We start from the raw sequence: 72,089 nt of genomic DNA, 5'->3' as shown, positions 1-72,089 counted from the left end.
TATGATTTGTTATGAGAATTTGACCATATGGATTTATTTGGTTACTTTTATGGAGCTTGAGATTACTTTCTTGATTTGAACCATACCTCTTTATTTTAGAAACTAGAAATGAATTCTACATTAGTAGTTCTTCGAGGATGGGTTTTGGTCAATATGACATTTGTTCAATTTTAAATATTATAGACATAATAGTTAAGAATGAGCTTTGGAAATTGAAAGGAAAATTAATGTATGTCTTCTGCACTTGACCAGGAGGATAAGTTTGTACCTAGACAAAGAAAACTAAGTAACCTTTTAGCAATTTCAATTTCCCAAGATCTCTAGGTGGACTCTCACATGAGTATCTTTGTTTGTCTTTAAAGATTTGATAGTTTTATGGGTTCATATTTTGAAATGGATACATGTGATCAAGTATTTTTTTAATTCTTTGTTGGTTAATGTTGTACTTGTAACTAAACTTCACAATTGGAGAGGAAGTTGAAATAGAATATGAAGTAGATGGTTAGTTCTATGTGAGTAAACATATTTAACAAATAATAATGCATTGCATCTCTAAAGCAACTTATTTTATTGGCTAACCTTTATATATCTAAATTATTATAGGTAAGGAAAAAAATGACCTGGAAGAGATGGTAAAATGGTGGGATTGGTCTCAATGCTTTATGAGAGCCCTTCCAAGAGCAATTTTTATGTAGCGAAGAAATAGATATGTAGCCCTTAAGTCCCAATCTTATCTAAATTTAGTCATGATCTAGCCTTGTCCCATGTGCATTATCTCCTAAGTTTTGGTAGTTTTTTTTAAAAGTAGATGTGCATTTAAAAAATAATGGCTTTATGTAGATCCATTGGTTTTTTAATTATTTTATATTTTATCCTCAAGTCATATATCTTCATGTTGTTTTCTACAAGCTAATGTTCTTTCATGTAGGCATGAAGTGATAGTTGCTTCAAGTAAGGCATTCTCCCACTTTATATGTGCTCATTTTTTGGTCTAATTGAAGGATATTGAGTTGATTGTGGATATAATCCTATATTCTATTGTAATATATTCATAACTTTTTCCATCTCAATCTTTTCAAAACACTTTTAAAAAGTAGTCACATTAATATGGTAGTTTGTTGCATGACACTCATATGTATGTTCATTGTATCGTAATATCAATTTCATACACATTTTTACTCAATGGTGTTCTTGGAACTATCTATTATTGTAAATTCAAACATGATATTACCAATTTTTTATTTTGATTGGATGGATTTCTAGACATATCAGAGAGTTCTTTACGTGGGGACTGGTTTGGTCCTTTTTTTGTGAGATGTTTGAAAGATCATTAACCAAAAAAACTATCTTTAAAGGTGATCTACTGGAGAATAATTAATATAGTGTGAGGTTGGTAAAAATATTTCTTTTTAATGCCTCCATTGGAATGATATTATGTGAGGCTAATAATTTTCCAATATGCATAGAGAGTTGCTTTTGTGTTGGGTTGTAAGTATTATGAGAGATGATTCTATACATCAATAACAAATATGGGTGTTATAAATATGATAGAAATAATTATGTAAAACCTTATTTTTTGATATAGATTTTCTTAGAAAAATTTTGGTTTGATCATATTCATAATTCTATAGCTATGTAAGAGTCCTAAACTAGTAGTTGACTAGAATCCTAGAAAATAATTAATTAGCTTCACCTCAGAAGTCATTAATTTCCACAAAAAAATAGTGTATATATCATGTCCATACATGTTTCCTTTATTGGAAAAAGCTATGGAAGATTGGTAAGACTTCTATTGGTATTCCCATTCTAGATCAAGTACTAACATTTTTTCTATAAAGAAGGTTTCTTATTCCTTTTAAACATCTAATCTTTATGTATGACTTTTCATTTTTCTCGTAAGTACATTTAAAAGAGTTGTTTACATCACTAGTAGATGATAAATGAAGTGTTAAAATGAATACTAATAATGTTGTTATCATAGTCATGAGACATGGAAGATTGTGAGAAACAATGAAGAAGGACAGCCAAATAATGAGAAAAAAAGTGATTTTCATACCTACAAAATGTAGTGACAGTGTAAACAAAATTGAAAATGGTGATAAGTCATTGTTGCAGGACAGCAATATCACATGAAGTTCAAAGATAAATGAGAAAATTATTTCAAATTAGGGCATGTACTTGATTCAAAGGAATCCCTATTACACTAAGAGAAGTCAAAAATTAATGGAAAAGATTTTTTGTTCAATACATTAAAAAATGAATGCATATGATAAAACACGTAAACTATTTTATGATAATATTTTAATTGATGACACTACCTATTTCTACTGAAATAATGGAATAAATTATTTCACATTGCATAATATGTTTCTTGGTTTCTAACTTATCCTTGGTGAAATCTAGCTTGCAAAGCTACTACCAGTTCTTACATTGGGTGTTTTTTAATCCTTCTTTTTTACTGATGAGCCATATATATTTTGCATCTCACTTAGATTTTCCTTTATAGAAACTTTCCTTCCAAGATTTGTAGAATTGAATTTATTGCTTGCCAAATATTTCTTTTTTAATAGATCTAGTCATTTTTCTATGGAGCTAGTGATGATCCTTTTAAAGAAACTTCCAGTTGGAGGAGTAGCTATGAGTGAATTATGTTTTGTTGAGTTTGTCAGAATATTCTTGGTACTAAGAAATTTTTTCTTATTCAATTAGCTAAATCTTTTTTGAGTTGTATTAATTGTAGTATGATAATCCATATTCTCCTCCTCAATCAAGCTTTCCTCCTCAATAGGAAAACATCTGGTATGCTCTTGAACTTACTTTGTAAACATGTTGGAGTTTGTGTCCATAGAATTTGTGATAGATCTATCAAATAATATTCCACCTACAGGGGTCAATGAATCTAAATAATCAATCTCTGATGGATATCACTTTCCCCAGCATTTGATAGAGTTTCTAAGTGATCACTAGATCTTAGGAAAGATAAGCCCATTGCACATTTGATGGTGTTTAATTTTTACACTTTAACATTTGATTTACTAGAGTGAATGAGTGAAGAGAATTGTGAAAATCTATAGCTTCCTTACCCATATTCACAAGGTTATCCATTTCTTGGCACTCTATAGGCTTTCCTACTATTGTGTAATTCTTCCCCATTTTGAATCCCTATGATATTTTGATGGAGACACAATAGGAAAGGGAAAATTTTATTAACTATAAAAATATGCTAGTACACTTAGTCCAGAGAAATAGACTCCAAAACATGCCCTATGAGCTTACAATAGCATAAATCTGGAGATAAATTCTTCTCCTAGTACCTCCTCTCAAAATCCACTCCTAACTGCCTTTTACAATGCAAGAAATGTTCTTAAAGGATTAGGAATACATTCTAGAAAGTGCTAGTTGGCATCCACTGACCAAATAAAAGGCTCTAGAAGTCACATTAGAAGTCAACGCAAATCTAGAAGAATCCAAAAATGGTAACCAAACTTTCGAGAGGCATAACTTTTGAACCGTAGGTCCGATTGACGAATCGTTTACATTTTTGAAAAGCTCTCAAAGCACTCTATAACCCTACAGACCAGCTTTTCTTGTCCCCCATTTTTCAACCCTATTCAAGTTCATTTAATGCCCCTAACCTAACTTTGAAGCATTCTTAAGAGGTCTCCCAAAATTGAAAAACTATGATAACTTTCAAACCGTGGGGCCTTTTGACCTGACTCTTTTTCTGGAATGCTCTAAATTATAATTACAATCATATGACCAATTTACACCTTCTAGTTAACCAAAATGATGGCTCAATTACATACTCCTATTTTTTTGGCATTTACACGTATCCCAAGATGATTAAAAACTGTAACCCAAAACACTAATAGTGGAACTGTGAGAGTTGGAACCTTTATTTGACCTAAATGGGTATCTAGAAATGAAAACACATGAAATAAAAACTAATTCTAAGTACATTTTTTTGGATGACACAGGATTGCCCTTATACCTCTGGATGCTCCTGCATCAGACACCCAGGGTAGATTGAAAAGTGACCCTATCACTTTATGAATAGCAGAGGAAATCCCAAATGGGAAACCTCAGCTATTGATATCCAAGTTGAATCCTCTATCAGTCGTCCTTTCCACTTGACTAGATACTCTTCATACTACCTATTTTTGGTACTCTTGCCCACTCGATGATCTAGAATGTCTTCTATCTCCTCCTTCTTAGAAGAAGGAATTGGACATGGCTCTAACATCGGCTCCTCATCTACACCATCATCATGATACTTTGTTAAGTCTACAATGTTGAAAATAGGAGAAATGTGAATACCATCTAGCAACTCTACCTCGTATGCATTTCCTGAGTCATATTTCTTCAGAATTTTGTAGGGGCCAAATTTCTTCATTTTTAGCTTGTTGTAAGTACCGGCTGAAAATATTTATTTTCGTAAGTGTACCATGACTAGATCCCCTACTTGGACTTCCTTATGTCTTCTCCTTTGATCAACCCTAGATTTATACTCTTGATTCATCTTGGTAATGTGTGCTTGGACCTCCTCATGTAGATGCTTGATATGTTCAGCAAATACTTCAGCTTCAGCACTTTTCCTCTCCCCTTGCTCTATCTTCCTCAACTCTGATGTAGTCCTTGGGCTACTTCCATATACAATTTGGAATGGTGATTTTCCAGTACTCCTATTTATAGAATTATTGTAAGCAAACTCTGCTTGTGGTAGAATCAAATCCCATCCCTTATGCTTATCCCCAACTAAACATCTCAGCAAATTGCCTAGACTTCTGTTTACCACTTCTATTTGGCCGTCAGTCTGCGAGTGATGTGTGGAAATGAATTTCAAGTCTGTTCTCAACTTTTTCCACAATGTTCTCTAGAAATACCTCACAAATTTAGTGTCTCTATCAGAAACTATACTCCTTGGGAGACCATGTAGTCTTACCACCTCTTTGAAAAACAAGTCTACAATATGGACAGCATCATGAGTTTTGTGGCATGGAATGAAATGTGTCATTTTGGAGAACCTATCAACCACCACAAATACTAAGTCATTGCCCCTTTGTGCCCTCGGTAATCCAAGAACAAAATCCATACTAATGTCCTCCCATGGCTTTGATGGAATAGGCAATGGCTGATATAGTCCAGTATTGTGACTAAATCCCTTGGCAACCTAACAAATTTGACAACTCTATACAAACTTCTTCACATCCTGTTAAATTTGAGGCCAAAAATAATGTTCTCTAAGAATGGCAATTGTCTTATCTCGACCAAAATGTCCTACCATCCCTCCACTGTGTTTCTCCTTAATTAGATTTTCCCTCATGGAACTCCTTGGAATGCATAATTGACTGCCCTTGAATAACATACCATCCTGAATCAGATAGTCTAACCACTTAGTTCTATCTACAACAACAGGCTCTTTACAAGCTTTCCACGCTTCAGAAAAATTAGGATCCTCAGGGTACAGATTCTTGAGTTCATCAAACCCAACTACTTCAACCTGCATTATTGTAAGTAACAACTGTCTCCTACTTAGTGCATTTGAAACCCTATTAGATTTTCAACTTCTATGCTTCAACACAAATGTATAGCTCTGCAAGAACTCTACCCACTTCATATGCCTCTGATTCAATTTACCTTGGCTATTTAGGTACTGTAATGCCTGATGATCAATATACAAAACAAATTCCTTTGGCAACAAATAATGCCTCCATTTCTTTAAGGCCTAAACTATTGCATAGAACTCTTGATCATAAACAAAATACTTCCTTTTCGCATCATTCAATTTTTTACTAAAATATGCAGTAGGCTTACCTTCTTGGCTTAATACAGCCTCAATAGCATTTCCACTAGCATCACAATCCACTTGGAACACCTTTCTAAAATCTAGAAGTGCCAACACAGGTTGTTCTATCACCTTCTTCTTCAGCAATTTAAAATTTCTCACAATTTTTGCTATCCATTTGAACTCTTTTCTATCCCCTCTTATTCTGTCAATCAGGGGTGCAGATATGCCACTGAAATTCTTAATAAACTTCCTGTAAAAACTAACTAGACCATGAAACGATATTACCTCAGTAGAAGATCTTGGAGTAGGCCATTCCAAGATGGCTTTTACCTTCTCTAGATCCATTTTGAGACCTTCAGGTGATATAACAAACCCCAAGTAGACTAATTCCCTTTTTGCAAAGATAAACTTTTTCAGATTAATTAACAATTTCTCTTCCCTTAACCTTTCAAGGACACTACGAATATGCAATAAATGTTCTTCCAAAGTCTTGCTGAAAATTAAAATATCATCCAAATAGACAATAACAAATTTTCCCAAGAACTTATTAAGTACCTCATTCATAAGCTGCATGAAGGTGCTTGCGGCATTTGTCAATCCAAAGGGCATGACTAACCACACATAAAGACCCTCCTTGGTCTTGAAGGCTATTTTCCACTCATCTCCTTCTCAAATCCATATTGAGTGATAACCACTCTTGAGATCTATCTTTGTGAAGTACTGAGCTCCACTCAAGCAGTCAATAAGATCATCCATTCTTGGCAAAGGAAACCGATACTTGATGGTTATCCTATTTATAGCTCGAGAGTCTGTACACATCCTCCACTCTCCATCCTTCTTTGGTGCTAGTACTGCAAGTACTACATATCGACTTAGGCTCTCCTAAATCAAGCCCTTCCTCAATAACTCATGCACTTGTATGTTTAGCTCCTCAATTTTAGTAGGAGTCATCCTTTGAGTAGCCTTGTTAGGCAAACTAGCTCCTAGGATTAAATCTATCTGATGACTAATTTGCCTTACTAGTGGCAATCCTTCTGGAACATTATCAGAGATAATATCTCCAAACTCACCTAGTAAATTTGAAACTCCAAGTGGTATTTCACTACTACCTTCTTTATCTTTCCTAGGAATCAAAACATAGCACATACACTGATGTTTCATGCCATCTAAAAACTTCCTTCCATCAACAAGAAAAATCCTAGCACTGCTACATACCTTTTTGCCTTCCTTTTTCATGGGCTTCAGTTTGTGGCAAACTCCATCCTTTGTTAGAGAGTATGTTTTTGCATGACCATCATGTACTGCATGCCTATCAAACTACCATGGTTTGCCCAAAAATAGATGGAAAACATCCATTGGAATAACATCACAGAGAATTTTATCATGGTAACTCCCAATTTTGAATTTCACTAAACATTGTTCACTTACCAGGACCTTATGATCATCTTTCACCCAAGAAATCTAATAGGTCTGGGGATGTTTCTCCCTCTTGAGCTTCAGCTTAGAGACCATCTCCTCTGATACCAAGTTATTAGTGCTACCACCATCAATGATCACATCACAACATTTATCCTCACACTTGCACCTGGTACGAAATAAACTCCTCCTTTGTCCTGGTTCAATCTCACCACTTAGTAGGACACTTTCATTTACTAAAGTCTCTCCTCTTTCTACATCCTTTGAGTGTGATGATTGTGCATCCTCATCCACATGAGCAACCCTAGCTTGACCCTCAACTCTCTTATTTTTCCTTCCTTGTCATTGAGGGCATTCAAAGGCATGATGACCTTCTTCACTACAATGGAAACAAGTACCACAAAAACCTCCTCTTCCTTGTCCATGTCCTCTACCTCTTCCTCTTTGATTTCAAAAATCTTGATCTCGAGAGTGGTTGAAACCCTCGTTCCTCTAGTTCCTACTAGTACCCACATCTTCATTCTTCTTTGGGTTTCATTTCGGCCTCCAGATGACCTACCACTACCTCTTCCTCCTTGACCACACCCTCTTTGTCTCCCTTCAAACCTCTTATTTAGCTTCTCTTCAACTCGTAGGGCAAATTGGTATGCCTCTTTAACGCTGGTCATTCTTACCAAACTTAATTCCTCTTGGATGCTAGGTCACAACCCACTGATATTCCTAGACTAATTTTCCTGCTTGCTTTAACCCATGCATTTTCTTAAACAAATCAATCTCATAATCAATAGGAATGAACTGCTTCTTCAATTTGTCCACCATACGATCCCACCTTGTGATCTTCTCCTTTCTTCTTCTATTTCTTTCCAACTAAACCTCTTGCCACAATATTTTGGCATGTCCTTTCAGTTTGGCCTTTGCAAACTTAACCCTATCTAGGTCCTTGATATCCTCATACTCAAAGTATTCTTCCAGTTCATTGATCCAATCGATCAACTCATCTAGTTTCAAATTTCTTGAAAATACACCCACATCAATTGTAGGTCTTTTTCCAAACTTAGTAATGACCCTAAAAATCCTTTCCTCTATCTAATTTAGAACTTCCCCATAAAATTCCCCTTCTGGTCCAATTTCTTCTTCTTCATTGTCATCCTCACTTTCGTCACCTACGGCAACATTTGTTCCTCTACAGAGCTCGTCCTAGAATGCTTGTACCTGCCTTTGGAGGGCTCTAACCTCCTCAAGATTAATAGCTCCAACCCTTCCACCATGCTCTCTTCATGGAGGCATCTTCTTAACTCAAACCCATAACCACACAGTCCTGGTGCAAACTGCCTCATAGTTAGCGCTCTGTCTACACACTCAAGAAAACTAGCTCTAATAACACTTGATGGGGACACAATAGGAAAGGGAAAATTTTATTAACTATAAAAATATGCTAGTACACTTAGTGCAGAGAAATAGACTCCAAAACATGCTCTATGGGCTTACAATAGCATAAATCTAGAGATAAATTCTTCTCCTAATACCTCCTCTCAAACTCCACTCCTAACTGCCTTTTACAATGCCAGAAATGTTCTTAAAGGATTATGAATACATTCTAGAAAGTGCTAGTTGGCATCCACCAACCAAATAGAAGCCTCTAGAAGTCACATTAGAAGTTGACGCACATCTAGAAGAATCTAGAAACGATAACCGAACTTCCAGGAGGCATAACTTTTGAACCCTAGCTCCAATTGATGAATTGTTTACATTTTCAGAAAGCTCTCGAAGTGCTCTATAACCCTATGAACCAGCTTTCCTCATCCCCCAATTTTTGATCCTATTTGAGTTCATTTAATGCCCCTAACCTAACTTTGAAGCATTCTTAGGAGGTCTCCAAAAACTAAAAAACTGTGATAACTTTCAAACCTTGGGGCCTTTTGAGTTGACTCTTTTTTTGGAGTGCTCTAAATTATAATTACATTCATCTGACCAATTTATATCTTCTATTTCACCAAAATGATGGCTCAATTACATACTCCTATTTTTTTGGCATTTACACATATCCCAAGATGATTAAAAATTGTAACCCAGAACACTAATAGTGGAACTGTGAGAGTTGGAACCTTTATTTGACCCAAATGGGTATCCAGAAATGAAAACACATGAAATAGAAACTAAGTCTAAGTACATTTTTTTGGATGACACTGGATTTCCCTTATACCTCTGGATGCTCTTGCATCATATTTCTATCTCAACATTTGATTTACTAGAGTGAATAAGCAAAGAGAATCATAAAAATATGTAGCTTCCTTATCCCTATTCACAAGGTTGTCCATTTCTCAGCACTCTAGGATATCCTTCTATTGTGTAAGTCTTCCCCAATTTGAATCCCTATGATATTTTTATTTCAATAATTTATTATTAAAGTGAATCAATAAAGAACATTGTGAAAATCTATAGCTTTCTTATCCCTATTCACAAGGTTATCCATTTCTTCGCACTCTATAGGCTTTCCTGCTATTGTGTATGTCTTCCCCATTTTGAATCCTTGTGATATTTCTATTTCATGTAGGTGTTGGAATGTTCAAAATGGGAAGAGTACTTCTGAGAGGGGGGGTGGATCAGAAGTACCACACTTTTAACCTTTTTCAATCCTTTAAGTCACATAGCTAAAAAGTAAATTGCATGCATGTACACATATAAATGAACATAAAGTAAACACATGCAATAACACATAAAACTAGATTTGGTAACCTAGAAACCCTCCAGGAATAAGAAGGTAAAACTAGGGTGGGGATGATACCCACAAAAATTACTTCAGCATTAATTATTTAAGCACTTCTGATGGTCTTCCCTATGAAAGGCCTACCCTGTTAAAGGCTTTACACTGTATCAATAGTGACCTAGTTAGAAGATTTACAAAAACTTTACATGAAGTGTCACCCTATTAAAGCATTTACAATATGTTGTTAAATCCATCTAATATGTAGGATTTTCAATCACCTTCTCCAAAGGTTCTCCTACCTAGCTATTAAGCTAACCTATCAATATAGGATTTTCAACTTCCAATACAATGACAAGAAAGTATTAGAACAATAATCTTGATAGTATGCAATCTTTAATTGCTAGATTCAGGCACTTGATCTACTCTCTCTAATGTGACCCTCTAAGATCTTATATCTGATCATGCTCCTTGTCCCTTGAGCTATTCTAATCAATTGGATATGAAATTGTTGCTCTGTTCATCTAAGTCTTTCCTTCTTTACACTAAATTTCACTATAATCTCCTCATACACTATTCTCTTTCACATATGCAATGGAGTATTCAACCTCCTTTTAAATATTATGAAGACTTAGGGTTATGTATGGATCTACGATCCACATTGAATCTCAAATTCCCCCTCATTCCTTGCATTTTTCTCATTGGTTGCATGCCTTCTTCATATTTTTGATTGGTTGCATGTAGATCACATAGGGAATGTAAATGATTCATCCTTGTCCTTTTTTTCTTTTTGAAATCTCTCTATGTCAGCTCCAAAAAATGGTTTACATCTAAGTTTGTGAGGGCACAAACTCATATGTTGATTCTATGTTACTCAGCACATATTGGACTACTAGTGCTTAGAACATATACTATCCTAGATTTCTCAACACCTATTACACTCTATCTTTCTTTCCACATATATGATTCTAGCTCACTTAGCATATGGAACATTCTGACTTGCTCAGCACCAATTGTGACTTGGCACCTATATGTCACTCAGCACTTATATACTGCTTGGCACCTTAAGTCACTTGGCACCTGTTGAAATACTAGCTTGGCACACATTGTGTCTCAACATACATAGTGTACTCAACTTCAATACAAAAAGTGATTAAGTGTGTTGACACTCAAATGTCAAAACTATTTAAGACCAACAATCTCCCCCTTTGACATGAGTGTCAAAAACACTTAACTAGTCATGTATTCATCTATCCTTATGAGTACCTTATCCACAAAATTTCAAAATTTGTTCAAAAATACATTATCTCCCCCTGATCTAATTGTACCCAGACATTTTTAAAATCAAAATTTTGGTGCTCTTTGTCTTTGTCTTATTCCTACATTTTGTACCTGTGCCTCTGTATCTATTTTATCAGAGCTTATGGAATTTTTTCATTTGCACCAGAGCTATTTTCCATATGATTGCCAAAAAAATTGTATCTCCCCCTCGTTGCTATCAAAAATTTATGGTATTCTCCCCCTTAGTTATATCTTCATCAAAACATATATCTCCCCCTTTTTGACACTAATTTCAAAGGTTTCTAAGGAGTAATACCATACTTAGCCAAAAAAGTGTTATTTACCTCCATTATTATTTTCAGAGTTGCATCCCAATTCTCTGAAGCTATGTCAAGTGACTTCTACTAGATGGCAGTCTCTATAGCTAGGTGTACAATTCCATTTAGTGTAGAAAGATTTCGATCTTTCTTTAAAATTGTTTCAGCAAAAACTTGTTCCTTGTGTAGGACTTCTAAATGAGGAGTGAATTTGCATCAATTTTTCCTTAATATTGGCCTTCTCTACTGTTAATATAGATAACTCCCTTTGTGTGTGAAGCGATTGTGCAAAATGCTTCTCACTTTGAGTTGGATCTCTAGGTAATTTCATGCTAGAGATTTTCAAGTTTCTTTCCAAGCTCATTATTCTTTGATTAGTTTCTTGTGTGAAATTGGAAAAATCACACAACTTCCTATATAATGAAAAAATGTTTTCAAGGACAATTTTGACCTTATCAATTTTCTTGGCCAACTCAACTTGTTCAAGTGCAATTCCACTTGATATCTTCTCATTCACCTTTCCTTGAAATTTTCTCTCTGACCATTCCCTGACTTTAATGTTGGTGTCCTGGTCTTCATTTATCACCTAGTCAACTATGTTTGATAGTTGCTCAATTATTGGCTTTCCTTCATCTGGTGACTGCAAGCTGAAGGCATCCAAAAATATTTCCTTTATATCATGAAGTGATTGCTTATTTTTGAATTCTTTCTTTATTATTTCCTACCTCTTCCTTCTATCTAATGCATTTTGCATTTCAGTCATTTGTGCCATTGAGATAGTCTTGGGATCATAGGAAGGAATCACAATATCTTCATCTAATTTAGGGTCTCCATAGTGAAGCACCCTAGCCACTCTTGTTGAACTTGAGCCTAGAGTTGAAAATTATAAGGGGATGGCTTCAGTGCTTAGCTTTTGAATGGTCTTAGTAGGAGTACTAGTCTTTGGTAGTTCAAACAATGTCTGAATTGTGGCCTACTCCTTTTCTTTTGTTTCATCTTCTTTTTCATCTGATTTCCTCTCCTCTGCACTTGGCATCTGATCAGTGTCACTTGTCGCACTTGGTGGAGGTGGTGGTGGAAGCATCAGAACTTTAGTCCTAGTAATTGTATATGTAAAAGGTGTATCTTTTGGTTTCACCTTTTCCTTTTATAGTGTTGCTACTACTCTTTGTAGTTCATCTACACTCACCAATACAAGGCTTGTACACAACTATGCCTGTAAAGTAGATTGTTGAAAGATCTTTGAGAGATCCTCTACAGTAATTAGATGGATGTTCTAAGTTGTCTTGCTATTAACATCCTTTATGATTACTATTTCTTTAGGTGTATTGGTTATGTGAGGTGGACTGGGAGGTGGCAATTGTGTGTCCTGCACATTCTATTCTTCTTCTTGCTGTTGGTCAGCTATTGCCATAGTTTCTTCTCCCTTTGTTGATTCCTCCTCTTCTTTCTCCTTGTTCTCTTCTTCTCCTTTCTCTTCCTCACATTTCTTCTTCCTTCTTTTGCTCTACCTTTTGTTTGGCACTAATTTCTACCTTATTGGTTTCCTCTACTTTATCATCAGTAATTTATATATTGTTTTCTATATCTGTGTGGATTTATTTACAACATCCTCAATTTTGTTCTAAAGGAGGCAAAAGGCTCTATATTTGGGTGCAAATTTCCCACTATGTTTCTTATTTTCCTTGGTTATTTGGGCCTTTGTCATATCAAGCTTCACTTGTGCTAGGGTAGATTCTCTAATCTCCCTCTCCATCTTGAGACAATAATGCCACTTATTCTCAATTATTTCATATAGTTCCTTTGGCATGGTATTGTCAAGCTCTAGAGGTGTGTTTTTGAATTCTGCCATCATGGCATACACAAATTCCTCTATTTTATTCTTCTCTTCCCTACTGAGCTTATTGAAATTAAGAGACTTTAAATCATTTAAATCTGCATTTTTAATTTTGTCACAAAGTCTATCAATTGCAGATTTTGGACGATGACTTACCACCTTAATTGGCTTATGTCCTCAAATTTTTTCCTCTCCTCATCATATGTATCTAGCTAAGCCACATACCTTCTTATTTTCTTGGGCTCTTTAGTAGGCTATGTAGTGGCTTTCTTCTTTTCCTTTGATGCCTCTTTGGCCTTTTGAGTAGATGCTCTTATTGTGGCCCTTGTTGCTGTTGGGTTAGCTAGAGCTGGCTTGGTTGGTTTTGGGTTTGTACCCTTTTGGGCTTGGGCTAAGTGTCAAGCTATATTTTTTCCTTTCTCTTCTTTTTCTTGGTAGATGTGGGTGCTTCCTCAGCTTCTTGTCCCTCGGCACCTTCCTCTTTTTCTTCTCCTAGGTCTTGTGTCAGCTCATCTGGCCCTTGCCCTTGCTCTTCTTCTTCCTCATTGTCTCCTTCTACTTCCTCTACTTCTTCTCCTGCTTCTCCCTCAATTCTTGCTCCAAATGTCTTTGTTATCTTCCTTACCATTTTATCTTTCTTTTTGATAATTGAATTAGTTTTCAACTTAGTCTCAGCTTTGGACTTGACAACATCATATGTCCCAAAGTGAGGAGTTGCCTTGTCTATTTCTTCTACTAACAATGCTATGAATGCTACAAAGGCTTCATCTACATCAAGCTCATATCCTAATGGCCTTAGCCATCTTACTCTTAGTATTGTTGCTCGAATGTAGGTATAGTTTAGCCATCTTACTCTTGGTATTGTTGCTTGGATGTAGGTATAGTCAATGTCAACCAAGAAACATATGTCATTGACATGTTTCTAAATTAATGAAATGGGTATCCTCATTCTCTATTTCATAGACTTCATAAAGTCTTCAAAGTAGCTAGTCATCTGGGCTTCAAAGTTGTCTCTCATCTAATCAATGAACTCATTGATTTGTGTAACTATTGACTTGTTAGAATTCTAATTTAACTTCCTAATTGAAGGAAATTATTCTATCACATTAAAGAATATACAAATAAGAACTGAGCCAAATTTGCATTGAGCACCTTTTGATCTCCTTATAGCTCCTAAGTTCTCATTGATTTGTTGCAACATGAGTTTTTCTAGATCATAGGTATGATCTTTCTTCACCAACTTATAAGCCACATCAACAACTATGCAGGGTACATTATTTAGTCTACTAGATTGATAGAATTTATTTGAAATTATCTTCATAGCAAAGTCAAGTAGGGGTTCGGTCACAGTGTCAATGGTCATTCCCCTATTATTCCATTTTGCTCCAGTATTATTCTCAATAACCTACTTTCTATCACTTCTCAAGGTCTCTGACTGATCTAGTGTTAGGACTCAAGTAACCCTATGCATTATCCTCTTAGTAATCTTGATAGGTCCTATCTCTAGCCATAAATATCCATCATGAATTTGATTCAAGACAATGCAAATCCATTGTCTTAAACAATGTGGGGAAAACTAGGGTTTTGGTCAAACCCTTCTTCTCAACAATTTGAAACTCATCCTTCAATATCCCATTGTCACATAGCTTATCATAGGCATGGAAGATTTCTAGATCACCTATGGCACCAATTTGTAGTTGTGGCATTTTCTTACATCTTGAACCATGGCAACCTTAGGTGGGATAATGGATAATGCATCAGCTGGGTCATTTTCAAAGGAAACCTTAGGTATTGGCCTAAATTTAGGTTACTTGACCTCATTACTAACCAATTGAATCTCATGATCTTCCTTTTCTTTAGGGTTTCATGAACTAGAGGCCATTTTACTAAACTAGGGCTTCAAATGTATTAAAAACTATAACTCTATGTAGCTCAACATTTGATAAATACCTTTGAATCAATGATTTCATGCTAAATTATTGTTGAGATCCATGCAAATGGCTATTAGGTTGCTGCTTGATCGCCTCTTTTCTCTTCTCATCTTTGCTCTACGTTTGAATGACATGAAAATGAACAAAATTTGAGCTTATACCTATCAAAGACCTAGCATTAAATTCTTCTTACATATAGCTATAAACTCAGCACTTGAAGGTTTTAGTATAACTTAGCTCCCATTGTATTTCATTTACTCAGCCTCCACTTACTACTTCACTCAGCTTCAACTATTAACTCAACAGCTATTAGAAACTCAACATCCATTGGAGCTTTACTTGCCATCTTAGGGTAACTCAACAACTTCTTCAAAATTTTGCTTGGCATCTTTTCTTATGCAAATTTCTTCCTTACAATACTCCTTTGTTCTTTGGAACTAATGTATGATTTGACTCTGTATATCAGTCCCATAGATCTTTCTTTTGCTTAGTTGGATGAAGTGTGATCACTTGACCTCTTGGGTGAAGTGATCTCTCCATTCAATGTGTTGCACTCACTTTTCTTCTTCCAAGTCTTGTTCATTTGTCCTCTTATTTTTTCAACATCAACCTTCTCTTTTCCTTTGTTGACTACTATCTTGGGCACTTTTGACTTTGTTGGGAAATTCTTGCTGATATGACCAGTTTTCAAGCAACTAAAACATGTAGTTTGGCTTAGCCATCTACTATAGCTTCCTCTAAAATGTGTCCTTATGCAATTTTTAGGAATGTTTCCATACTCCTGACAATAATGACAGCTATACCTAGTATTGTAATCCTAGTTGTAGTAATGTGCATGATTGGTTCCTCTTATAGGATTGTTAGGTGTCTACATAGGCTTTGATCTACACTCAAATGCTCTATGTCCATATTTTTTAGAATTGTAGTAGTGACCTTCAAATCTTGGTCTCCTCATAGTTTTTGTTTCTACATTCATGTGCTTGATGTCCTTGCTTGTTGCACTTGTGACAAAAGCTTGCATTTGTGAGCTTATCATGCTGATGACTATTCTTGCTCTTGCACACATTAGAGGTATGTCCCTTTTTACCACATAAATGACAAGTAGGTTTAGTATTCTTACCTTTGTTACTCCTTTCTTCTATAGTCTTGGATGATTCTCCTTGTTCAGTGCTAGTATAGCCAAGTCCTGAAGTGTCATTATTAGCCCTTGGTGATTTTAGTAGCTGCTTAAAATACTTGATGGCTTCATTGGGTTTGTTGTAGCTTTCTTCTATCTCTTTCTCTCATTTCAATTCATTTTAAAATTGTTCATTCTACATCTTCAAAGTGGAAATCTCAATGTCCTTCATGTTTAGCTCATGATGAGCATTTATCATCTGGCTTAAGGTGTCTAGCTGAATGTTTGAAATCTTTTCAAACTCAATTGTCTTCTCCTCCAGTCTATTGGTGAGATTTCTCTTGTCATCTTCTATCATGGCCTTGTCTTCAATGGCTCTCTTCTTTTGTTCAGTCACTTCACAAAGCATTATGGCTTGTGATTCATGTTCAAGCTTGAGTAATCTAATTTCTTCAGCTTGTGCTCTATTTTTCTCCATTAATTATGCTATTGTTGCATCAAATTCCTTGGAATCTCCATTGCAAAACACTTGTGTGGTATCAATCACCTTGTAGTGTATGTCATTTTCAGCTATGGCTATCTCCCTCCTTTTTAAGGATTTCCTAAATTCTTCTTTGGTTTCTTCCACTTTGTGTAGAGCTAGGTGCACATCAATCACCTAACTATCTATGATCTTCCCAAGTTTGAAGACTTCCATCTTTAGACCTTTTCTCTAAGTTGTTAGGCTTCTCCTTGTGAGAACCTTTGCTCTGATACAAATTTTTGGAATGTTCAAAATGTGAAGAGTATTTCTAAGAGGGGGGGTGAATTAGAAGTACCACACTTTTAACCTTATTCAATCCTTTAAGTCACATAACTGAAAAGTAAACTGCATGGATGTAAACATATAAATGAACATAAAGTAAACACATGCAATAACACATAAAACCAAATTTGGTAACCCAAAAAACCTCCAGGAATAAGAAGGTAAAACTAGGGTGGGGATGATACCCACAAAAATTACTGCAGCAATAATTATTTAACCACTTATGATGGTTTGTGTTGTGAAAGGCCTACCCTATTAAAGGCTTTACACTATATCAATAGTGACCTAGTTAGAGGATTTACAAACACTTTACATGAAGTTTCACTCTGTTAAAGCATTTACAATAGGCTATTAAACCCACCAAATACATAGGATTTTCAATCACCTTCTCCAAAGGTTCTCCTACCTAGCTATTAAGCTAACCTATCAATATAAGATTTTCACCTTCTAATACAATGACAAGAAAGTATTAGAATAATAATCCTGAAACTATGTAATCTTTAATTGCTAGATTTAGGCACTTGATCTACTCTCTCTGATGTGACCCTCTGAGATCTAATATCTGATCATGTTCCTTGTCCCTTGAGCTATTCTAATCAACTGGATATAAAATTGTTGCTCTATTCCTCTAAGTCTTTCCTTCTTCACACTAAATTTTACTATAATCTCCCCATACACTGTTATGTTCCACATATGTAATGGATTATTTGACCTCCTTTTAAAGATTATGAATACTTAGGGTTAGATATGGATCTATGGTCCACATTGAATCTCAAATTCCCACTCATTCCTTGCATTTTTCTCATTGGTTGCATGCCTTCTTCATTTTTCTAATTGGTTGCATGCAGATCGCATAGGGAATGTAAATGATTTTTCCTTATCCTTTTTTTTCTTTTTAAAATCTCTCTATTTTGGCTCCAAAAATGGTTTACATCTAAGTTTTTGAGGGCACAAACTCATATGTTGATTCTATGTTACTCGACACATACTAGACTACTGGTGCTTGGCACATATACTATCTTGGATTCCTCGACACATATTACACTCTATCTTGCTCGGCACATATATGATTCTAGCTCACTCAACATATAAAGCATTATGACTTACTTAGCATCAATTGTGACTTGGCACATATATGTCACTCAGCACTTATATACTTCTTGGCACCTAAAGTCACTCGGCACCTATTAAAATACTATCTCGGCACACATTGTGGCTCAGCATACATAGTGTACTCAGCTTCAATACAAAAAGTGATTAAGTGTGTTGACACTCAAATGTCAAAACTATTTATGACCAATAGTAGGGACCCTAATCTTGTGCTTGGAAAAGGATTGTCATGACTATTTGAATCAATAGCATTTCTTGTTGAGGAAAAATTGTGCTAAGACTTCATCATGCCTTACATCCCTGGAATGTCTCCCAAACCTTTTTCAATTCTATCATTTGCAATTTCACACAAATAATCTCCTCCCAAATTAGACTATATTCCAAATTGATTGGAAGGCTTCTTATTAACTACAATTGACCCACTTAAACCATGTTGACCCATTTCTATAACCACATTTATTTTCATTGAAAGTTTCCTTTCAATGCCACATTTGTCCATGCCACCTAGCCCCTTCTGGAAAGAGAAGTATGACACATAGCAACATTTTTTTATAATTTGACTAGTTGTCGCAATTTTGATGGCCCATTCTGACTGCTAGTCATCACTTATATAACATAGTTATTGCAATAGTATCACAATTATGATTTCTAGTCCTAATGGGTGAACATCTCTTCTACAGCACATCTTTCACATCAATGTCTTAATTATGATGGTTATCTAGAAGCTTAAACCATCATAATTACAATGGCATATGATCACAATTCCAACATCATAAACATGAACCATTTTCCCTTCCTTCTTCCAAGTTATGATAGTGCCATCCATCGCAATTATGACAGATCCCCTCACCATCATAATCTATGGCATGATTGCAATGGCCTGCCATCACAATTTGGGTCCAAATGTAGTAGTGGCTCCTAATAGAGCTCCCTTCAAAAGAGTGAACAAATGGTGACATGTTGTTGGTGTTTTTTCCTAAATTGGGTTTCCACATTAAATCTTGGTGTATTAATTGTGTGGATTTTATTTGAGATTTTTTACTATTAATATTTTACATTCTACAAGTTAGCTATTATTGGGATAGTGGACTACAAGTGTATGTTACTAATAAGTTGATATAGAGATCAAGTAGATTAGAGATTAGATCTAAGTTGTTTGGAGTATTGAAATTTTTAATTGGTACATATGGACCTAAGGATAACTTATTCACACTCCCCCCCACCTCAATTATTCAAAATCATTCTAACATTATCATCTTTAAGTGAGTCTAGTTGAGAGCACCACTCCAATGTCTCTGGTTGATAAGAGTTTTGTTGCATCCCATCCATTTTAAACATTTTAAAAACCTAAAGCTTCATAAAGATCAATAATTCATTAAAAAAATATTGATGCAGAAGTGTAAACAATATTCAAATGTGTGGCCCTATTGTTATCCATTTTTAAACTTAGCTCATAATTTTACACCTCTTTCTAAATATGAGCATAATTTGATGTTGAATTTTATTAATGCTAATGTTATAAAACTTCCTGCCATTAAAATAATTCATACTTCAAAAAAAATTATGCAAAACCTTTGATCCCAAACCTTTTTTCAATACAATTGTCAACTTGATCATTATACCAAAAATTATATCCATTTGGAGACCATTTTGCAAGATCCTATTGATCATAATCCTTTATTTTTTGAGGGTGTTAATGTTTAGGTAAATAAATATCTTTTCCCTCCCAACCAAAATTTATATTTATATCAAATCCCTTACCTCTTCATGCTACCAATACCATTGAGTCTACTCATTCCTTGTCATCTTCTTCCACCAATGTTTTCCTCCAACTATTGTGAAATATTATGATGAATGTACTAAGGTCATCAATGTTATCAACCTTATTGATCAACCCAAATCCTAACCTAAACCTAATCTTCTCAATATATTTCATTCTAATTAGACTATTACAACTATTAGCAAACCTAATGATCCTATCTAAGTTTTTGTGAACATTTATGGTATTTTGTCTCATAGATTCCTTATGATAAATAAACTTATCATTAGAGAGTGATCCTTATTTGGAACTTGTGATAGCTCTATATTCCATTCTCAATGTTGTGCCTCTTGTTTGTTTCTCACCTTCCTTGAATGATAATAATTGAGATGGGAGCCAATTGATATGCTTAAAAGCTCCACTTGTAGGGTGAATTATTTTATGTGTTTTTTAATTTGTGTTGTGATTACTATGTGATGTATTAGTTTTCATATATTTTCTTTAGATTTTTTACATGTACCTTGTTTATTTGTTGTTGTAATGTGACAATTGAATCAACCTATTGTGAAATTATTCTATTTGTATCTCATTCTTTTTATATGGCATGCATATACATGTTATGTCATTAATGTGTTATTATACATAAATGTGCATTTTTTGTCTAATAGGGTTGACACAAAGTGGTAGCAACCATTATTGTTTATCTTTTCAATGTCAATCCAAAGAGACACTTGTTTCATCTCTTATATAATAGCATCCCATTGCACTCCAATTTTTACTGTTGTTGGCAAAATATGTCAATTCACTTTGATGTAATTCTTAATATACATAATTTATAATATGATCATATTGACCTAAGAGCTATTAGATCCCTTTTGAGCCCTCTTTTACCATATGTTGTGTACCCTTTGTTTGTCCTTTCTTAGGGTCATCTCATAGTCTAAATGTATTTAATGGTGGCATGTATTCTATGTTAAATAAATTTATCTTGTTAAAGCATATGCAACTTATTCAACATGAAGAAGAATATACTTTACTCCTTGTTTCAAATTTTTCATCCACATACAAAATGATTTGACTCAATCTCTTATATAAATGGATAAGGAGACAATGGATCTCCTAGGCCAACCCTTTACACTACATTATCATGTTATGTGCATGATACAATCGATCCATTTGAAGACTATGGTTTCTTAGCAATGTTCTCTCTTTTATAAACCTCTTTTGAAGAGTTGAAAAAAATTGTTCAATTGTATATTTTCTTTGATGTTACACAAAATGTCAAGTCTTTACCAATCAGTGTCTATGGAGCTCACTCAGGTGATAAAGACAACGTTGAATGTCTATCAAGCATTCTAAAGCAAACCAAATTCAGAGATAGTATATGCCAAGCTTCAATCAGGCTCCAAAGAAAGTTTGCAGGAAGATAGTGTCTTTCGAATTCACTCAAGCATCAAAGATAAGTTGGAACAAAACTAGAGTTAATTGAGATCACTCGGTTACCAAAGGAATTTAGTTTAGGGTACAGTGTAAATTGAGTTCACACTGTTAACAAAGGAAGTCTAAAGAAAGTATTTTCTAAGTTAGTGTTGACTGAGTTGGGTTGACTAATGAATGATTTTCTTGAATTAGCATATTTATTTTGATAAATTTATTTGTTAAGTCTAGCCAATTTGAGGGATGAATGTTAAATATTTGTATGTATATTCAAGCTGAATTCACTAGGTAGAAGATATAAGGTCAAGTTGTGGGATGGAAGATGAGAAGCATGGGATTGAAAAGATAAGCCAAGGAAGTGAATTGGAAGGATAGCAAAGTATCTTGAGTTGAATGAGCTATAAAGTTTTATCTAATTAAGGAGGATCAAGTATTCAAGCCAAAATAGAGATCTAAAATTAGCAATTAGGTTGTATCATTGTTACTTTCTAACAATTGTAGCAGTGTATCAAATCTCTTAATGGAGTTATCCTAACAATTATTTGCCAAATCCTCTAACAAGGTGGCATTTCTAGATTAAAGTGTCTAAAGGCCTATAATAAAGTCATTCCTAATAGGGTGATCAAATCCATTAATATGGTCGCACCTAATAGTGTGTTTTTAACCTTTAATAGGGTTGGCTCCTAATAGGGCTCACTTCAGAAGAGTGAAAAATAGTAAACAGTTGTAATTGGTGGTTTTTCCCAAATTGATTTTCCACCTTAAATCCTAGTGTCATATGTGTTCATGTTATTTTCTTTATGATTCTACAACTAAGTTAGTTAAGGATAATCACATTAAACATCTTAAGAAACATTTATTTTAGTGATTTTCAAGTAGTAGTAATGCTTAGTGTTTGCTGAGTGATTCAGTTCTAATTGAGTTACAACAGTATTTTTAGTTTCAGCAGAGTTTATATTAACATCTAAGGGATCTAGGATTTTATTTGTGGTAACTAATTCACCCCTCCCCTCTTAGTTACTCCTCTTATATTTCCAGCAATTGGTATCAGATCTTTTGGTTCTTATAGAGAAGGTTTGAAGGACCTAAGCTAAAGATTAAGTTGTCTTAGAGAAGGGATATCCCTAAGCTAAACAAAGATAACTCCAAGGAATGGCAAGAACTTGTGAGATTGCATTTGGAAACCATTGGAGACTTGGGCCAAAGTACCTAGACACCAAGTATTTGGCACCTACTAGAGCTATGATTATTGAAGAAATTATAGAAAAAGAAGAATCATAATATCATGATGATTGATATTGCTTCAACTCTCAACTATGTTGAATCTAATGAAGTCAAAGAGCATGGTACTTCTTATGAGATGTGGATCAATTTGAAATCCATCTATGGAGGAGATGATAAGATTAAGAGAGCTAAAGAAAAATGTCTCAAAGAAAAATTTTATCAAATGAGGATGAAAGAGGATGAGAACATTTCAAAATAGAGCAATAGAATCAAAGCCAATGTATGTGCAATCAGAGCCTCAAGAGGAAAGATAGAAGATGAGACAATGTTAAGAAGTTTCTCAGAACACTTCTTGCTATATATTCTATTAGAGTTTCATAAATTTAAGAGATGATTTGCAATCCCAAGAATGATATAACATTGGATGCACTAGTAGGAAGATTGATAGCATTTGAGTTAGATAATAACTATGTTCTTAACACTACCAACATAGAGTCTACATTTCAAGCCAAGCTATCACTCAAGAAGAAAGTTACAAACTATAAAAAGTAATCTAATAGTGAGGATGAAGATAGTTCTAATGAAGATCTTGAAGTCATTGAAGTATTATTTGCAAGAAGATGTCCAAAGGGAAAAGGAAAGTACAAAGGTAAAATTCTTTTGATCTGCTTTTCTTGTGAAGAAGTTGGTCACATTACTGCAAGGTGTCCAAATAGAGAAGGCAAAGAATAAAACAAGAATGACAAGTAAAAGGGAAACAAGGACTTCAAAAGCTACAAGGACTATAAATACAAAGGTAACAAATCTTTTTACATGGCTAAAGATTAAAATAGTAGTGAAGAAGAAGATGAAATGGTCTACATTGTTGTTAAGGATGAATTAGATGATGAGAATGATAAGATGGAACTTATCTCACATATCAGTAAGAATGATACATGTATTATTGATAGTGGTTGTTCTTACCATATGACTAGTGAAAAATCTAAATTTTAGAACTTAGTACACTATGATGGTGGAAGTGTTAGATTTGGCAATAATGAACCATGCTATGTGAAAGGTAAAGGTTGCATTGCATTGACCAATGAACTCAAATATGATAATGCTTATTGGGCTAAAGGACTAAAGAATAATCTACTTAGTGTGGCTCAATTGAATAACATTGGATTCAAGGTAGAATTCATGAATGGAAAAGCCAATCTATTGGATGGGAAAGGAAATCTAGTTCGGACTAGCAAGAAAACAAAAGGTAATCTATTCTACCTAGATCTTAATGGAAGTTTATGTTTTATTGCTCAAGTAGAAGAAAGCTAGTTATGGCATAAGAGGTTGTATCATGTGAAATTTGATGACATGATAACCATAAGAAAGAACAAAAGGATTAGATGCAGTCTAAGCTTGAAGAAACTTGACATGGGCATGTGCGAGAATTGTCAATTTGGTAAGATGGGAAAGACAAGTTTTAAAAGAAAAAACTATCATTTTGAAGAAGTGATGGAGCTGGTTCACACAGACCTTTGTGGACCTATTGGTATAGAAATTTGTATAGGAGATAAGTACTTTTTTTTATTTGTTGATGATTATTCTAGAGTGATGATTGTTATGTACCTCAAGGATAAATCAAGAGATTTTCAAAAGTTCAAATGGTATCTGGCTAGAGTGGAGAAAGAGACATGAAAGAAACTAAAATGTTTAAGATCAGATAGAGGAGGAGAATTCATTTCTAATGAGTTCAATGAATTCTAAAAAAAGAGAAGAATCAAAAGATAAGTTTTTGCCCCTAGTACTCCTAAGTAGAGTTGCATTGTTGAAAGAAGGAATAGATCAGTCATGAATTGTACAAGGTCCCTAATGATAGAGAAGAATGTTGCTATCAAATATTGGAAGGAGGCAACCAGTATTGTAGTTCATACCTTGAACCAAGATTAGTTGATTGAGGATTCAAATCAAACACTTTTTGAATTATGGTATGGCTATAAACCTAATGTGTGTTACGTCAAAGTATTTTGTAGTAAGTGTTATATTTTGAAGGAGTCTAGAAAAGGAAAATTTGATGTAAAAAGTGATGAAGGCATATTTTTGGGATATTCCAATAAGAGAAAAGTATATAAATTTTTGAATCTATCTACTCATAAAGTTATAGAAAATGCACATGTGAAGATTGATGAGTTTGTAGAAACGAGTGAAGAGAAAAGTAGTAAGGAACCTAAACTATAGAAACTTTATTTTCTATGAGCCTGATAGTATACCTAAAAATCAAACAATTGAGAGTCAGCAGTCTTCACCACCCCAATCCCCAAAATCTCTAGTTCAACCTGAGTTGTAGCCAATGCAACCTAAGTCATTAGAACGACCCAAATTTCAGCAAGTGGAAATTGAGTCATAGTTTGGTGGACCTAATTCATAGTCAATGCTACCTAAACATGATTCTGAAGATCATGGTGAGCCTAGCAAATCTAGAAAGAAGGAGCCCAGACTTGCTAGATATGTTAAAATGCATCATGCACTAGAGAAAATCAATGAAGATTAATCAGTTGGTATAATGACAAGAAACAAACTAAAAGGTACATGTTTTCTTACTAAATTTGAACCTAGAACAGTCAAATATGCATTAGAAAATGAAAGTTGGATTGAAGCTACAAATGAAGAAATTGATCAGATATTAAGGAATAAAATTTGGAGTCTTGTTCCTAGACCCAAGGATAAGAATGTAATTGGCACAAAATGGGTATTTAGAAATAAGTTGAATGAGAGTGGAGAAGTTTCAAGAAACAAGGAAAGGCTAGTTTGCAAGGGTTATGCTCAAGAGGAAGGCATTGACTATGGAGAAAATTTTGCTCCTTTTGCTAGACTAGAAGGTGTTAGAACACTCCTTGCATATGCAGCACACAAAGGATTCAAAGTGAATCAGATGGATGTGAAATCAACATTCCTAAATAGAATCTTAGAAAAGGAAGTCTAGATTGAGCAACCAGAGGGTTTTTTTTATCCTAGAAAAAGGGACATGGTTTGTAGACTACACAAAGCTTTGTATGGTCTCAAACAAGCCCATAGAGCATGGTATGAGAGATTGCACAAGTATCTCATAAAGATTGGTTTTTAAAGAACTAATTGTAATAGTAGCCTATACATAAAAGAAGAACTAGATAACAAGATTGTGTTGGCATAAATCTTTGTGGACAATACATTATTTACTAAAAATGATGATTTATGCAAATCTTTTTTAGAGAAAATGAGTAAGGAATTTGAGATGTCAATGTTTGGAGAAATAAAATTCTTTGTTGACCTATAGATTCATGAGAAGAAGGATGGTATCTATATTACTTGATCAAAGTCTATCAAGGAGATGCTAAACAAGTTTGGAATGGAGGATTCTAGACCACTTGGAACACCAATGTCTACTAGACATAAGCTTTCCAAAGATAATGATTCAAAATAAGTAGATCAGACTACATATAGATTAATGATTGGAAAAATTTAGTATGTAGTGCATACAAGGCCTGATATAGCATTAACAGTTGGAATGGTGGCAATATTCTCTGCTAACCCAAAAGAAAATCACATGATGGAAATAAAAAGAATCATGAGGTATCTAAAGGGTACCAAAGATAATAGTTTGTGGTATAAAAAAGGAGGCAACTTTGAATTGAAAGCATTCATTGATGTTGATTGGGCAGGAAGAATTGATGATAGAAAGAGCACTAGTGGTGGAGCATTCTCTCTTGGAAAGTGGCTAGTATCTTGGAAAATGAAGAAGAAAACATGTATCTCTTAGTGAATAGTAGAAGTTGAATATGTTTCTATAGTAGTCAATTGTTCAAACAATTGTAGAAAGGTATGAAGAAAGAGATTAAGGATCCATTTTTTGTTTTCTGTGATAACACCAGTACAATTAACATTTCCAAGAATCTTGTGATGCATACCAAAACCAAGCACATTGAAATTAAGTATCATTTATTAATAGAATTAGTGTAAGACAAGGAAGTAAGATTGGAATATGTGAATACAAAAGAATAGATTGCAGACATATTCACCAAGTCATTATCTGAGGATGCATTTTCTATCTAAGAGGTAAGCTAGGGGTCATTCCCCTATGTGAAGCTACTAATTAGATATTACTGATGCATCAACCAAGTATGTTGAAAATTAGTCAAGTTGATGCAGTATTGTAAAGCATTGATTGCATATGAATCAATAAATCAGGTACATGGAAGTTCATTGAATGTTATCTTTGGCATAAGATGTCAAAGAGGGAGAGTTATGAGTTATGTCATACATCAAAGAAATTTCATTCTTATGTCAAATAAAGAGGAAAAATTTTCTTTCATATATCAATGATATTTTTATATATGTTAGAAATGTCAAAGAGAGAGAATGAACTTGAGTTGATATCAAAGAGGGGGAGTTTGATGTTGTAGTCACATCAATCATAGATTGATGTTAGAGGGAGTTCACACTAATAGAGGGAGTTCTCATGGATGAGAATCAGAATGAAACTGAGGATATTATCATTACTTTTATTTTGCTCTAAAATTTCATTGTATTATGACATGTGTTTCCATCATAGCCAAAGAGGGAGATTATTGAAAAAAAAATGTTCAATTGTATATTGTCTTTGATGTTAAACAAAATGTCAAGTCTTTACCAGTCAGTGTCTACTAAGATCACTTAGGTGATGAGGATAGTTTCCAATGTCTACCAAGCATTCTAAAGTAAACCAAGTTTAGAGATAGTATGTGTCAAGCTTCACTTGGGCATGAAAGAAAGTTTGCAAGAGCACAATGTTTATTGAGTTCACTCTGGCACCAAAGAGAAGTTAGCATGGAACCAATGTTAGCTGAGCTCACTTGGTTACCAAAGGAATTTAGTTCAAGATGTAGTGTTAACTAACTTCACATGGTTAACAAAGGAATTCTAAAGAAAGTCTTTTTTGATTTAGTGTTGATCGAGTTGGGTCAATTAAAAAATGATTTTCTTGAATTGACATATTTAGTTTGATGAATTTATTTGTTTATTCTAGCTAACTTAAGGGATGAATATTGAATATTTGTAAGTATATTCAAGCTAACTTGACTAGGTAGAAGATATAAGTATAAGGTCAACTTGTGAGATTGAAGATGAGAAGCATGGGATTAAAAAGATAAACCAAGGAAGAAAATTGGAAGGATAACAGAGTATCCTAAGATAACCAAGCTATAAAGTTTTATCCGATCAAGGAGAATCAAGTATTCAAGCCAAAATAGAGATCAAAAATAAGAAATTTAGTTGTATTAGCAATCAAGTCATATCATTGTTACTCTCTAACAATTGTAGTAGTATATCAAATCTCTTAATAGAGTTAGCTTAATAGCTATTTTGCAAATCCTCTAACAAGGTGGCATTTCTAGATTGAAGTGTCTAAAGAACTCTAACAAGAACACTCCTAATATGGTGATTAAATCCTTTAGTAGAGTCACACCTCACATTGTGTTTTGTAACCTTATTAAGGTTGGATCCTAATAGGGCTCACTTTAGAAGAGTGAAAAATAGTAACTAGTTGTAATTAATGGTTTTTCCCAAAGTGGGTTTCCACATTAAATCCTAGTGTCATATGTGTTCATGTTATTTACTTTATGATTTTGAAACTAAGATAATTAAGGATAATCACATTAAACATCTTAAGAAACATTTATTTTACTGATTAGGATAGAATCAAAATCACTATGAACCAAAATTGATGCAACCAAGTAGGATAGAATCACTACAGGAGCCGAGTGAGCTAGTTTCTTATATGTGCTGAGCATCATGAATTAGTAAGTGTCGAGTAACACAAAATGTGTATATGAGTTTGAAAAGGCACAAAATTAGATGTAAACCATTTTTATGACCAACATATGATGAATCTCGAAGGATCTAAGTGATAAGATCAAATCTTTTGTATTTCCTATGTAATCTACATGCAGCCAATAAGAAAAATGGAGAAGGCATGCAACCAATAATAAAAGTGCAAGGAATGAGTGGGAAATAAAGATTCAATATGGATCATAGATACATACCTAACCCTAAGTCTTCGAAAGCCTTTATAAGGAAGACAAAATCTCATTGTGAATAATGAGAAAAGAAAAATATGGAAAGCTATAGAAAAATTTAGAGCAAAGAGTGAAAATAATTAGAGGAAAAGAGTAGCAATTAGATATTCAATTGATCATAACAAAGCAAGGAATACGAACAGATATCAAATTTCAAAGAATCAAGATCAGAGAGAGCAGATCAAGTGCCTTAATTCAACAATCAAGGATTGTAAGCTATCAAGTTTATTATACCTAATATTCTCTAGCAATTTTATTAGAAAGGAAATCTTATGTTGATAGGTTAGCTTAATAGCTAGGTAGTAGATCCTTTTGAAGAGGTGATTGAATCCTTTCACAGGGTGACACTTAATGAAAAGTGTTTGTAAATCCTTTAACCAGGTCACTATTAATATAGTGTAAAGCCTTTAATAGGGTAGGCCTTTCACAGGGTAGACCATCAGAAGTGGTCAAAACAATTATCGTTGCAATGATTTTGTGAGTATCATCCCCACCCCAGTTTTACCTTCTTATTCCTAGAGGGTTTCTGGGTTACCAAAATCTAGTGTTATGTGTTGTTAATGCATGTTTTTACTTCATGTTTATTTCATATGTTTACATGCATGTAATATACTTTTACTTAAAAGTTATAAAAGACAAAGTGTAATACTTCTTATTCACCCCCCCTCTCAGAAGCATTCTTCCCATTAGAGTATTCTAACATCTCTCACACTAGTATGATAGTCATTTATATGAAGATTGTACTAACCTCCCACATTAGCACTATGAGGTTTCATTAATCCCATCTTAACCATTCATATTAAGTATGTGCCAATAGGTGTCAAATTATTTCTCTTTTTTTATCTTATTATGTTTTATCCTTTTGATAAAATTCTCCTTCATTTTTCTTATTAAATGGTAATTTATGAATCTTGTCTAATTTGTCATCTCTATCTCCAAAAAGTAACAACTCTTTATAATCAAAATCCTTTTGAAAACTCACAACACTTCATAACTACTAATTAATACCCTTTAATATATTCACATCTTTTCATTGTTGTAACCTTTAGAAAAGTATCTTCCTTATTTTATTTTCATTCCTTTCCTTTTCCATTAATCCTTCTTAAATCATCTTGTGTCCTATGCTTCTCCCCTATTTCAAATGAATTGTCTTCCCTTTTATAAATTAATTTGAAGGAGTCACATCTCTTTATTACATATCTCTTGACTTTTTATTAGATTTAATTAATTTATATTATTCTATATTATATTATTTATCTACTTAAATATTTTATGTTTAGTATCATTTACTATTAAATCCTTTTTAGAAAGGTAACATACTTTCTACAATATTCTCTCCTATAGATAATTTTATTTCTTTATCTATTCATTGTAATTTAATTATTGTTTAATTATTTTAAATCTTATCTCTTTTTTTTGTTTATTTTTGGTCATCTATTTTAAATATTATTTTGTTGATAATAGAACATATATGCTTTCAATTAGTGAAAATAGATTTTCAAGGGACTTGAAACCCTTTATAACATCAAACCATATACATATTTAGTAATATCCCCAAAACAAAATTTATACATAAAGAAGACACCCAAAACAAGAATAGTTAAGAAAGATAAGCACTAAGCCCAAACTATGAATCGACACCTAAAGAAAGATAACAACCATTTGAGTAAAGTTATCATGCCCTTTTGAGAGCCAAAATCCATACCCATACCCTTATAATGCCAAATTGAGAGCTCACAAAGCTATCAATTCGCTATTACCCATCTCCATTGAAGCCATTTTGAGCACTTGAGCATACATCCCCAATCCATAAATAGACATATCTCAAAAACAAGAGAACAATCTCATTGAGAGAGCCTATCCATGGCTCACATTCTTATTTGAGTTTGTCTTCTCTTCGTCTCTCATATATGTTATGTTAGTTTAATGTGTAAATGCTTTCATTGAATTAGTATTTCTAGCACGTTAGATTAGTGTATATGCTTTCAATTAGTGAAAATAGATTTTCAAGGGACTTGAAACCCTTTATAACATCAAACCATATAAATATTTAGTAATATCCCCAAAATAAAATGTATACATAAAGAAGACACCCAAAACAAGAATAGTTAAGAAAGATAAGCACTAAGCCCAAAATGTATACACTAATCTAACGTGCTAGAAATACTAATTCAATGAAAGCATTTACACATTAAACTAACATAACATATATGAGAGATGAAGAGAAGACAAACTCAAATGAGAATGTTAGTCATGGATAGGCTCTCTCAATGAGATTTTTCTCTTGTTTTTGAGATATGTCTATTTATGGATTGGGGATGTATGCTCAAGTGCTCAAAATGGCTTCAATGGAGATGGGTAATAGCAAATTGATAGCTTTGTGAGCTCTCAATTTGGCATTATAAGGGTATGGGTATGGATTTTGGCTCTCAAAAGGGAATGATAACTTAGTTTTGGTTCACTTACATGCTCTCTAATAGATCCTTGTAGGATATAGCTTTCCTCATGTCTGATCTTGGTTTGTTAGTACCTCGTCCTACCCATCTCGTTGGCAAACAGCTCTCTTTTGGATTTTCACTTTCTTTTGGTTTGGAATCTTTCCTTTTAGGTCTTGAAATATCTTTTCCAAGCAATCTCCTTGTTCCCTCCTTAAGGTTGCCATAATCTTCCATATCATGGTATGCTGTGAATGGGGCAATCAGAGCGTAAGGTCTTAATCAGGTCTTTTGTTTGTTTTCTTTTCTGCCTGTGGGTTACCCAGTGTCATTTCCACACTGCTTCCTTTGGGATTCGTGTGTGATACTGGGGCAATCCTTGCATGTTTTTTTTGAGTCAGTTTGTCAGTCCTTTGGATGGTTGGTGAAAAGGCCTTGATGTTCTTGGTAACCTTGGCAATTAACCAATAGTCCTATAGCAAATCTAGTGCTCAACTACATGGTGGTACTTCTCTTTGAAGTATCCCCTCGCTCAAAAAGATTCAATGGATTCCCTTCATCTCCATTATCCCCCATCCATATCCAACACCTATCCTAGCTTATGCATCAGTATCTCTTTGAATCACTCCTCACACTTAGCTTTAGGGATCCACAATTCTAGTTTTAGGGATCCAGCAATCAAATCAATCCACCAAGCTTCATCTTTCGAGATCCACAATCCTAGCCCTAGGGATCTCTGAAACCCATCTTCCACAAATCAAATCAATCCACCAAGCCTCATCTTTCGAGATCCACAATCCTGGTCCTAAGGATCTCCGAAACCCATCTTCCACCAATCAAATCAATCCACCAAGCCTCATCTTTCGAGATCCACAATCCTGGTCCTAAGGATCTCCGAAACCCATCTTCCACCAATCAAATCAATCCACCAAGCCTCATCTTTCGAGATTCACAATCCTAGTCCTAGGGATCTTTGAAACCCATCTTTCGTCAATTTGACTCTTTGAAATCCTATTGCATCAGCTTTATCATCCCCATCATCCATCCCCCTATCCTAGATTCCTTTTTTATAGCACTCCGCTCCTTCATCCCCCCCCCCCCAATCCTAGAAAGTCTTAAGCTTGTGCATCTAATTTCCCTTTATCATTCTCTCATAGTAAGAGTTTGAGCTACTTCAGCCCCTACTCTTTGCCAATCTGTGTCTCTACTCACCTTGATTTCTTGTACTTTTCAAGAAGCCACCGAGCCTAATTTCTCTCTCCGTCGCCTTCTTGAGGGGGCATCATCTAAGTCTAGTCCCTCCTCTTCTTATTTGAGACTGGGGCAACCTTGTTGCTAAAACATCTTCCTCATGTCATCTTCACTCAAACTTCTTTGAAATAGTCTTGTCTCAACACTATGTCAAAGAGGGGCAAAATGTAGACACCTAAATTTGATTACATCACTTTGGTAATCCTATTTAGTTATCTCTATAGGCATCATTAATTAAATTCTTATTTAATTAATCCTTTGCCATCCCTAGCTGATTAATTTAATTAATCATCTATAGTCCTAATTGATAAATCAAATAACCTATTATTTATCAATTAAATTCTATTCTCCTATCTAATTCCAAAAATCCCCATTTATTAAATAAATCTATTTGATAAATAAAATCCTCAAATCCAAAAACCCCTAACCTATCCCTAATCCTCCATTTAGCCTAATCCACCCCATCCACTCATACTAACCAAGCTTAGCCACTAAATCACCCACCCTCATTAATGCCATCCACTTGCACATCTCTAACATCCCTAATCTAATCCTAAACCCAAGCCTAATCCAAACTCTAATGTTGTCACATTCCCTAAGCAAGTTTAAGACTTTCCTAAACCAAACCAAAGTCTCCCCTCAAAAATCCCAACCACCAAGTCATGAGTGCTCTTACAAATCATAAAAGACTCTTACAAGCCCACTCATGACTCTTACATCCATCTTCCACACTCTTCCCTCTTCCACACTCATTCCTCTTACATCTCTCTTACATACTCAACCCCACTCATCATGCCTTTAACCAACCCCTTACCCTACCCTCTCACACTCATCCTCCTTGTGACAAGTGTCACCTTCCCATTTGTGCTAAACAAGCACAATCCATGTGCTCTCCTTTGAGTGCATCCTAGCCCTCCTTAAGCCTTCATCTCTCCTTGCATCTTAGCCCTCCATCCCTCAAGCCCTTAGCCTATAAATTGAATCCCCTCCCAAGCCATTCAACAACAACCATTTGAGTAAAGTTATCATGCCCTTTTGAGAGCCAAAATCCATACTCATACCCTTATAATGCCAAATTGAGAGTTCACAAAGCTACCAATTTTCCATTTACCCATCTCCATTGAAGCCATTTTGAGCACTTGAGCATACATCCCCAATCCATAAATAGACATATCTCAAAAACAAGAGAACAATCTCATTGAGAGAGCCTATCCATGGCTCACATTCTCATTTGAGTTTGTCTTCTCTTCGTCTCTCATATATGTTATGTTAGTTTAATGTGTAAATGCTTTCATTGAATTATTATTTCTAGCACGTTAGATTAGTGTATACACCCACAACCAAGATAACAAAAGGAAACTAGGATTTTAATGTTTCTCCCTTCATTTGGGAGTGTAGATTCATGTCAAAATGAGGAAGATACTTCTTATGGTATTTTCTAATAACTAGAATCCATCCCTCCTCCACCATAGCAACCATATCCTACCAATCTTGAGAATCCAAAGCCCTCAAGACAAAAGCATGAGAAGAGCTAGCAACAACTAAGATAGGAAGAACATTTTGGATAGGACCAGCATTGGAAACCTCCACTAAAGGATCCACTTCAAAAAAAATTTTGGAAAATTCTAGAACTAATAACCATAATAGCATCATGATGGATAGAGTCAAAAATAGTAGTGACACCAACATCTTTCTTGTCAAAGACCGTGGTCACAAAACCATTAGTTTGACCATCTTTTTAATCCACCATTGCAACCATCTATTACAAACCAAAAAGAATAGAAATATCCTCCTTATCAAGAATGGAATGAGAAAAGAAAACATCACACTCACTCAAAATATTCTTTTCTTATATAGAACCAGTAGTACCTTGCATAATTTTTGTATGATTCTCATCCACATGAGATGATTTTTTTAACATTGTATAGTGTTGCAAAGAGGTTCCCTTCATTTGTAAAGAGGGCTTATTAGAAATAACTCTTTTAAAATTATATTTTTCCACAACATGACATATTTGAATCTCTATCAAAAGTACTTTAGAAATATCAATTTCTATAAGAAGTTTTATATAAGCAGAGTGAAAGATATAAGAAGGATTAGAATTGATCATTTAATAATATCCTAAAGCCTTTCTCACTTCCTTTAGGATAGATTCCAACTAGAGATGAAGAGGAAGTTTAGGAAGATGAGTCTAAATTAGCATTTTACAAAAAGATTCTAAAGATGGGTTAAAACCATAATGTCAGGGTTTCAGCATAAATGAAAAGCAATTTTCCCATGTAAAAAAGTGATGCAAAGAATGACCTTCCTATCCTCTAAAATTTCAAATTTGGCTATAAAGAATCTCTTTTCCAAGGGAAAGATCTAAACTAGGTTAATAATATAAGGTTACCAATACTTATAAATCCAAGCATTGAGCCTTAGAAGAGTGACCCAAAAACCTCTAAAATTAAAAATAACAACATCAATCTTGAGAAACTTAATCGTCTAGTCAATATTCAATATTATTTATTCATCAATATTCAAGAGAAGAGAACAAAAAACTAGAAATGGTGTAAAGTCATACTAAGTTTATATCAGATTTTGGAATATGTTTGCAATTTCAATATAATGTTGACTGGTGATCAATTTTTTTGCACGTTCAAAATTCAATGGAAATGGATTTTATTTTCTTGAGAATCTATGTGGTTACACTATAGTGATTAATAGAAATATTCTTCAAATGATATTTATATTCCTTTAGATATGCTTTGCATCACAACTTGATTTGAAACATGCAAAAAAAAATTGACTCAAATAAGGATCAGTATATATCATTCAATACTGAGATACAATTAGAATAGAAATTTATTTATTTATTTATTAGATATGATGCATAGATTAGCATGTATGTAGAATTGATAGAATTTGGATTTTGTGTGTGTGTGTGTGTGTGTGTGTGTGTGTGTGTGTGTGTGTGTGTGTGTGTGTGTGTGTGTGTGTGTGTGTATTAGTATGTGAATCACATTGGTATATAAACATATGTACATTCTCATATCATTGATAAAAGATATTATCTAACCTGTATCTATATATTAGTATGTGAATCACATTGGTATATAAACATATGTACATTCTCATATCATTGATAAAAGATATTATCTAACTGAAGCTACATACTTTAACACTCCCCTTAGCTATGGAAGACAAAGTACATATAAATTTGTGTGTGTGTGTTAATAAGTATCCTTATTTGAAAAATGATATCACCTAACTCATGATATCAAAGGATATTCTTAAGAACATCAAGTCACATGATATTCTTCTCAATTATGGCATGTGTATTGATATCAAGTCTCACAATGTCTACCATAAGACATCATGGTATATCCATAGATATTACATCTCATAATATGCACCATGATAAGAAAACATAATGATCTTCAATTGATATTAAGTCTTGTGGTTTATATCAATTTTTCCATCTAACTATCATGGCATCTCCATGAATATCAAGTCTCATGATATTCATCATCATACTAATCATTATAAATTTGTCACCTTATAATGATAGAGTCAATAATTCATATTAAAATATTGTCACCTTTCATTAATGTATATCGGATAGGCCCATAAATCATTGAGTTACATATATGATTAAAGAGTTTAAACTTTAAACATATTTATATAACTATTAATACAAAATTGAAACTTAATCTCATAAACTTACATTTCAACCATACCATGTTTCTTTCTAAAGTGAATTTCTTTTTTGAAAGAGGCTTGGTGAGAATGTCAGCTATTCGATCACTAGTATTAATATATTCCAACTAGATAACTCTCCTTTCCACTATGTCTCTTATGTAGTTTTAAGGAATCTATATATGCTTTGATCTATCATGAAATACTAGATTCACGAATAATTTGATACTGATGCAGGAGCATCTAGAGGTTTAAGGGCAATCTTGTGTCACCCAAAAAAATGTACTTAGACTTAGTTTTTGTTTCATGTGTTTTCATTTTTGGATACCCATTTGGGTCAAATAAAGGTTCCAACTCTCACAGTTCCCCTATCAGTGTTCTGGGTTAGAGTTTTTAATCACCTTGGGATACGTATAAATGTTTAAAAAAAGGAGTATGTAATTGAGCCATCACTTTGGTGAACTAGAAGGTGTAAATTGGTCAAATTATTGTTATTGTAATTTAGAGCATTCCAGAAAAAGAATCAGGTCAAAAGGCCCTACAATTTGAAAGTTATCGCAGCTTTTCAGTTTCTGGAGACATCCTAAGAATGCTTCAAAGTCAGGTTAGGGGCATTAAATGACCTCAAATAGGGCCAAAAAATGGGGTACAAGAAAAGATGGTCCATAGGGCTATAGATAACTTTGAGAGCTTTCCAAAAATGTAAACGGTTCGTCAATCGAAGCTACGGTTCAAAAGTTATGCCTCCCAAAAGTTCGATTACCATTTTTGGATTCTTCTAATTTTGCGCTGACTTCTAATGCAACTTCTAGAGCCTTCTATTTAGTTGGTGGATGCCTACTAGCACTTTTTAGAATTTATTCCTAATCCTTAACCCTCTAGGTCTATTTAAGAACATTTTTGGCATTGTAAAAGGCAGTTCAGAGTGGAGTTTGAGAGAAGGTATTGGGAGAAGAATTTATCTCTAGATTTATGCTATTGTAAGCCCATAGGGCATGTTTTGAAGTCTATTTTCTTTGCACCAAATGTACTAAAATATTTTCATAGTTAATAAAATTTTCCCTTTCTTGTTGTGTCCATTCTATGCTTGGGTTGTGTCCCATCAAGTGGTATTAGAGTTGGTTTTCCTGAGTGTGTAGACAAAGCACCGACTATGAGGCAGTTTGCACCAGGACTGTGTGGTTGTGGGTTTGAATTAAGAAGATGCCTCCATGAAGAGAGTGTGGTGGAATGGTAAGAGCTATTAGTCATGAGGAGGTTAGAGCCCTCCAAAGGAAGGTACAAGCATTGCAGGAGGAGCTCCATAGAGGAACAAATGTTGTTGCAGGCGATGAAAGTGAGGACGACAATAAAGAAGAAAAAATTAGACCAAAAGGGGAATTTGATAGGGAAGTTCTGAATTAGGTAGAGGAAAGGCTTTTTAGGGCCATTACTAAGTTTTGGAAAAGACCTACAATTGATGTGGGTGTATTTTCAGGAAATTTGAAACCAGATGAGTTGATCAACTGGATCAATGAACTGGAAGAATACTTTGAGTATGAGGATATCAAGGATCTAGATAGGGTTAAATTTGCAAAGGCCAAATTGAAAGGACATGCCAAAATCTAGTAGCAAGAGGTTCAATTGGAACAAAATAGAAGAGGAAAGGATAAGATCACAAGGTGGGATCATATGGTGGACAAATTGAAGAAGCAATTCATTCTTGTTGATTATGAGCTTGATTTGTTTAAGAAGATCCATGGGTTAAAGCAAGCGGGAAAATCAGTCCAAGAATATACAAAGGAATTTTATAGACTTTTGATTAGAGCAAGGCATGCAGAAGCAAATAAGAAGAAGGTTTCTCGTTATATCAGTGGGTTGCGACCTAGCATCTAGGAGGAATTAAGTCTGGTAAGAATGACTAGCGTTGAAGAGGCATACTAGTTTTCCCTACGAGTTGAAGAGAAGCAAAATAAGAGGTTTAAAGGGAGACAAAGAGGGCACGGTCAAAGGGGTAGTGGTAGATCATCTCGAGGCTGAAATGAAACCCAAAAGAAAAATGAAGATGTGGGTACTAGTAGGAACTAGAGGAATGAGGGTTTCAACTACTCCTGAGATCAAGACTTTGGAAATCAGAGAGGATGAGGTAGAGGACGTGGATAAGGAAGAGGAGGATTTTTTGGTACCTATATCCATTGAAATGAAGAAGGTCATCATGCCTTTGAATGCCCTCAACGACAAGGAAGGACAAATAGGAGAGCTAAGAGTCAAGCTAGGGTTGCTCATGTGGATGAGGATGCACAATCATCACATTCAGAAGATGCAGAAAGAGGAGAGACTTTAGTAAATGAAAGGGTCCTACTAAGTGGCGAGTTGAACCTGGACAAAGGAGGAGTTTATTCTATACCAGGTGCAAGTGTGAGGATAAATGTTGTGATGTGATCATTGATGGTGGTAGCGATGATAACTTGGTATCAGAGGAAATGGTCTCTAAGCTAAAGCTCAAGAGGGAGAAACACCCCCAGCCCTATCGAATTGCTTGGGTGAAAGATGATCATAACGTCCTAGTAAGTGAACAATGTTTAGTGAAATTCAAAATTGGGAGTTACCATGATGAAGTTATCTGTGATGTTATTCCAATGGATTTTTTCCATCTATTGTTGGGTAGATCATGGCAGTTTGGTAGGCATGTAGTACATGATGGCCATGCAAACACATACTCTCTAACAAAGGATGGAGTTCACCACAAGCTGAAGCCCATGAAAAAGGAAGGCAAAAAGGTATGTAGCAATGCTAAGATTTGTCTTCTTGATGGAAGGAAGTTTTTAGATGGCGTGAAACATCAGCGTATGTGCTATGCTTTGATTCCCAGGAAAGATAAAGAAGGTAGTAGTGAAATACCACTTGAAGTTTTAGATTTACTAGATGAATTTGGAGATATCATCTCTGATACTATTTCAGAAGGATTGCCACCAATAAGGCAAATTAGTCATTAGATAGATTTAATTCCAGGAGCTAGTTTGCCTAACAAGGCTTCTCATAGGATGACTCCTACCAAAACTGAGGAGCTAAATAGACATGTTCAGGAGCTATTAAGGAAGGGCTTGATTCAGGAGAGCCTGAGTCTATGTGCAGTACCTGTAGTACTAGCACCAAAGAAGGATGGAGAGTGGAGGATGTGTACAGACTCATGAGCTATAAATAGGATAACCATCAAGTATCGATTTCCTTTACCAAGAATGGATGATCTTATGGACTGCTTGAGTGGAGCTTAGTACTTCACAAAGATAGATCTTAGGAGTGGCTACCATCAGATATGGATACAAGAAGGAGATGAGTGAAAAATAGCCTTCAAGACCAAGGAGGGCCTTTATGAGTGGTTAGTCATGCCCTTTGGATTGACAAATGCCCTGAGCACCTTCATGTGGCTTATGAATGAGGTACTTAAGAAGTTCTTGGAAAAAAATTTTATTGTCTATTTGGATGATATTTTAATTTTCAGCAAGACTTTGGAAGAACATTTGTTGCACATTCATAGTGTCCTTGAAAGGTTAAGGGAAGAGAAATTGTTAATTAATCTGAAGAAGTGTATCTTTGCAAAAAGGGAATTAGTCTACTTGGGGTTTGTTATATCACCTGAAGGTCTCAAAATGGATCCAAAGAAGGTAAAATCCATCTTGGAATGGCCTAATCCAAGGTCTGCTATTGAGGTAAGATCATTTCATTGTCTAATTAGTTTTTATAGGAAGTTCATTAAGAATTTCAGTGGCGTATGTGCACCCCTAACTGACACAATAAGAGGGGATAGAAAAGAGTTCAAATGGACTGCGGCAGCTGCGAGAAGTTTTGAATTGCTAAAGAAGAAGGTGACAGAACAACCTATTTTAGCACTTCCAAATTTTAGAAAGGTATTCTAGGTGGATTGTGATGCTAGTGGCAGCGCTATTGGGGCTGTATTAAGCCAAGAAGGTAAGCCTATTGCATATTTTAGTGAAAAAATGAATGATGCAAAAAAGAAGTATTATGTTTATGATCAAGAGTTCTATGCAATAGTTCAGGCCTTAAAGAAATGGAGGCATTATTTATTGCCAAAGGAATTTGTTTTGTATACTGATCATCAGGCATTACAATACCTAAATAGCCAAGGTAAATTGAATCAGAGGCATATGAAGTGGGTAGAGTTCTTATAGAGCTATACATTTGTGTTGAAGCATAGAAGTGGAAAATCTAACAGGGTTGCAAATGCGCTAAGTAGGAGACAGTTATTGCTTACAGTAATGCAAGTTAAAGTAGTTGGGTTTGATGAACTCAAAAATCTATACCGTAAGGATCCTAATTTTGCTGAAGCGTGGAAAGCTTGTAAAGAGCTTGTTGTTGTAGATAGAACTAAGTGGTTAGACTATCTAATTCAAGATGGTATGCTATTCAAGGGTAGTCAATTGTGCATTCCAAGGAGTTCCATGAGGGAAAATTTGGTTAAGGAGAAACATAGTGGAGGGATGGCAAGACATTTTGGTCGAGATAAGACCATTTCCATACTTAGGGAATATTATTTTTGGCCCCAATTGTCACAGGATGTGAAGAAGTTTGTATAGAATTGTCAGATTTTTCAAGTTGCCAACGGATTCAGTCACAATACTAGACTATATCAGCCATTGCCTCTTCCATCAAAGCCATGGGAGGACATAAGTATGGATTTTGTTCTTGGATTACCAAGGACACAAAGGGGTAATGACTTAGTATTTGTAGTGGTTGATAGGTTCTCCAAAATGGCACATTTCATTCCATGCCACAAAACTCATGATGATATCCATATTGCAGACTTGTTTTTCAAAGAGGTGGTAAGACTACATGGTCTCCCAAGGAGTATAGTTTCTGACAGAAACACTAAATTTGTGGGTTATTTCTGGAGAACATTGTGAAAAAAGTTAAAACAGACTTGAAATTTAGTTCCACACATCACTCGTAGACTGAAGACAAAAAAAAAAGTGGTAAATAGAAGTTTGGGCAATTTGCTAAGATGTTTAGTTGGGGATAAGCCCAAGGGATGGGATTTGATTCTACCACAAGCGGAGTTTTCTTACAATAACTCTGTAAATAGGAGTACTGGTAGATTACCATTCTAAATTGTATATGGAAGTAGCCCAAGGACTGCACCAGAATTGAGGAAGATAGAGCAAGGGGAGAGGACAAGTGCTGAAGCTGAAGAATTTTCTAAACATATCAAGCGTCTACATGGGGAGGTTCAGGCACACATTACCAAGATGAATCAAGAGTATAAAGCTAGGACTGATCAAAGGAGAAGACATAAGGAATTCCAAGTAGGGGATCTAGTCATGGTACACTTAAAAAAAGAAAAATTTCCAACTGGTACTTACAACAAGCTAAAAATGAAGAAATTTGGCCCCTACAAAATTCTAAAGAAACATGACTCAGGAAATGCATATGAGGTGGAGTTGCCAGATGGTATTCACATTTCTCCTATTTTCAACATTGCAAACTTAATAGAGTATCATGATGATGGTGTAGATGAGGAGCCGATGTTAGAGCCATGTCCAATTCCTGCTTCTAAGAAGGAGGAGATAGAAGACATTCTAGATCATTGTGTGGGAAAGAGTACTAGAAATAGGCAGTATGAAGAATATTTGGTCAAGTGGAAAGGACGGTCGATAGAGGACTCAACTTGGATATCAGCAGTTGAGGTTTCCCATTTGGAATTTCCTCTACCATTCATAAAGTGAGAAGGTCACTTTTCAATCTACCCTGGGTGTCTGATGAAGGAGCATCCAGAGGTATAAGGGCAATCTTGTGTCACCCAAAAAAATGTACTTAGACTTAGTTTTTATTTCATGTGTTTTCATTTCTGGATACCCATTTGGGTAAAATAAAAGTTCCAACTCTCACAGTTCCACTATTAGTGTTCTAGGTTAGAGTTTTTAATCACCTTGGGATACGTGTAAATGTCAAAAAAAATAGGAGTATGTAATTGAGCCATCATTTTGGTGAACTAGAAGGTGTAAATTAGTCAGATGATTGTTATTGTAATTTAGAGCATTCCAGAAAAAGAATCAGGTCAAAAGGCCCCACAGTTTGAAAGTTATCACAGTTTTTTGGTTTTTGGAGACATCCTAAGAATGCTTCAAAGTCAGGTTAGGGGCATTAAATGACCTTGAACAGGGCCAAAAAGTGGGGTACAAGTGAAGCTGGTCCATAGGGCTATAGAGTGCTTTGAGAGCTTTCCGAAAATGTAAACAGTTTGTCAATCAGAGCTATGGTTCAAAAGTTATGCCTCCCAAAAGTTTGGTTACAATTTCTGGATTCTTCTAATTTTGTGCCTACTTCTAATACAACTTCTAGAGCCTTCCATTTGGTCATTGGATACCTACTAGCACTTTCTAGAATGTATTCCTAATCCTTAACCCTCCGGAGTCTATTGAAGAACATTTCTGGCATTGTAAAAGGTAGTTCGGAGTGGAGTTGGAGAGAAGGTACTGGGAGAAGAATTTATCTCCAAATTTATGCTATTGTAAGCCCATAGGGCATGTTTTGAAGTCTATTTTCTCTATACTAAATGTACTAGAATATTTTCATGGTTAATAAAATTTTCCCTTTCCTGTTGTGTCCATTCTATGCTTGGGTTGTGTCCCCATCAGATGCAATGTTGATTATCATAGTGAATGATGGTAGGATTCATAGGCCCACCAAAAAGTGTCATGAGTAGTTTTCAAATCCATGTTTTTTCTCTAAGCAACTAAAGATTGCTTCTTGAAAATCCATGAGATCATAGTTGATCCCAAATTAAAATAACATCCTAAAGTGCTTTTCCTATCTTTCACACTTTTGACCCAATTAGAATTTGTATATCCATGTAGTTCTAAACTGGTGTTCTCATATCAAAGTTCATACCCAATGGTACCCTTAGGGTGCCTTAATATATGCTTCATAGCAACAATATGTATTTATTGAGATTCACACATGAACTAGCTCAATGCATTCTTCGTGTAATAGATATCTGGTTGAATATTCACAAAATACATCAAAGATCAAATTATCTATCTATATAGAGTAGAATCTATAAGTCTAAACTTGGTTTTTTCATCTTTTAGCTTGTGTAAATTGGTTTCCATAGGTATTGACATTAGTCAACAGTTCCACATTACAAATATTTTTAGGATATCAATAGTATACTTCTCTTGGTTTAGGAAGATGTTCCTTAAGTTGTATTAGACTTCCAATCCAAGGAAGTAATGAAGAATTCCTAAGTCCTTCATGTCAAATTCAAAATCCAATTCTTTCTTACACTAATTGATGAGATGGTCTTCTCCTATAATCACAAGGTCATCAACATAAAGGATTAATATCAACATATCACCATTACTTACTTTAAAATAAATATTTGGATCAGCATCATTCTTGGAGAATCCAAGACTTGATATATAATTGTCAATCCTTTCATACCAAGCTCGAGGATCTTGTTTAAGTTTGTATAAGCTTTCTTTAATTTACAAACATAAAAAGTTGCATCATGAATCAGAAAGCCTCTAGTTTTCTCTAAATATACTTCATCCTCAATGATTCCATTTATAAAGGTATTTTTCACATCCACTTGATGGATTTTCTAACCTTTGGAAGCTTTGATGGCTATTACTACTCTAAGTGAGGTATATCTAGTAACTTGTGCAAAAGTTTCTTCATAATTGATTCCTTCCTTTTGAGAGAATCCTTCAATTCTGCCATCTATAGCATGTTTGTCTTTGAAGAGCCATTTGGATGAAACAACAAGTTTCCCTTTTGGTCTAGGAACTATATTCCAAACATCATTTTTTAGTATTGATTGATATTCTTCTATCATATCATCTTTCCAAACTTGATGCTTGATAGCTTCAGAAACACTAGAAGGTTCAAAGTTAGGAATCTCATATGTTAAAGCATTATATGTTGATCTGTGAGGTCTTTTTCTTTTTTTTAATATCTCTTTTAGTGCTACAAATGAATCCCCTTCCTCTAGGATCTTTGTTTGACTTATTAGTTTTGGCAAATGAGGCTTGAGTTTTTTATTGATCATGGAAATTTAGTGCATGATTTCCATATTGATCACATTTGAAACAATGTATTTTAGATAGGTCTTTCTTCTATTCAAAAGATCACTTTCCATGAAAATTCCTTTTCCTTTTAAGGTTTTTCTTCTTACCCTTCTTATGAGAGTTAATGTTAAGAAAATGAATGTCTTCATCTATAACATTTTATTTTCCTTTACTCATCTGTATTGACTCTTCTTGAAGATAATTAGATCTTAATTGACCCACTATTGGAATTTTAGATCTTGCACTTATACCCTATACAAATGGTTCCTATGAATTTGGTAGCCCTCCTAATGCTATTAGGGATAGCTCCTGATTGTCAATTTTGCATCCAATTGATGATGACTAATCTCTTAATTCAGTGATCCTCATGAAGAATGAATTTACTAATTCTCCTTTATTCATGCTTATATTATTCATTTGTCTCTTAAGGGAAAGTCTTCTACCATTATTATTTACTAAAAATGCATTTTCAAGGGCTTTGAACATATGGTATGTTGTTTCACATTTTTCTACTATAGGCACTATATGATCTCAAACTACATACACTATGATTTTCATGGTCTTCTCATTGTTCTCAATCCATTGAGTTTTCTCTTTATCATTTGTTAGTTCTTCATTCTCTTATTTCACAAAATAATCTAACTTTTTCTCTTTTAGGAACATTGTTATTTGAATTTTCTAGGATGCAAAGTTGTCAACATTTGTAAGATAGTCTTCAAATCTTATCATGTTTAAATTTTAGAAGAGTAATATTAGACTGTGGCTCAAGTTGTAAATCTAAATTCTTAAACTCAATATGATCCTTGAATGGAAACATGATCATACACATTTGGTCTTTGATAAGACATAGAGTTAATGATAAATAATGATCAGCTACCATAATGGTGTCAATTCAATCACAGCCAATTTTGAAACATGCAAATTGATATTGATTCAAATAAGGATATATATATATATATATATATATATATATATATATATCAATATTGAGATACAATTAAAATGGAAATAAATATGTATATTGGTTATGATACATAGATGAACATATGAAAAATCAATAGAATTTAGATTGTGTGTGTGTGTCTGTCTGTGTATTAGTATGTAAATCACATTGGTGTATTTATACATATGTATATTCTCATATCATCGATTATAGATATTGTTTAATCAAAGCTACATAATTTTTTAAAAAGTTTTATCCTTTTCCTACTAGAAGCACCACCCAAACCACCACCACATCAAGAACTTAAAGTTTTTGTATAAGAATATTGGAAATGTAAGAGTGTAACTAAGATGGGAGGGGTGATTCAATTACAACAAAAATAATTCATTGTCCCTAGATATCAAGTCAAACTTTCCACTGATCATGCAATGTTGCCCAATTCGGTTAACACTATAATATTATTGTCACTCAGTTAACAAAGAAATCTTATGATTATTAATCTTTTTTACCTTTGGTAACTTAGTTGTAGAAACATAAATCATAAGCAAATAACATGAACATAGATGACACCAAGATTTAACATGGAAACCCAATTTAGAAAAACCTCCATGCAACTAGTTACAATATTTTTCACTCTTCTAAAGTGAGTTGTATTAGGATCCAACCCTATTAAAGGTTACAAAACATACTATCAAGTATGACCTTATTAGAGGATATAGATCACCCTATTAGGAGTGGCCTAGTTAGAGGTCTTTAAACACTTCAATCTTGAAATGTCACCTTGATAGAGGATTTACAATATGACTATTAAGTCAACTTTATTAAGAGATTTCTTTACTAGTACAATGGTTAGAAGGTAAAAAATATTTGACCTAATTTATGAAGTAACTATCTTTGTAGTTTTAGATTTCTATTCTGGATTGATTTCTAAATCCTTCATAATCAAATGTTCTTCGTAGCTTATATTTCACACTTTCATGCTCTACCTTTTCCTTTGCTCACATATCCATCTTATTTCATATTCCACTTCTACATTTTGTCCTCACAAATTGACCTTTCTTATATATCATAAGATTGAAAATTTTGGCTTGAATAACCTTCTAGATAATCAATAAACATCCAAATGGTCAGCCTCAAACAATTAAATATTAGACAATTGTATTATGTTGGCACTCGATCAATATTGAAAATTAAATGCTTAGTTAATATTGTGAGTCCTTTTATGCTTGACCACCCAGTTAATACTGCAAGTAGGATACCCTTCATTAATCAACTTCTCAATTAATTCTAAAATGTCTTCTTTATCCAACTACTCGGGCAATACTGATATTTACAAAGTTAATACTACAAACTCTACATTACTCAGTGAATATTGATATTTTTTTTTAACATCAATGACAACATACAATTGAAGAATTATTTCCAACAAACTCCCTCTTTGGAATTGATGGCAAAACAACATGTCAACATAGATTGATAAAAGTATGAGCAATTAGATAATATCCTTAGTTTCATTCTGATTCTCATCCATAACAACTCTCTTTGAGATTTTTCTTGGATTTGTCTCTGTTGCTTCCATGTCAACACTCTGTTGTGAGATATTTTCATTTTCTCTCTCTTTGTTGTACATTCCATCATCTAAATATATTCCTTCTATTAGGATACAAAACTCTCCCTCTTTATGTTTGACATTTAACTCTCGGTCACTCTTTTTTGTTGACATTGAACTCTTCCTCTTAGACATCAAATGCCAAAGGATACAAAAATTGAAGTTACTATGTACCTTTTGTACTAATTCATATGTAATATGCTTTGTATTTCACACTTGAACTGTGAAAACCTACATCAATTTGATAGATCTTCAATGGATGCCTTATTATCTTTTTCTTTAGTGAGCATCAAATAGGGGAATATCCCCTAGTTTACCTCTTAGATACATAAATACATCCTTAGGTAAATCTTTACTAAAAATATCTTCTATATTCTTCTCGATTTTCACATATTCCAATCTCACCTCTTTATCTTGAACTAATTTTTTTTAAGAAATGATATTTGATTGCAATGTGTTTTGTCTTTGTTTGCATTATGATATTTTTGGATATATTGATTGCACTAGTGTTATCACAATATATGACCATTGGTTCCTTGATTTCTTCCTTCATTCTTAACATTAATTTCTTGATCCATATTATGTTAGAAAAATTTACTACTACAACAACATACTCCGCCTCTACTATAGATTGAGAAATACAATTATGTTTCTTGCTTGTCCAAGACACTAGTTTCTTTCCAAGAAAGAATGCTCATCCACTGGTACTTTTTTGTCTTCAATGCTTCTTGTCCAATCTACATCAATAAAGGATCTTAACTCAATATTTCTTGCTTTCTTATACCATAAACCATATTCTTCAATTCCTTTTAAATACCTTAGAATTATTTTTACTTCCATCATGTGCTTTTGTTTTGGATTAGTAGAAAACCTTGCAACTAGGCCAAATACCAATGCAATATCAGGTTTGATATGTACCACATATTGAAGCTTCCCAATCATTGATCTATAAGTAATCTAATTTACCTCCTTTAAATCATCATTATTTGATATTTTATGTCTAGTAGACATGGGTGTTCCAACTAGTTTGGATTCTTCCATTCCAAATACTTTTGATGTTTCCCTGATGTCTTTTGACTAAGTGATAAATATGTCATATTTCATCTCATGAACTTGAAGACCCACAAAGATTTTAATCTCACCAAAAATAGACATTTCAAATTGATTCCTCATTTCTTTAGCAAATTACTTGCATAACATCTCATGCACTCCAAATATGATATCATCTACAAATATTTCTGCAAGCAATATCTTGTCATGTGGTCCTTCTTTAATATACAAATTTTCATTATAATTTATCTTTTCAAAACCAATTCTTACCATATATCCATGTAGTCTTTCATACCATGCTCAAGAAGCTTGCTCCAATCCATATAAAGCTTTGTGAAGTGTAAAAACCATGTCTCTTTTGCTTGGATCAATGAATCCTTCAAGATGTTTAATGTAGACTTCTTCTTCTAGGATTGCATTTAAGAAATTTGATTTTACATCCATCTAATATACTTTGACTTCCTTCTGTGTTGCATATGTTAGAAGTATTCTAACTCCTTCAAGTCTTGCAACAGGGGAAAATGTTTTCCATAATCAATACCTTCTTCTTTATCATAACCTTTGCATACAAGCCTTTCCTTGTTCCTTGTTACTTCTCATTTCTCATTCAACATATTTTTGAATATCCATTTTATACTAGTCACATTCTTATCCTCAAGTCTAGGCACAGGAGATCAAGTTTCATTCTTTTGCATTTTCTCAATTTCTTCATTCATTGCCTCTATCGAACCTTCATTTTTTAATGCATTTTATACAAATCTAGGCTCAAACTCACTAAGCAAGCATGTACCTTTTAATTTGTTCCTTGTCATTATGCCTTCTATCTCTCATCCAATTATTTGTTTAGGTGCATGATTTCTTCTAAAATACTTTGCAAGTCTTTGATCTTTCTTTCTTGATACTGAACTTAGTTCACTTAGGTCTCCAAAATCTTGTGGCTTCTTCTTGGGCTCTTCTTGGTGATCTAGTTGAAACTCAAGTTCCTCTAACTATGACTCGGGTTGCACTGCTTGTGACTTAGGTTACACTTCTTGTGGCTACAACTTGGGTTGAATTGTATGTGACTCAAGTTGTACTACCAATTATTTATTGACTAAAACTGATTGTGGTAAAGTCTCATGTTCCTCCTCATAGTAAAAAAACTTGATGTAGTCTTCAATCTCCTTGTTGCTTTGTTCTTCACTTATTTTTGCAAACTCATCAATCTTCACATGTGCACTTTCAATAACTTTTTGAGTAGAAAAATTTAAACATTTGTATGCCTTACTTTTATTGGATTGCCCTAGGAATATACCTTCATCACTTTTTGCATCAAGTTTTCCATTCCTTACGTATTTCAAGATATAGCATTTTCTTCCAAATACTTTGAGATAACAAAGAGTAGGCTTGTATCCATATCATAATTCATAAGATGTTTTGCTTGTACCTTTCTTCAGTTGAAGTCAATTAAGTGTATGAATTGTTGTGTTGATTTTTTCTCTTGGGTATTTTGGTGCAAAATTCTTTTTAGTCATTAGTTTTCTTGCACATTTCATGATAGATTTGTTTCTTTGTTTTGCTATTCTATTCTTCTCAAGAGTTCTAGGTGTTGATACCTATATTTTTATTCCTCTTTCATTGCAAAAATCATTGAATTCATTTGATATGAATTCTTCTCCTCTAACCAATCTCAAGCATTTTAGATTCTTCATTATTTTTTTCTCAACTCTGGCCAAATACCATTGAACTTTTCAAAAGCATCAGGATTATCTTTCAAAAACATTACAGTCATCATCCTAGAATAATCATCAACAAATAAAATGAAATAGATGTCTCCATAGTAGCTTTCCACACCTATTGGCCCATAAATATCTATATGAACTAGTTCCAAATCTTCTTTAAATTGTAGGACTTACTTCTAAACTTCTTTTACTCATTTTCCCAATTTAACATTGTTTGCACATGCCCATCTCAGGTTTCTTCAGATAAGGTATACCTCTTACACTTTTGTTCTTGCTTATGGTAACTAGGTTATCAAAGTTAACATGACACATCCTTTTATGCCATAGCCAACTTTCTTCTATCTAAGCCAACAAACATGTACTTTTAGTGAGATCAAGGTAAAACAAGTTACCTTTTGTCTAATTATTAGTTCCAACTAGGTTTCCATTCATGAATTCAACCTTGTATCCTATGTTATTCATTTCTGCTACACTGAATGGATTATGTCTTAATCCTTCAACTTAGTCTATATTTTCACATTTGATGCCTTCAGCTAAAGCTATGATTCCTTTTCCTTTTACATAACATGGTTCATTATTTTTGAATCTAACACACTTCCACCATTGTAGTGTTCTAAATGTTCAAACTTAGTTTTTCCACCAGTCATGTGATGAGAGCAACCACTATCTATTATCCATGTATCATTTTTGCTAACATGATAAAAGTCATCTTTTCATTTTCCTCATTATTAGACTCATGCTTAATAGCAATGTAGACTACTTCTTCTCCATCATCATCACCATCAAAATCTTTAGCAATGTAAAAAAATTCTTACCTTTCTCTTTGTAGTCCCTGTAGCTTTTGAATTATTTCTTTCCTTTGAACTTGTTATTTCTTTTCTCATCTTTATCTTCTTTTTTTGGACATCTTGCAGCAATATGACCAACCTCTTCACATCAGAAACATATCAATAGAATCTTACTTCTAAATTTTCATTTCCTGTTTGCTGCTCTTTTTTCTAGTAAGGCTTCAAGGTCTTCATTTGATTCTTCTTCTTCTTCACTATCAACCTATTTGTCTTTTGAGTTTCGTCCTTTCTTCGAAGATTCTTTTTGTCTTTGAGTGTAGATTTAAGATTTCTAGAAGTATGAGCATAGTTATCAAAGTTATCCAACTCAAAAGAAGTTAATCTACCCACAAGAGCATCCAAGGTTACATCATTTTTAGGATTGCATCTCATCTCTTTAATTGCTAAAACTTTAATTGCATAAATGGGAATAAGAGTTCTTAGTACCTTATTGACCACTATCTCATCAGTTATATCTCCTGCTACAGCTCTGATTATACTCCCACTTTCTTTGATTTTTTCACTATATTGGACAAATGTTCTCACCTTCTTTCATTTTCATTCAATCAAGATTTCTCCTCAAGCTTTCTACCTTGGCTCTTTGTACATTTTTATCACCTCCATAGACTTTCTACAACTTCTCCCACATATCAAATGTAATAGGATAGGCTTTTACCTCATCAAATTCAAAATAGTTCAAAGAGGAAGCTATATCAATCATCATTATATTGTGATCATTTTCTCCTTTCATCTGCTCCATAGTCATAGGTTTAGTGTTGAAAGAGGGAGATTGTTAAAATCAAATTAACACAAGTATGATAAATTTGTTTCAATTATTGTTTTGTCACTGATGTCAAACCTTCTATTTTACTATTAAAACAACTACGTATATGATTTAAGTGCTATCACTTATTTGATTGATGAAGAGGATTTGATCAATAGATGTAACCCTAGAGGAAAGGTTTAGTTATGATATGAAAAAGAAGTACAAGAATTAGATAATATAGTGATATCATAGTGCATTGATAATCTACCTAAGGTTGCAAAGGTTGGTTACGCTAAGAAAGTCTAGAAGAACAAGTTAAATAGCATTTGTCTGCCAAGATTGGCTAAATTGATAGTAGGTGCCAAGAAATGTTAGTGCAAGCTAAGTAAAAAATTAGTTGGAGTTGAGTAATAGTCTATTTTAATGTATGTCAAGCAAAAAAATTAATACCAAGTAAAGTTTAGTTAATGTCAAGCAACAATAACTCTAGTTTATGCTGAGTATTTTTTAGTTAATGTCGAGCAACAATGTTTGTGATGAGCATCACAAGCAAGATAATGTTGAGTATCAACATTATTAGAAAGATCGTGAATTTGTTGTATCTGAGCCAACAAGTTTATTTTCTTAGATTATGTGAACTAGGTGGAAGATAAGATTGATGAGCCGGTGGCACAGAATTCATGATAAACCATTTTGAAGAGAATTCAAAGAGGATTAAAGTAGAAATTTCTAGAAATGAAATGAAATGAAATGAAATGAGGGGTAGATTCATTGAATCCTACCTAATCTGTCCTAACCCTAAATTGGAAAATGGAGAATGAATAGCACAATATCTTAATTCTCTATTTATAGGGATGGTTGGTAAGAATCAAGGGTTGTCATGTGTGAGAAACTAAGGAAAACAAGGGGTCTAGGGTATTGCTTCATCAAGTGACCTAAGTGAAGAGTCTACATTAGCAAGTCAAGCGAGAAGGCTTAAGGGTATGGATGCTTGAAGGGTGAACAAGCTATCAAAGTTGAAATGTGTGAAAGCCAAGAAATATGGAGGATTGAAATAGAGATCTGTAATCCACAAATGGAGTTGTAAGTTGTTATCATATTAAGCCTTACTATTACTCTCTAATAATTGTATCATTCTAGGGTAAATCATTTGGATTAAGGTTTCCCTAATAATCATTTGTAAATCCTTTAACCGAGTGGCATTCCAAGTGAATGGTCTAAAGTCCTCTAAGAAGGCTCACTTCTAATAGGGTGATTGAAATCCTTTAATAGGGTCACATTTAATAGTATTCATTGTAACCTTTAACAAGGTTGTCCTTTCATAGCGCATCACTTCAGAAGAGCAAGAAAGAGTATCATGTTACTAGTGATTTTTCCCAAATTTGGTTTATATATAAATCATTGTATAAAGTGTGTTATTGAATCTATTAGGTTTCATATTTACATTTCATCAAATTGATTTCACAATAAGCTACAAGTTTTTTTATGTAATTGCATAATTTTATGGATGTATTCATGATGATAAATGTTTTATGGATTCACTAAGTTGTGAAATGTTTTATTTATACATCTAGACCCTTGGATAACTAATTCACACCCCCCACCCCCAAAATCCAAAAATTGGTATTAGAGCCATATGCTTAAGAGGACTAATTTGAAGGTACTAGAAACACAAAGATCAAGATGTCAAAAAGGGAAGTACTCAAGCTTAATAGAGATAACTTTATTACATGGAAAACCCTAATGAACCTACACCTTGGAGGACTTGGAGATCATACACAATCTACCATTAATATTGAGCATATTTATCTTGTTGGAGCCCTAACTACTAAGGATCTAAAAAAGAAGAAAGAACACAAATAGGCAATGTTGGAGAATGCCTTTGCCCTAAGCTATATTGCGTTTGATGATATCAAATGTCTTGATAGTTGAAAGAAAATGTGGGATGCTTTAAACACCATGTATGGAGGAGACAAGAATGTTCTAAGAGTCAAATTTAAAAGTCTCAGAGGTAAGCTTGATGATATGAGAATACAAGAAGGTGAAAATATTGCTCAATATTGCTCAAGGATAAAAGATTTTGTTAATGAAATAAGAGTATCTACTCATAAAATAGATGATGATATTGTACTAAGCAAAATTTTAAGAACATTACTACTTATATATGCTATTAGAGTTTCTACAACTCAAGAACTAAGATGTATACTAGGGAATGATCTAACTCTTGAAGGTCTAGTATGTAGACTCACTAACTTTGAGCTATCTAACTTTGATAATTACAAACCTAAAAATATTGAATCTGCTATCAAAGCTAAGTTATCATTGAAAGAACCTAGTATGAAGAAGAAAAAGACAAAATATGTGTCTAGTAATAGTGATACAGATGAGAAAGATGTAGATCAACTTGAGGCACCACTAGCAAGGAGATAATAGAAGTAAAGGAAAGTTTAAAGGTAAACTACCAATCATTTGTTTCAATTGCAACAAGATTGGTCATATTGTTGCTAGATGTTCAGAGAAGAAGAATTACAGAGGAGGTGACAAGTATAAAAGTAGAAGAGGTGAAGACAACAAATATTACAAAGACAAAGGAAAGAAGTCTTACTACATTGCTAAAGAAGAAACAAGAGATGAATCTGATGAACATGATGATGAAGTGGTGTATGTTGCAATGAAGATGAGGCAACTACACTTGTGTCTTGTATGAAAAAGAATGACAAATGGATCATTGACAGTGGATGTTCACATCACATGATTGGAGATAAAAGTAAGTTCATTATCTTAAAGTGTTATGATGGAAATAATGTAAGATTTGGTAATGACGCACCATGTTTGATAAAACTAAAAGGTCCTATCAAACTCACAGAAAAGATTTTATGTTAAAATGCTTACTATGTTGAAGGACTTAACTATAGTATGTTGAGTGTGTCACAACTCAATAATTTAGGATGTAAGGTTGAGTTTGAAAAAAATATTGCTAAGATATATAATACTAAAGGAAAACTTATTGGAAAGGATGACAAAACTAGGAGTAATCTATTCTACCTTGATACAAAGGATGCTACTTATCTAGTTGTAAAATTTGATGATGTATGGGTATGGCACAAGAGGTTATGTCATGTTAACTTTGATAACCTGGTCAATATTAGTAACATGAGAAAAGTTAGAGGTTTGCCTAAGTTGAAGAAGCCTAATAATATAATGTGAAAACAATGTTAGTTAGGAAAAATGACAAAGTAAAGTTTTAAGAGTAAAACCATACCTCTAAAGGAATATTGGAAATTGTTCATAATGACTTGTGTAGACCAATTGAGATGCAAAGATACAAAGGAGATAAGTACATTATGCTTCTTGTTAATGATGATTATAGAATGGTGACAATTATATTTTTAAAAAATAAATTTGATGCTTTCCAAATGTTTAAGTGGTACTTAGCAAGAATTGAGAAGGAAATAGGTAAAATTTTGAAATGTTTGAGATCTAACAAAGGAGGAAAATTTACATCAAATGAGTGTGAGATGTTCTATAATGATAGAGGAATCAAAAGATAGACATCTACTACTATAACCCCTCCACAAAATGGAATTTCTAAAAGGAGGAATAGGTCTATAATGGACTATTCTAAGACACTCCAAATGCCCTAATAACACTTTTTCACTACTTTTAATGAATCCATACATTTTTCATTCATCCAAACTTAAATCAACCATATTAGCAAGTTACAGTAAATCAACATGCAGAGATAAAACATGCAAGATCAACACATGACACAATGATTTACGTGGAAACCCAATTTGGAAAAAACCACCAGTAACATGCTACTTGATTTTCACTCTTCTAAAGTGATGCCCTGTTAAAAGCCTACCCTGTTAAAGGCTTACAACACACTATTAAATGTGACCTTGTTAGAGGATTTCACCAAACTGTTAGGAATGGGCCTGGTTAAAGGACTTCTGAACATTCACTTGGAATGTCACCTTGTTAAAGGATTTACCTCATGGCTATTAAACCAACCTAAGTCCATAGAATTTAAACTATCTGTTACAATTGCTAAAGAGTAACAATAATGGCTTTTTGATCTGATACAACATACAACATACTTTGCAGATTTCAGATCATTTCTTCAGTTCAGTCCTATTGCTTGGCTTTAATCATTTCAGCTCTAACAGTTTGTCTTCCTCTCAAGATTCGTCTCCTTGAGTCTCCTTACTCATCATGCCAATGCAATCATCCTTGTGGTCATCTATCCAAATAGTATTTATGTTCTTTCTTCTCCTTAGCACCTTCTTCAGCAATTATGATTTCATGCTTGACCACCTCTCTCTCTTTGCTTCATGACCTTATGACTCCTTAAATAGAAATCTAATTTTCCTTTTTCGCTCAATTCTCCCTCTCCAATTTGTAGAGTTTCAAATGGATTAGGTAGGATACAATGTATCTACCTCATATCTTGTTCTTATCTAGAGACTTCGTCTAGGTTCTAGTTGTAACCTCAAAAATATTCTACATGGTGTTCTATGCCACCAGCTCATCATTCTTATCTTCCATTTAATTCACAGACTTCTAGATAACAACCTTGTCGGCTAAGATCTGGAAAATCTTTGATTATCAAAATAATGCAGCAACTTGACATTATTGGTTTATTGATGCTCAGCATCTCTATGTTACTCGGCACTATTGGTTTTTTGATGCTCAGCATTTGTTTCTTGGATAGCTTGGCACCTAAATAAAATTGTATCACTCGGCGCCTGATTATTTTGGATCACTCGACACTTCATATCACTCAGCACTTGATAAACTCTATATCACTCAGCATTTGAAGTTCACTCGGCACTTGAAGTTGAACTTGCTCAGCTTCAACTAGGAATCTATTTGGCACCTACTAGATTGCTTAGCTCCTTCTCTCTAATGAACTTTAGTTAGGCTTTACAGATGTCTTAGGTAAAACCTTATATCTTTGATATATTTCAGTGTGCCCATTCTCTATGTCTTAGAGTATGTCATCAGTACATTATTTCATCAATGGCTTGATTGATCCTTCTACTTCATTCCCACATCATAACTTCAACCTTTCTCTAGGTGTTCTAGTTACATCTTATTGATTTCCTCCTCCTTGTTAATCAACTAATTGATAGTATTTGGATCACTAAAGCAATTGGCATTCCTACAAGTAGCAAGTTTGACATCAATGACAAAATAATGATTGAGAACATTCTTTACCAGTTCCATATGATCATTCCAACAATCTTCCTTATGATCTTTTCAATCATTTCCAACAATCTCCCTCTGTGGCATTGATGGCAAAACAAACTAATCAATTGATCAACTTAGTTACCACCAAGATTGTATATGTTGTCTACTACATTTCTTTGTTGCTACATCCTTACTACTAATCTCATATATCTCCCTCTTTCATATATATCTCCCTCTTGCTTTGTATTGATCAGATTTCTACATATTTCTCCCTCTTTGTCATAAATTCCAAAGATGTAGCATCTTTATCATGCAAAATATAAGCTTTGGCTTCTTGATGTCTTCTCCCTCTATCACCATGCTTGTGACTGATTTGGAGTTTCTGCTCCTGTTGTCATCCTCTGCATCATTCTTCTAATATTTCAATGATTTGTTCCTGTTGATGCAGGGCAGAATCCTTGTTGCTTTAAACTGCTTGAGTTAGGGGTATTACCCCAAACTTGCCTCTAAGATATTCATAAGCATCCTTGGGCAATGGTTTAGTGAAGATATCTACAATTTGTTCCTTTGTGTGAATGTATTCCAACTTCACTTGTTTGTCTTCTACCAATTCTCTGACATAATGATACTTGATTGTGATGTGCTTAGTTTTTGCATGCATTACTGGATTTTTGGATATGTTTATAGCACTTGTGTTATCACAATACAATATCACAAGTTTTGTTACCTCTTCTTTCATTCCTTTCAATAGATGTGTGAGCCACACAATGTTTGTGCAATTGACTACTGCTACCACATATTCTGATTTTGCAGTGAACTGGGATGTGCATGTTTGGTTCTTGCTAGTCCAAGTAACTAGCCTTTTGCCTAGAAATAATGCACCTCCACTTGTGCTTTTTCTGTCATCAATGTTGCCTCCCCAATCTGCATCTGTATATGCATTGAGCTCAAACTTTCCATTCTTTTTATAGTATAGACCAAAGTTATCAGTTCCTTTAAGATATCTCATTATTCTTTTTACTGCTATGAGATTATTTTCTTTGGGATTAGCAGAGAATCTAGCCACTATTCCAAGTGCTAATGCTATGTCTAGTCTGCTATGTACAACATATTGTAGTTTTCCAATCATAGATCTGTACATTGTTTGATTGACTTCAGTTGATTCATCATTTTTGGATAGCTTATTTCTTGTTGCCATTGGTGTGCTGACTAGTTTGGACTCGTCCAATCCAAACATTTTTAAAAACTCTTTGATGTACTTTGATTGTGTCACAAATATACCATGTTTGAGTTGATGTACTTGCAATCCAACAAAAAATTTGATTTCTCCAAACATAGACATCTCAAATTCATGTTTCATTTTGTCAGCAAAGCCTTTGCAAAGCACTTCCTTTCCACCAAACACTATGTCATCCACAAAGATTTTAGATATAATAATATCCTTACCTTCTTCTTCTTTGATGTACATGTTGTTGTTATCATTAGTTCTTTCAAATCCTATTTGCACTAGATACTTGTGAAGTTTCTCATACCATGCTCTAGGTGCTTGCTTCAAACCAGAGAGTGCTTTATGTAGCTTACAAACCATATCCCTATTGTTCTCATCAAAAAATCCCTCTGGTTGTTCAATGTAGACTTCTTCCTCTAGTATTCCATTTTAAAAAGTAGACTTTACATCCATCTGACAGACTTTAAAATCTTTATATGCAGCATATGCAAGTAAAGTTCTTACTCTTTCCATTCTAGCAATAGGGGCAAATATTTCCCCATAGTCTAGTCCTTCTTCTTGAGCACAACCCTTGCATACTAGTCTAGCTTTGTTTCTAGTAATCTCACTATTCTCATCTAGCTTATTTCTAAATACCCACTTGGTGCCAATCACATTCTTGTCAACTGGTCTGGGAACCAAACTACAAGTTTTGTTCTTCTTTATTTGATCAATCTCTTCTTCCATAGCTTTATACTAGTCATCATCTTGTAATGCACCATATATTGTCTTAGGGTCAAATTTGCTAATCAGACATGATTCATGTCTCAGTCTATTCCTTGTCATTAGTCTTGCATCTTTGTCACCAATTATCTGTTCAGTAGGGTGATGTCTTTTTACATATTTGGATAATCTTGGTTCTGTCCTTATTTCCATGTTTGATCTTTCTGATTCAGGGTCACTATGTACTGAGTTGTCAAGTTGTTCTTCATCTCTTTCATGTGTACTGACTTCAGAATTAGATTGTGTAATTCCTTCATTCTGCAACTCGGCTTCTGGATGCAACTCGGCATTCACTGGTTGGGAGTCAGCTGAAACTGAAACTTTTTGTTGAGTTTCAATTTGATTGACATCATCCTCATCAATAGTCATTCTTTCATAAGAATACACAAAGGTTCTATATTCATCCATTCTCTTTGGTTCTTCAGCTTGAACTTTTGTATGTTCATCAAAGTTTATATTTGCACTTTCCACAATCTTGTTAGTGTTAGTATTCAAACACTTGTATGCCTTACTTCTAGTGGAATAATCAAGGAATATGCCTTCATCACTTTTTGCATCAAATTTTTCATTTCTAGCATCTTTAATGATAAAACATTTGCAACCAAATACTTTGAAATGTTTTACATTGGGTGAGTGACCATACCATAATTCAAAAGGTGTTGTATTTGTACCTTTCTTGACTTGTACTCAGTTCAGTGTATGAATAGCTACACTTACAACTTCTCTCTAGTATTTTAGAGCAACATTGTTTTCCATAATTAATGTTCTGGCACAGTCAATCATAGATCTATTTCTTCTTTCAGCAATTCCATTCTATGGGGGAGTTCTAGGAGCTAATGTTTGTCTTTTGATTCCTTTATCATTACAAAATATCTTGAATTCATTTGATGTTAATTCACCACCTCTGTCTGATCTTATGCATTTCAAGCTCTTTCCTATTTCATTTTCAACTCTAGCCACATACCACTTAAACATTTGAAAAGCATCAAATTTTTTCTTTAAGAACATAACAGTTATCATCCTGGAATAGTCATCAACAAACAACATTATGTACTTATCTCCTTTATAGCTTTGTACTTCCATTGGACCACATAAGTCAGTATGAACTAACTCAAGTACTTCTCTAGATGTATAGTTTTTTCTTTTGAAACTTGACTTTGTCATCTTTCTTAGCTAACACTATTTGCACATGATATTGACAGGCTTCTTCAATTTTGGTAAACCTCTGACTTTCTTCATTTTATTGATATTGACCAAATTTTCAAAGTTGACATGACATAGCCTTCTATGCCATAACCATTCATCATCAAATTTTGCAATGAGACAAGAAACATCATCCATATCAAGGTAAAACAAATTACTTCTTGTTTGATCTCCTTTTCCTATCATTTTACCATTAGTATCATAGATTTTTGAAGTTTTGTTTCCAAATTCTACTTTGCATCCTATACTGCCTAATTGTGAGACACTTAGCAAATTGTAGTTTAATCCTTCAACATAGTATGCATTATCACATGAAATTTTCTTTGTGAGCTTAATGGAACCTTTTCTTTTGATTTGACATGGAGCATCATTACCAAATCTAACACTATTTCCATCATACTGAGTAAAGTTAACAAACTTACTTTTGTCTCCTCTCATGTGATGTGAGCGTCCACTATCTATGATCCACCTGTCATTCTTGTTCATACATGTTACCAGTGTTGTGGGATCTTCTTCATTAGATTGGTCCTTCATGGCTACATAAACAACTTCATCATCATTATCATCAAAATTTTCTTCAACAATATAACACTTCTTACCTTTGTCTTTGTAATCTCTCTTGTTATCTTCTCTTTTGAATTTGTTGCTTTCCTTGTAATCATTTTTCTGTGTACACCTAGTAGCAATATGACCTACTTCATTGCAATTAAAACAAATGATAGGCATCTTACCTTTGAATTTTCCTTTACCTCTATGAAATCTTCTAGCAAGTAGTGCTTCCAATTTTTCCACATCTTCCTCATCAATGCTACTGTCACTGGATACATATTTCATCTTTCTTCCTTTCTTTGATTTCATCTGTTCAGCATCTTTCATTGATAGCTTGGCCTTGAATGTAGTTTCAACATTCTCAGGTCTATAGTTGTCAAAATTAGATAACTCAAATGCAGTGAGTCTACCCACTATAACTTCAAAACTTTGATTTTTTTCTGGTACACATGTTAACTCTTGTATTGTTGATACTCTAATAGCATAGATACGGAGCAAGGTTCTTAAGAAATTACTATTAATAGTATCTTCATCCAATTGACCACTCAAGCATCTTATTGCACTTACCATTTCCTTTATTCTTGCACCATACTGAGCAGCATTCTCATTTTTCTCCATTTTCATATCATCAAACTTTCCTCTGAGACTTTCTCTTTTTGCTCTTTGTACATTTTGATCTCTTCCATAGATCTCTGATAGGGCTTTCCACATTTTGAATGCAGTGTCACATCCTTTGATATCATCAAATTCAACATAGTTGAGTGCAGAAGCAATCTTCAGCATTGTTTGATTATGTTCCTGTTTGTTTTTCATATCTTCTGCAGTAAGAGTACCTGTTGGATCAACATGTTCAGTAACAATTGAATTTTGGACATAATCTCCTATGGATCCAAGATGTAGCTTCATCAAAATTTTCTATGCAACAAAGTTGTCTTTGTTGAACTTGGAAACTTCTCTCTTAGGCATTTTGATCTTTTCTGCTTATAGTCCCTTTAAACTGAATCAGCAGTTTAGCTCTGATACCAATTGTTAGAATTCTTTTAGAATAACTGAGAGGGGGGGGTGAATCAGTTATCCAAGGTCAAAATGCCCTAATAACACTTTTTTACTACTTTTAATGAATCCATACACTTTTCCTTCATCCAAACTTAAATCAACCATATTAGCAAGTTACAGTAAATCAACATGCAGAGATAAAACATGCAAGATCAACACATGACACAATGATTTACGTGGAAACCCAATTTGGAAAAAACCACCAGTAACATGCTACTTGATTTTCACTCTTCTAAAGTGATGCGCTGTTAAAAGCCTACCCTATTAAAGGATTACAACACACTGTTAAATGTGACCTTGTTAGAGGATTTCACCAAACTGTTAGGAATGGGCTTGGTTAAAGGACTTTTGAATATTCACTTGGAATGTCACCTTGTTAAAGGATTTACCTCATTGCTATTAAACCAACCTAAGTCCATAGAATTTAAACTATCTGTTACAATTACTAGAGAGTAACAATAATGGCTTTTTGATCTGATACAACTTACAACATACTTTGCAGATTTCAGATCACTTCTTCAGTTCAGTCCTATTGCTTGGCTTTAATCATTTCAGCTCTGATAGCTTGTCTTCCTCTCAAGCTTTGTATCCTTGAGTCTCCTTACTCATCATGCCAATGCAATCATCCTTGTGGTCATCTATCCAAATAGTATTTCTATGCTTTCTTCTCCTTAGCACCTTTTTCAGCAATTATGCTTTCATGCTTGACCACCTCTCTCTCTTTGCTTCATGACCTTGTGACTCCTTAAATAGAAATCTAATTTTCCTTTTTCGCTCAATTATCCCTCTCCAATTTGTAGGGTTTCAAATGGATTAGGTAGGATACAATGTATCTACCTCATATCTTCTTCTTATCTAGAGACTTCATCTAGGTTCCACTTGTAACCTCAAAAACGTTCTACATGGTGTTCTGTGCCACCAGCTCATCATTCTTATCTTCCATTTAATTCACAGACTTCTAGATAACAACCTTGTCAGATTAGATCTAGCAAATCTTTGATTATCGAAATAATGTAGCAAATCAGCATTATTGGTTTACTGATGCTTGATATCTCTATGTTACTCAGCACTATTGGTTTTTTGATGCTCAGCATCTGTTTCCTAGATAGCTCAACACCTAGATAAAACTGTATCACTCGGCACCTGATTACTTTAGATCACTCAGCACTTGATAAACTCTGTATCACTCAGCATCTGAAGTTCACTCGGCACTTGAAGGTGAACTTGCTTGGCTTCAACTAGGAAATTGTTTGGTACCTACTAGCTTGCTCGGCTCCTTCTCTCTAATGAACTTTAGTTAGGCTTTATAGATGTCTTAGCTAAAACCTTATATCTTTGATATGTTTCAGTGTGCCCATTCTCTATGTCTTAGAGTATGTCATCAGTACATTATTTCATCAATGGCTTGACTGATCCTTCTACTTCATTCCAACATCATAACTTAAACCTTTCTCTAGGTGTTCTAGTTACATCTTATTGATTCCCTCCTCCTTGTTAATCAACTAATTGATAGTATTTGAAACACTAAAGCAATTGTCATTCCTGCAAGTAGCGAGTTTGACATCAATGACAAAACAATGATTGAGAACATTCTTTACCAATTCCATATGATCATTCCAACAATCTTCCTTATGATCTTTTCAATCCAAGAAATACTAGAGAAAAGTTGTAAGTACAATTGTCTATACCTTGAATTGTGTACAAATCAAGAAAGGTACTCATTCAATATCTTTTGAACTATGGTATTGATACTCACCCAATGTAAAATATTTTAAGGTATTTGGAAGTAAATTCTTTATTCTCAAAGATTTCAAGAATGGTAAACTTGATGTAAAAAGTGAAGAAGGTATATTTAGGTTATTCTACAAGAAGTAAAGCTTGTAAGTGTTTAAATACTAAAACTAACAAAGTTGTGAAAAGTACAAATGTGAAATTTGATGAATATATTGAAGTATATGAGGCTAAACCTATGAAGGAACCAGAAGAATAGAAATCATTTGCATACCTTTATGAAGGTATGTCTACTAAAGAAAATGTTGCAAATCAAGTTACTAACCAACAGAAAGTTTCAGTGACTCCTAAATTACATACTATGAATGTTGAGTTGCATTCAAGAACTGAGCTACATTCAAGTGCCAAGTTAAAGAATGAAGTTGACGCACATTCTAATTTTCAGGTTAGTATAGATGACAGAGATGTTGAACTACTCGATAGAGATGTTGAGAGACAAAATGAAGAAACCATTGTCGAACCAAGACTATCTAGATATGTCAAAAGACATCATCCTGCTACACAAATTATTGGAGATAAAGATGCTAGACCAACAAAAAGGAACAAATTGAGAAATGGTACATGTTTTCTAAGCATGAAAGAAACCAAAATAGTGAAAGATGCCTTAGAAGATGTGGATTGGGCTAAAACCATGGAAGAAGAGATTGAACAAATTGAGAAAAACAAAACATGGACTCTAGTTTCTAGACCAAAAGACAAAAATGTCATTGGCACAAGGTGGGTATCCAAAAATAAGCTAGATAAAAATGGTGAAGTAACAAGGAACAAGGAAAGATTAGTCTACAAAGGATATTCACAAGACCAAGGAATTGTCTATGGAGAAACATTTGCTCTTGTTTCTAGATTGGAAGGAGTAAGTGTTAGTCTCAAATTGGTTTTGACAATTGAATGTCAACACACCTAACTAATTCTGAAGATGATGTCAAGTATAATATAGAAGTTGAGCTACAATGTATGTCAAGCCAAAGAATTCAATAGGTGTAGAGTGAACTTTAGGTGTCGAGTGATCTTTAGGTGCTGAGTAAAGTTCAAGTGCCAAGTCACTATAGATGTCAAGTGAAACAAAATTACTATAGGAGTCGAGTGAGCCAGAATTCCCATATGTGTTGAGCATCAATAACTAGTAAGTGCATGTGAGGCCTCGCCCTGACCCATTGTAGCATAGAGATATATTATTATTTTGATACTCACGACTCGAGTTGTCGAGACATTATCTGATCCTTTGAACATAGTATATTATTTCATGTTGTATGATGTTACTTTCAGATATTTGATGTTCGTCATTTAATGTTTTATGTATATGTATGTTGATGAAATAAGTAAATGTACGATTAACATTTTGATTAAGAGATTTTAATGGTTAAGAATTGAGTAGCATGAGAGAAACCCTAACTGATTTATTGATGTATGTTTTAATTTCTGTGATTTCTTGATATGTATATACATATGTGCATGTGATTTTATGGGACTACTAATGTGTGCAATGAGTGTGCAGGATATTTTAGGTGAGAAACCCGACGGAGGAAATGAACTGATCTATATGTGCCATTTGTGGAAACCTTGTTGTTCGTAACTTAATTTTATTGTGAGATGTATAAATGTATCTTTTTGTGATCAATAAATGTTATGTTTCGTAACTATGTTCTTTAGTGTCACTTGACACTCGTGAATTTGCATATGCATTCTAGCATGCTAGTTAGGGTTATCTACGTAACCTTTGGACCTAATTCAAACTAAGTTAGTAACCTTTTTTGCTGATTTATTTCTTAATCGAGTTTAGTCACGTCTAATCTGGATTAGTGCTTAATATGCATTTTTAGAGTTGTTAGATGGTCCTAAATATTTCCTAGCTTTTGTTTGGTTCCAAATCAATTCCTAAGACCTTTAAAACGTGATATCTTTATACCCAAGGGGTATGGGTATGGGTTGGGGGTATTTTCCACCCCCTAAGCCCCTTTTATTTACTTTTGAGGTCACCCAAAAGGTCTATTTTTGCCTTTGTGCGAAAATTGAAAGTGGTTATCATGAGTTGCATGACCTCAACTCCACTTAGTGGTTAACCTTAGAATTGGTTGAGTTAGAAACTTCTAGATTTGTAGGTGAGTGGGTGAAGTTATTGCCTTTTTTGGTGGTTGAGTTTGGATATTATTTGAAGACCATTTTTTTTTGGAGTTTTTTGGTTGTTACCCAATCTCTACTTTTACAGAGAAGGCTTGGAAGATTGAAGGAAGGAAGGAAAAGCTCTTCTCAAATTGTTCATTTACCATTACCTCTTTGTGAAGGTAGGAGTTTTTCATCTGCCTTGTTTAGATTCTTCATGCTTGTTTCATGCTTATGCTATTGTGTTGTTATTTGGGTGCTTGTGTGTATGTTGGGTATGTTGGGAAAGATTGAAACCATGTTTCTTGAATGCTTTTCTTTCATGTTCTTGTTTGAATTTTGAAGTTGTCTTGTATGGTTGTTTTGGCATTACTCACCCTTGGAGAGGGAAGAAGTGGCCAATTTCAGGAAAGGTCTTTTAGTTGGACTCCAACAGTGTAGAGTCTCTTCTCAAGACAAGAAGAGGGAGAGAGAGTAGGGTGTTATGGGCCCCTACCTATCAGCACAAACCACACATGAGTTTTGGCATGTAAGAATGGAAGAACAGAAGTTCTTGAGTTATAGCCCTGATTGGGCACTTGGTTTGGTGTTGTGTCTGACATCTCCTGTTGGAAAAATCCACCTTTCCCTAGTTTTGATTCATTGTGAATCCTGTTGTGAAAACCTAGTATGAATATGCATGTTTGATTTTGTCTCTTGGTCATGCTTGTTTGACACCTAATCAGATTATGTTCCCTCCATGATCTTAAAATGTGTTGCAGAAAATGATATGTACCCCTTGATAAAGGTCATGAAGGAAACTTATATTAGATTGTTGAAATTTTGGGATTGGTATCCTATGTAAATTGTATTTATCACTTTGTTGTAATGGCAACGATGTCGGATTTTTTTCCTAGTTCTTTCTCGGTTGAGCCTTTGAATCAGGTTTACCAATAAAATAGTGATTGAATATTATTGCTTCTCATGAGTTTTCTTATAAATTTCGGTTATATGGTTGTACATCAAAAATAAGATGAAATGATGATGTTCAATTAAGCAAAATTTCAAGTTTCATATATGTTGAAAAATGAAAGATTATGTTATGAATATAGGTTCAGTTTTCGTGATTATTGGAAACAAAACAATTCTTGCATTGTGGTTAAAATGGATAATTCAAATTCTTAGTATATTAAGTTTGTAACAAGTCCTTATAGATTTACTTTGAAAAGAAAAATATAACCCCTCTTGGTTAATAAATCAACTTTAAAATTTATACTTAGAAAAATATGACACGAAAAAAAATTATACATCCTAGAGCAAAAGCCCTCTGGATTCTATATGGGCTTGAGATTTATTGTCATAGTGCAACAGAGAATATTCTTGAAAATATTCTTCAATTTAAAATTTGATTTAAAAAAAAGAAAAATAGGTATATAATAACATGAAAATGTATAAATTAATAACTATCTAACTTAATATCCTAAATCTCCATTCTCCTACCAAATAAACTTTTTGCAATAACTATCTCCCTCTTAGTTGGCGCCAGCATTTGGAAATGTCTAAGAAAGGAGTTTAAAAGCAAGTCAACATTATCATAATGGGGTGACATCACTCCATCCCCCTTTTTCCTTCAACTTGGGCGCTCATCTCCTTGTATGGATGGGATGGATTTTAAAAACAAAAGAAAATGCTTAAAATAAATATTGCTAAGCACTCCCTTTTTACCCACTTTACTTTTTTAAAACTTTAACTCTTCTTGCTTCGTGACATCACCCTATGTTCAAATTTGCTAGGGCAGTTGTATGCATTTAATAAGTGGTGGGGGGGGGGGGGGGGGGCGTGCTTCTTGTGTTGTTGTTTCAAAAAAAAATTTATTAACTCTTTTTGGCATTAAGCATGCCATGTTTCAAAGGGTGTTTGAGGGTAATAAATACCCTAGGATGGTGCATAGTAGGGAGGAGTCATTCTTGACTATGACTCCCCACTTAATTCAGCGCTTGTTTTGGTGGGTGGGGATGGCATATTAATACCATTGTTTGCTTTAGCGCCATAAATTATGGCAAGGTGGGTAGTATGTATAGTATTTGTTTTAATTAATGTAGTTAGTTTATATTATTAAAAGTTTTTTTTAAGTTTTGTTTTAATTTTAAGTTTAGTTTAGATTTAATTTAGTTAGTATTTTAAAATATAGTTTAGTTTAGTTTTGTAAATGTTTTTTTAAAATTAAAGTTAGTTTATTTTAATTAATAAAAGGATTTAAATTAAGTTTTATATTAAAAAATTAAGATAGAATTATATTGAAGTTAGTTTGGTTTTAAATTAATTTAGTTGTTTTATTATTTTAGAAAGTTTTAAATTAATGATTAGTTAATATTAGTTAGCTAGTTTGAAATTTTATCTTTGTATATATTTAATTATTTGATCTCTTTTTAAAATATTAAGTTTTGATAGTTGTTCATATGTTAGTTTAAATCTAAATTAAATTGGTTTATTTTATTAGTATTTGATTTTAGATAAGAATCGTCGTTAGATAATATTTATTTGATTTTGTTTTGTTAGTTTTAATATTAGATGTATTAATATTATTAGCGAAATATGTAGAAAATGGCTTGTTTGATTTATTAGTCAAAAGTTATAAGTTATTATTATTATTGGATGTAAATTTAATTTAGTCAAATGATATTTACTTTAAGAATTAAATAGAAATTGTTATATGAAAAGAAGAAAGATGTTAACATTAAATTGTTTATTAATTTGGAGTAGTGTATAATTTATTTAATTTAAATGTTTTTTATATAGTTGATACGTTATAAGTTAATTAATAGATTTTATTAAAATGTTAATCAATATGATTACTTTAAAATTATAGCCAATATTGTTTTAGTTTAGTTAAAGTATTGTTAAAATTTGTAGATAATGTTTCATGAAATATTTTGTTATCTTAGTCAAATTTAAATTTAATTCATATGGTCATTATATTAGGAATATTTTATTGGATTTATATAAAATTGTGATTGGAATAAAATTAAAGAAAGTATATTCATGTACATGTTAGATGTGATATTATCTTAGTTAGTTCTTTGATTTAATATTTCAATTTAATTAGAACTATTTTCAGTTGAATTGTTATTCAATATTTCTTTAAATAAAATTTTATATTAGTACTGAAATAATGAAACAAATATTGATATCAGATTAATAACGAGAGTTCAAATTTAACAATTCAATTCCTCCTCAAGACTATAAACTTAAGATGTTATGTAGAGAACTTATACTTTAACTATGGTCACAAACATATCAACTTAGTGAATTTTAATTATTAACTTTTAAAAAAATAAAATTGTTGTGTGTTTTTGCCCTCATGTTTTTGGGCATGTCAATGCCAAGTAACATAGAAATAGCATACGAGTTTGTGCCTTCACAAACTCAGATGTAAACCATTTTTCAAGCCAACATGGGGTGAATCTCGAAGGATCTTGAAGATAAGATCGAATCTTTTGCATTACCTATGTAATCAGCATGTAGCCAAGAAGAAAAATGGAGAAGGCATGCAACCAATAGGAAAAGTGTAAGAATTGAGTGAGAAATGAAGATTTAATATTGATCATAGATTCATACCTAACCCTAAGTCTTCAAAATCTTTAAAAGGAGGATAAAACCCATTATGCATATGCATGATAAGTGGATGTGAGAAGTGTATGGGTGAACTATAGTATAGTGTAGAAGGGTGTAAAGACTTTGAGGAGAGCATAACGGCATTGCAGAATCTAGTTGATCAAGAACTAAGTATCATAGTTACAAAGAGTGACATATTAGATCAAGCAAGGATTAGAATAGATAGAGTAGAACAAGAATTTGGAATTAAAAATAGAGGATTACAGGTTATCAGGTCAAGAAATTCTACCATACTTTCTAACCATTGTATTGTAAGAATGGAAATCCTATGTTGATAGGTTGGTTTAGCAACTATATTGGTTTAGCAGCCACATTGTAGATCCTTAATAGGATTGTAAATCCTTTAACAAGGTAGCATTCTAAATGAATGTTTGTAAATCTTTTAACTAGGTCACTTTAACAAGATAGGCCTTTCACAGGGTAAACCATTGGAAGTGGTCAAACTTTGTAACCTTGAACAGTTACATATTGCTACAGTGATACTTTGTGGGTGTCATCCCCACCCCAATTTTACTTTCTCATTTTGGAGGGTTTCTACTTTACCAAATCTTGTGTTATATATTTTTATGCATGACTTTACTTTCATGTTTATTAGATGAATTAGATGCATGTGAATGTTTTCATTTAAAAGATTTTAAAATGGTTAAAGTTAGTTACTTCTGATTCACCACCCCCCCCCCCAGAAGTAAATCTTTCCAAAATTCCAATAATTGGTATCAAAGCTAAGTTCTCACAAGGAGAAACCTTACAGCTTGAAGAAAAATCTAGAAATGGAATTCTACAAACTTGGGAAGATCATAAAGAATCAGGCAATTAATATACAAGTTGTTTTACATGCTTTGCAAAAAGCTAGAGAAGAACTGAGAAAATCCTTAGAGAGAAGAAGAGATATTTTCATAGCTAAGAATGATACACAATACAAGGATATTGACACCTCAAATCTATTTTCAAATGGAGATTCTAAAGAGTTTGATGCAGCAATAGCAGACCTAATGGAGAAGAATAGAGCTCAAGCAGAAGAAATCAAAACACTCAAGCTTGAACAAGAATCACAAGCTATGATGCTTTGTGAAGTGACTAAAAAGAAGAAAATAGCCATTGAAGACAAGGCTATACTAGAAGAAGACAAGAGAAATCTAGCCAATAGACTGGATGAAAAATCAATTGAGCTAGCAAGAATTTCTAAGATGTAGCTAGACACCCTAAGCCAGATGATGAATGGTCATCATGTACTGAATGTCATGGACATAGAGATCTCTACATTGAAAATGCAAAATGAATAACTACAAAATGACCTAAAAAGAGAGAAGGAGATTGCAAAGAGCTTTAACAAACCTAATGAGGCCATCAAGTACTTTGAGTAGCTACTAAAATCACCAAGGCATAGTAATGATACTTCAAGACTAAGATACACCAGCACTGAACAAGGAGATTCATCCAAGACTGTAGAAGAAAGGAGCAGCAAAGGTAAGAACACTAAACCTACTTGTCATTTTTTTGGTAAAAAGGGACATAACTCTAATTTATTCAAGAGAAATAATGCCCATCAACATGACAAACCTAAGAATGCAAGTCATTGTCATAAGTGCAAAAAGCAAGGACATCAAGCATATAATTGTAGGACTAGGACTATCAAAACACCAAAATTTGAAGGTCACTATTAAAATTGCAAGAAGTATGGACATAGAGCTTTTGAGTGCAGATCAAAGCCCACGTGGACACCAAATTAGCCAATTAGAGGAAATAATGGATATCACTACAATTGGGACTACAACACCAGGTATAGTTGTCATTACTATTATGAATATGGACATATTCCTAAAAATTACATAAGAACACATTTCAGAGGAAACTATAGAAGATGGTTGAGCCAAACCACATATTTCAATTGCTTGAAAGCTGGTCATATCAGTAGGAATTTCCCAACAAGGTCAAAGGCACCCAACTCAAAGAATAACAAAGGTAAAGAGAAGGTAGATGTTGAAAACATCAAAGGAGAAATGAATAAGACATGGAAGAAGAAATATGGATGTAGCATATCAAATGAAGGGATCGCTTCACCTAATAGGTCAAGTAGTCACACTTCATCAAACTAAACAAAGAGAAGGCATGAGGGACTGATTTACAAAGCTTTATCATACATCAGTTCCTAAATAAGTAAGTACTGAAAAAAAAAGATCAACATGAACAAAGATACAAAATTAAAATTTTCAAGATTTTACAAGTATTGTCGAGTTGCCCTCAGAAGCCGAGTCAAATTCCAGTACATGTCAAGTTAACTATCAAAATAGTAGGAGCCAAATCATTAGTTGGAGCTAAGGTTGTAGAGGAAGTTGGTTGAAGAAGAAATCTTAATTGAAGCTGAGTAAAGAATACTCCTGTGGAAGATGAGTGGTGAAAAGGCAATGGAAACTGAGTAATGTAGAATCTTTTAGAAGTCGAGTAGATAGTTGTAAATGCACTAAGCATGAAATGCAAGGAAAATAGGGTATATTATCACATTTTGAATCATTTTTCTTCATCACAAATGAAGAGAAAAGAAGAGAAAGAGCATAGAATGAGTTCAAAGCAAAGAATCCAATGATTAAACAAATTTCAATAGCATTTCAGCATGATTTCATCAATCTTGAGGTATTTACGTTTGTGCCAAGCTATACAATTTCATATTTTCTTTGTGTACAAACCCTAGATTACAAGAATGGCTTCTAGCTCTAGGAAAACTTAGAAGGAACCTTTTTAAGTTCAACTTGTGTTCAATGAGGTCAAACAACCTAATTTCCACCCAATACCAGAGGTAGCATATAAAAATGACCCAGCTAGAGCCCTATCTATAATACCCCCTAAGGTAGTCATGGTTCAAGATGTAAGGAGATGTTATAATTGCAAGATTGGACAAATAGGTGATATGGAGATGAGCGAATCTTATGAGAGATTGTGTAAAAATGGAGTATTGAAGGAAGAATACCAGATTGTTGAGAAGAAGGGTTTGACGCGAGCCCTAGAATTTCCCATAGTATTCAAGACTGAATGGATCAGACTATTACTTAGTTAAATACATGATGGAAAATTATGGTTGGAGGATGGTCTTATGAAAATTCTGAAGAGAATTATACATAGAGTGATAGGGTACCTAACCCCAGATCAGCTGAAGACCCTTAGGAGTGACTCCAAGGAGGTAATTGAGAAGAATAGTAGTGCTAAGTGGAACAAGAGAGGGATGAAAATTGATACCATTCAAGACCCTCTTGTTGATTTTTCTATCAGAGTCATTGCACATAAATTCTACCAATCCAACAGACTCAACAGTGTGCCTTGCATTATAGTGGATGTTGGCTATGAACTGGTAAAGAAGGATCATACCTATGATCTTATAGAACTACAATTGCAACAAATTAATGAGAATTTAGTAGTAATCA

The sequence above is a fragment of the Cupressus sempervirens genome, chromosome 2, assembly GCF_028749045.1.
Source record: "Cupressus sempervirens isolate cs-2001-9-10 chromosome 2, ASM2874904v1, whole genome shotgun sequence".
Lineage (NCBI taxonomy): Eukaryota > Viridiplantae > Streptophyta > Pinopsida > Cupressales > Cupressaceae > Cupressus > Cupressus sempervirens.
This window is presented reverse-complemented; position numbering follows the sequence as displayed.